Source organism: Ptychodera flava, chromosome 6 (genome assembly GCF_041260155.1).
Source record: "Ptychodera flava strain L36383 chromosome 6, AS_Pfla_20210202, whole genome shotgun sequence".
NCBI lineage: Eukaryota > Metazoa > Hemichordata > Enteropneusta > Ptychoderidae > Ptychodera > Ptychodera flava.
Genome location: NC_091933.1, coordinates 30,991,675 through 31,063,763, shown reverse-complemented (window position 1 = coordinate 31,063,763; position 72,089 = coordinate 30,991,675). Strand labels below are relative to the sequence as shown.

The window sequence follows — 72,089 nt, the reverse complement described above, 5'->3', positions numbered from 1 at the left end:
ACATCAAGCTGAACTGAACGTTGGCAAAGAACGCTAAAAGAAACCTAGCCCATGGATTTCTTAGCTTGTCGTTCAGTTCAGCGCAGGGCACCCAAATACACAGAATGGCCAGGAAGGGCTGGAGAAGACCACAAATTACCACCAAGCACATCACATAGGAGAAGTAAAGGGCTTCGTTGTTGCTGCGTGCCCATTTTGGAAGCACGGACGAAAGGCCTGTCGTCAGCAAAACTTTCTGACACTTTGGATCCACTGTAAACTGTAAGAAAAATAAGAAAAAAACGACCAGCGTATTGTGTTTCCCCGTATACATGAGCATGTGGGCGCGTATGTGAGCTTGAGTATAAGGCTTATGTAAATTATTTGTAAGTGTCATAGGTAAGGAAGGAAAGCGAAAATGTTGCTGTTATTTACGTTTCTCCAAAGCTATGAAGTACCTTCCATAATCAACCACGAAGATAACTTATTGAGGTTTGCAATTTGTGAGAGGGTTTCGGGATCTGGACATTGCAGCTCATATCAGCAGCTGGGATTAGGAATATTGGTTGGGATTATAATCGGTGGATAAACGTCAAGGGGGCAGGCTGTCCTAGAACCACACGAGCAGCACTTAATTGACTGACATATACTTCTTACAGATGGTGGAAATCACATAACTGATTTCAGTGTCTTCTCTATTGGTAGAGATTCTGTCAACTTGACTACTAATTCTGCAAATGACGTCTTAACTTTCTAACGAATGTAACTAAGGGACCGTCGATCGTAAAAGTTGACACACTATAAACGCAAAACATAAGGATAGATACCACTTGCACTTATGGGAGTTCATTGTAAAGCTCTTGGCGTAAGCAAACTTTTCACCACCTTAGTCTTTCGAAAAGCAAAAATTTTATTTCTCTCAATAGAGTTAACACAGGGATAGTGGTCATTTTGAATTTCAAACATCGGTAAATCTTGGGTGCTTTGTTTCTCTAGATTTTTATTCCTGATTTTGAAAGAGAATGGTAGAAAGATTCCTTGAGGAAGTTTTGGCAAAAGTTTAAGTCTTTCAATTTCGAGGCGCATACTTCCTTAAGGGGAACGTAGCACGTCAAAATCTCGATAAGATTCAGCTGCCGTAATAAAAAATAATATGAAATAAATTCATTAGACCATGAAACCATAACATAGGACAAAGGATGTCAGTAGAGACACGGGAAACTATATTCGTGCGCGACTTTCTTGTTTACAAACAATGTATTTCATGCATGATATCTAGATGCATCACGTCAACATTGCTGCGGCATTTAAATTTTACGATATTCATTGTTAACAAACATGTTTTAGCTTTCATCAATCGCAAACGTACCCTAGATACAGTATTTACCGGTCGTTGGGGTCCCTGGCAACCTCTGAGCAGAGTTCCGACGAACCCCTTTAAAGGGCGGTGGTCGTCGGAAGGGCGCTCAAAGATCGCTAGGGACCCCTATGACCAATATTAACACTGTATCCAAGCTACGTTGGCGATTGATGAAAGTTAAAACATGTTGGTCTTAATGTGTATCGTAAAATATAAATGTTGCAGTAGACTTAGTTCAAGTCTGTGATTTGTGAGTGTTTGAGTGGGGTAAATGCGATGATTTGTGTTCTGTTTTAATTTGAAACGCGTGAGTGGGGTGAACGCTATACAGGGGAGTTTCTCCCGGAATCGTGAATCCGGCGGAAACTAACTCACGACTGCGCAGACTCAAATGGAACGCGTTAAATCGCTAGGAAAACCTGGCCCGGGCTGCCAAATTCCAAATAGGTTTGTATGAAAAAAAGGGGGAGACACATGAGAAACTACTGCAAATGATTTTATTTTTAGAAATTCACCGACTTGAACCAAGTCTTATGTTGCAGCTATTTTGACATGATGCAGCTATATATAGTGCGTGAAATACATTGTCTGTAAACAAGAAAGTTGCACATGCGCAGTTCCGACGACCACTTAATGTTACTAACGGCTCCGACGCAGTTCTAATCCACGTTCATGGGGAAAAAATCGGACACACATTACGACAACCGAAAAAAACAAAAACAAAACAAGATTCGCAGTCTGAGAGAAGAGAGCAGACTACTCTGAACGTTGAAAAACTTTATACGTACAGTTTATTTATATTAGTTGATTTTGCACAGCGTGCGTGAAAAACAAGTTCGCATTCTCCAAAGATTATAAACAACATAGCTTTCTAGATTTGTTTTCAAGGGGGATTGAAGGGGGTTGCCTCTGAAACTAAGGAACTGCGTTTCCAGTGCGTCAGCTATACGTCCCCTACCTTCTCAAATGATACAAAATTTATGAAAAAAGATGTACAGAGCCTCCTAAACGGTTGAATATCATGATGAATTTATGAATTTATTTCATGCCGTACAAGTTACCTTTTCTCGTTAAAAAAAAGTATAATTTTTCGACTAGCATTTAATGGTTTTGCGCATCCATAGTTCCCCCGTGCTACACCTGATGAATGAGGGTACAAATGCTCTTGACATTGTTATCTGCATGTCTGAGGGCGCTTTTCAATCAATCAAAGGGAACTCAGACACAGTTGCTTGAGATGTAATTGTTGATCTGCTATACTTATGCCTCTTTCATGGCTATCTTATGCCTTTTTCATGGCTATCTTCCTATTTCAATAAAAAGTCTGGAGTTTCCAGTGTCGAATAAAATCAAGTCTGAACAGTTATAAACACCTTACCGATTTTGCATTATTTTCTATTGCTTTATCCAGCGTCGGGAAGTGATAGTCCGATGAGATGTAGTCATTGTTGGTATTCTTTCCTCGGAGAAGCGTCAACACTTCGTTTGTAGAAGTACACTTACCCATCAGCGCTGTCGAAAAGTCTTCCAGCTTGTCTCGTAGCTTTTCATACTCGTTCTGGGAAAGCAATGTTATGGAAACGTGTCCAAATGTGTGTAAGTACACGTAAATGCATTCAATAACCTCTGTCCTTCACAATTCCAAAATGTCTCCTGGAATATTCCAGATGTTTCAAAATGCATATCTACAGTCCGGGAAAGTATAATCAATGATGATGGCGGCAACTCTACACATTGTCTTATGAATATTTTTACCATTATCCGATCCAAACTTGGAAGTCTTTTCAGGCATAATAAAGTCTCCTGTTTCTAGAGAGGATCTCTTACCTGCACGAAGATCACTGTTTGTTTAACGAAGATGCGGTTTTCTTTAATTGGACCTGGAAACAATAATTTTCTAGTTTGGCTCACCTTAAATGGATCTTCATCAGACTTGTCAATCAGTGCGTTCAGTTCTCCAACAAGCTCGAACGCAGTGCATAGAGGATCATCACTGGTCAGGGCGATGTACGAGGGACTTGTGATGGCGTTGTACGACTCAATGAACGCAAGGTGCTCCGACAAATCTTTTGAGTGACAGGGGTGACTGAGATGTTCTGAAAGAATTTACAGTGGAATTTGATCGAGTGTCCGTTTTGCCTTGCATAGCTCGACAAGTCTACATGTTGCTAATCATTAGAAAAGTAAACATTTGCAACAAATTGAGTCTTTGATGTTAGATTATATAGCGCGCGCGGCGAACGTTTCCATACACTGTCTAGTCTACACTCGTTACAGTCGTTTCAGCATGCCACTCATGCACAACAAGCTTGACACCGCACTATAGCTATAGTACATCATCAAAGTTTTCTTTCAGCTGTTTGTGTACTTTGATTCGGTACAACTCAGACAAAACTCACTGGCATATTTTTCGAGTGTCGGATCTATATCTCGAGGAAAGTCCTCAACATCAACCGGACTGACCCTGGGCGTTTTATTATAGTAGAACATTGTATTTCTTCACTGGGTAAAGAATATTTTGAAGGCTGCGGAGAGATATCACCGTCCCCTCAATGCTAACCCGTTGCCGTGTATGATGTTGCCCGGGAAATTAAGTGCCAAAATATTGTAAATTATTCAGAAACACTGGGTGTGTTATTCAATGGCACAAAATGTACCGTGTTGATTTGAATTGCACTTGCATGTGCAAAATCTTCAAGTCTATTTTGTAGCTCAGAGAAGTGTCAATTGAGAAAGTTTCATTTAGCGGAGATAAAAGGTAAAGCGGGATTAAAGTTTCATGCAGGAGAGTTTAGCATTTTCTGGTTGACAATATTCAGTGTTGTATGGTGTCAAACTTGTTGATAGAGTAGACTGCACTGGCAATGCTACAGACTGCATGCTGAAGGAACTGTTGCCGTGATTGCTGACATCGAGAGAAGAAGAAAAGTTTTTAAAAAGAATTTACTTGTTTCTTCATAAAGTTCCCAATTTAAAAGTAAACACCTAAAGAAAACTGGTGATGTGCATGTACTGCAGTGTTATGTTTGTTGTGAGTGACATGCTGAAACGACTGCAGTGATCGTGACGAGACAGTGTATGGGAAACGTTTGCTGCGCGCTTTAATCTAACACCAACCAAAGACGAAGACTGAATTTGTTGCAAATGTTTACTTTTCTAATGATAAGCAACATGTAGACTGGTCGAGCTCTGCAAGGCAAACCGGACACTCAATCAAATTCCACTGTAGCGAGATTCCTCTGAATTGTGTTAATGATGCCAACTGTGATTACACAAATTCTGCAGTATAATGTCTCATGACACGATTTCGTAATTTGGCGCAGGAAAGGGGGGCAAATATCCCTTGACAATGAGGTTCTATCCATTGATAGCCTATGAACGTGCACTATTTATCAGGAATGTTATTCGTCGATCATGATATCTCTGACATTAAAGCACGAGTGTTTCTATCAACACAGTTGGAAAGGTCACGATTTTCTAAACAATGACATGTCATGTTAAAAGTATCAGTAATCATTCATCTTTTGAAAATAAAAAATCGATTGAAATGTTCGCTAGCTCTTTCCACGCGTTAGCATCCTTTGCGCGCTCATCAAGTCATCTTTATTTCACTTACCCAATTCACAGTCCGGTTTATTCAACACCGTTGCACCGCCATCGAGTAGCGTTTTAATCATACAGAAATTATCTTGCCTCGCAGCTAGTTGGAGTGCCGAACACGAAAAAGGCTGCCTCATTACAATGGCGTCCAAATACACACCTTGATTTCTCTGTTTGGAGAGATGAAAAAATATACGAACTACACAACGACGGAACAGATAACACACTCAAGTGTTTATTGTCACATGCAGAGATTTTCAGCATTTCAGCAATTACAATCAATGTGATTTTAATATACCACGGTATGGAAACGTGTCTCTGTAGCTTGATAATCGGATGTATGAAATTATTATACAGTCCGCACAGTATTGTTATCTGTCTACGATTATCCAAAAATAACTAGTTAAGTCGTCAGTTCATTTTCACTCTTCTCTGTGACTAGGATGAAGTTATATTTGTTTGTTTACTCATTAAAATAGATTGATTTTGTTAGACCGTTTTTGAAATCATGACTTGACGGTCGAGCCGCAATGCCAGAATTGCAGAACGCTATGAAAAGCATTACAAAGATATCGGTGTACCTACTTCAAGAAACCGTTTCACGTCAAATACAGATCCGTTCTCAACCAGAGCGAACAGGGTTTCTTCAGCCGAGCTGTTTGTGGAGGCTTTGACAGATTTGTCTTCTTGTCCGAACGCTGCCTTTACCATTGCTTCATCAACATCCATGGTAGTTCCGATGTGGACCAAGCATGTGAACCGGACACTCTGGAACGGGACTGTGCGTTATTTTAGCCCTGTCAGAGGGGTAATTCCCGAAGTATGGCAACGAAGTGGTAGCTGTTTTGTCAGCCTTACTGGGTGATAATTTCAACCGTGTACAAACTAGAAACTATAACTGCTTCTTCTTTGTTACCGGGTGATACAGTGGCAGTAAGGGACTGGACAGAAATTACGAGGGGCGGGGCGGTGTTTTTTTAAAGACACTATATGCGAAAAATAGTGAAGAGTGTTTGCGAGAAAACAAGACTTAGTGACCCTCCCCAATTTTCATATACAAAAATCAGTGACCTTAATCTGCGTCATATCAGTTATATCTTAACTGACATATAATTTCTCATTTGACCTTTGAACGTTAAGTGAATAGTTTTTTACCTTTACAAATAATCACTTTCATGCAAGATTTCATCAAATTCGGTGAAAAAGATCACATTTCGCGATAAATAATTCTATCAACTACTTGAAGTACAATTGACTATTCAAAATTAAAAGTGACAACAGCTGTACTGTTGACCTTTATTTATATTTTGGCTTGCAATTGTACAGAGGGCACTATTATTGTTTGTCAATAAACTTATTACAGCCTAAAAGTCAACATTTTACAAAATTTACATATAAATGCATAGATATAGCAAGTTTTGTCAGGGATAGTGTTTAAAAGTTTAAAGATGACACCATAGACTACCATGAGAAGCGAATCAAATTTCTGGTATACACATGCACTTATAACCACCCTATTCAAATCAAGTACATTTATGTCAGTGATCAAACGTCTACCAATGTACAGATATTGCTAGTTTTATATTGGAAAAAATGTTCATTGTTTAGTCATAGACTGCCATGTACAGTGGATCCATATTTTCAGTGAAATTCCAACATCAAATTTCTCGTACACATATGCACTTGTAACCACCATATTCTACTCAAGTACATTTGGACAAAATACATGTATTCATAGTTTTCTCCTAGACTTCCATGTATAATTGTAATCAACATTTTCGATGAAATAAAAAAAAACCAAAACAATTTCTTGTACATAGGTGCATTTTTCACCTCCCACTTCAAGGAAAGTACATTTACATAAAATATCAAACCTATATAAATGTGCAGATATAGCTTGTTTTGTAAGGGATTGTAATCAGTTTGCCCAATAATCTCCCACGTATAATGATTTGATATTTTGGACGAAGACTGTATCGGCCTCATCTTGCCTTCTAATAGCTGTGCAAAAATTGGTGACTCTCTCCAAAGGCATGCGTGAAATTTCACGACCTTTTGAAAAAGCTTGTGCGAAAAATTGCTACCCCCCCCCGCCAAAAAAACCCCCAAAAAAACAACACTGGCATTCCCCTGTAATTTCTGGAATTGACCAAAAGGATCTACCGCAGTTTCATTACCAGATATAAACCGAGAATGCTAATGTTTCAGTATATGTTGCAGTTGTCTGTAAACTGGAACGTTTACCACAAGTTTGAAACTTCATTGATATCTTTATGATCAATATCAATATCAATATCAAGAACAATGTTCACCGTAGATTAATTTCGAAAATCATTAGGTACACAAATATGTAAGTAGCTGAAATGAAAATACTAAACCTATTTGACTTTTGTCATTGTATCACCACTTTACATAGCAAGTGTAATTGCCTTTGGTCAAGTCCTGCCAACTTTTTAAACCAAACTTGGAAAGCTCGCTAAATACGCAAATAATAATAAATTACCTGACGCAAATGCCTTTATTACTATTGTATAACTTTATCATAACTATGCGTAGCACTTTTATCAACTTTGTTCAAGCCCTAGCAGTCTTGAATGTTCATTGAAAACGCAAATTATCAATCAAGCGATATGGAAATGCAAAATGTCTTTCACAATACAATATCATTGTCTCATTGTATGATATATTAAAGTCACGCGCCCGAATCATTCGCCAAAAATGCAACTGAATGTTGAATTTCGTAGCTAGTGCGATGCATTTTAGGCTTTGCCAAGTATGAGCCCGTGTTGTGAACTGAACTTCCCTCCCAACATTATTTAGCATTTCAAAAACAGAGTGACCCCATGAATCCATTCCAGGCCGAAGAAACTGACCAGTCCCTTATAGCTTAGACATAGTATCTTGCATGTACATGTCAAGTTTTGTCAAATTTGGTCGTCTATCAAGATTTATTACGTGCATCGATGTGAGTGCAAATCAGTGCATTGATTTGGAATAGGAACATCCGGGGAGTTAGCGGGCTGGTGAGCGATGTACTGACCGGTTTCCATGGTTACCCAGTCCAGTGAAACCCTTCGACGTTTTCGGCGTCAAAGTAGACGCTTAACGCTAGATGCAAAATATTCATGCACGCACTGCTATTTTGACTTTCGTTAAAATATGTTTGAATATGCCCCGCATGTCATGACTCAATGTCATATAGCATTAACTGTTTTATGTGCCCTCGCAGCAGGAGACAATTTGCCCTCCTGGCGTCGGGCAAATCGTCACCTGCTCTGAGGCACATAAATCCATGTATGCAGGCAATAATAAAAGTTCATCAAATATGCATATAGCAATTAACTTTCATTTCACACCTTTGTATTACTCATGGCATATAACTCCTAGTGTTATCAACATATGTAGCGCAAATCTCATCAAATGTTGTGCCGCCATTCTCAATATATATCAATTATATTTTTCTAAAATCATGAACTCATGCAAGACACAACCACTAAAAAGATATCTGTTCTTGCTATTCCTAACAGTATCTATGTACCAGATTTGAGTCTGATCAAATAAGCCGTTCTTGAGATATCTGGCCGACAGACAGACTGCAGGCAGACATCGCTGCGACATTAGCTCATGTGTGTGAATGAGTGAGCTAAAAACGTCGCAATACATTCATTAACTTTAGACGTGGCACGTCAAAATTAGAAAAGAACTTTTAATATATACAGTACTGTACCCGTAATGAAAATGCTGCGCTTGTTTAATTGCGGTTGAGTATTGAGGCGTTTTATGATTGAACAGTTTGACAGGAAACTCTATTTCCATGACATTTATTAGGTGGAAGATGACTCTGACTGTGTTTTCTCGATTCGCCACGGTCATGGTTCTCATCAATAGCTGAATTTGCGTGGCATTATCGAGTTACGCTCGTGTATAATGGAAATGCCGTCTCTTCGAACAGGGATAAACATGGACGTTGAAACTGACAAAGTAAAGCTGTATTGCGATCATTGTCATATTTAAGCTTTGTTGAAGGGCAGCTTTCTTTATAATAGTGACTAATGGGAAACCAGACTCTTAGGATAATATTGAATTGTAACGTGCAATGGCTAATTTTCAGAACTCAAATTCCCTTCAGTAGTAACATGTTTATTTAATATTAATGCACTGTAACATGTGCCATATCTCTCACCAACAATAAAGGAAAGAGAAAATAATGGTTCCTCTAGCAGCAGAAACTGAAAGGAGGGATATAGAGGACGGTGCACGTGAAGGACAAGAAGGCCGATAGAAAACTTAATATTATGTACGTAATTAGGCGAAGGACATTTTCGTCAGCGCAGGATAAGATGTAGAGCAGTTATTACCACCCTATTCTGTGACGAAAATGGATGAAGAGAGTGTACGTTGGCGGGGACTGATAGTGTCCTTTTCAGTTGTAGCGTTTCTTATGACATCTACATTACGTTTGAACCAACAGCAACACAACAGTTATGTTCGTTGAATTTTATTGGTCAACAACAACAACAACAGCACGACTAATAAACATAAACAACAATACAAACAGCAACAACCAAATGTCTGGGTACTCTGTGGCTCTACGGTTCTTTAGTTTACGTTTATTTTGAGGCCAGTAAGCTTATGCGTGTTTTAATTTGCTTTGTATGATGTAATAATCACCTTTACTAAATTTGATTAATTTGAATGAGACTTTATTTTACGTAGTGCCATATATTTCATTGATTACGTCGATGGATAGTTTCAGAGAAAATCATCGCACTATTATACTTGTTTTTATTTTGTCTACTCCCCCTTCACTATACTTATTCATGTGACGGGCTAATTTACACAAAGTCTGGTGCATATTGAGTATTTGTTTTCTTTCGGCTGATAACGTCCCATGAGTTTCATTATAAGGCAATAAGAATTCTTCTGTTTGTTTGCATTTTTTTCAGGTGACAGTTTATTCTAATCTGCTAATGACCAGGAACTTACAGCTGACCATCCACTACACTCCACCCGGCCTTCCTTCCAGAATACTTTATCTGTGAAATATTCAGTATCACAGGATTTTTGTCGTGGATTATCATAGGTGCAAAATACTTGATACATATCGGGACAATTTTTAGGAACATTTTCAAAGTTTGAGAAAATGACTTTTTTTAATATTAAAAGATATGACTGTGAGTCAACATTTCTAAAATTTTTGCTCAAACTTTCCTCAAGGAATTTTTCAACGATTCTCTTTCAAAATCAAGGTTCAGAATTGGGGATCACCGTGCAAATTTTGGTACTGGAGAACCAAATTACTCAAGATTTACCGATATTTGAAATTCAAAATGGTCACCACCCTTGTGTTAACTCTAGGGAGAGTTCGAAAAACTCAGACAGTAGCAAAAAAAAAAATACTACACCAAGGGCTTTAAAATGAACCCTCACAAGGGGTAGATCAGAAAAGAATTGAAATTGACAAAGTTTGAGAGTTCAAATATCCATTAATTCCCATAGTCGCATTCTACCTTAATAAGTACAGGGATGGCATCGGAACCCTACACCAAGGGCAAACATTTCAGGCTATCACACTGCCAAGGCTAAGATATGAAATAGTGGCATGGAGAGGGGGTATGTTTCATTAGGACAGATAGCTAGTCAACTGGTCTATCGTCTATTCTATGGTACATGCCTCCCTTCCTCCCTATGACTTTGTCTTCTGTCTGTCTCTTATCTTTCTTTGTCTGTCTCTTGTCTTTCTTTGTCTGTCTCTTGTCTTTCTTTGTCTCTGTCTCTTTGTCTGCCTCCCCCTCTCTCTCTTATCATTACATAAAATGTTACAATAGCATAATGGATGCTTAAATCAAGAATTTTATAAACACGGTTGACAAGTGTTACCCAAGGAAATGGAAAACACACACTTTTTATCTAAATTTCTATAACAACAAGAAAAGACTGTTACGAGCATGTGTTCTTTCCATCTCAGTATGAATATGCAAAATCATTTTTTTTGTTTTATGCCTCCCCCTTACACTATGTAGACATTCCCTCCCATGAAAGGCAAAGGCCAACTGGAAATGAATAGTTTAAAATATCATATTATTTTCATAATTATTAAAATAATAACTCGTAATTATGAAATATTGATATCACATAACCCAATTTGTATATCATCAGGATTGAACTTCCTTTCTACGGGGCAGCACTCAATAACATCGCTGTATGTGTGTGTGTATATATATATATATATATATATATATATATATATATATATATATATATATATATATACGCTGACATGTATGACAACAGTCATGCATACAGCAAATAGACAAATAGTGTCCGATGTCGCGCGAACGCAGTTACATCGAGAAAAACCTGCCATCAACTGTAATGTCTTCAAAGCAGCTGATGAAAGATGTTGCATTCAAAGTAAAAAATGATTGGCACTGCATTGTTTCATGTAAAACGCAAAAAATATGCCTCATCTTTACCCAACGACAGTCACTAGTCTAGATCTGCGTATGAGGCTCTAGGCGTAAATAAGATTTGCATCATCGTCTTATTTTCATGAAATCGAAATAATTCTTTCCATTGAGTTAAAACCCCCATCCCCGGTACTTATCACCAGCGTTTAGATATCCTGAATCAATTCTCCAATGCGTTACATCCCCAACCTAACTCGTATACACAAACATCAAACTTTATTGAACATATTAACGACTCTACACAGGAAAATACTACAGTTTCAGCTTGTTTAATATGAGAGAACAAGCTGTAAAGCAATAAAAAACGTCCAGTAGTCTCATAACCTACACTATCCCCTTCGCATAGATATGAAACTCCCCTACTAAGGGACGGACCATTAGATCTTGGGAGGGGGTGGTCAAAAACAGAAAAAAAAATTTCAGAGCAGAAAGTTAGGAAAAAAAATCTTCAAACTAGTTTGCAAAATAAAAAAAAATAAGAAGAAGACAAAGGCGTAAAAAAAAATCTGCAAAAGTCTTTAAAATTTTGAATTTTTTTTTAGATTTTACCGACAGAAAGCAACTTTCTGTATTTTTAGTACATCCTCCCGGCACATTTTTAATTTTAATTTATACATTTAGAGTGACTGTATCCCTTATACTGGAAGTTGTGATTATCTTATCTTTTCAGGACTTTTGTATTCTGATCACTTGAAAATTATGAAATTATAGAGCCTGTTTTCTACTTGTTTCCTGTATACAAACCAAGCAGGTACACTAGGTAAAACATTGAAACTATGGTATGGCTGTCAAGACAGAAAGTTATATTTGCCTTTTAAGATCAAGGTAAACAGATGCAGGTCACATCAGTTTCATTTTTTTCACAGCATTTATTGTAATGATGAAAGCAAGAATGGGTGAACAAGTAGAAACACGTCAATAATGATAAAACAACATATCAAGTCATTATGTATTATTTTGCTTTTAAAAAGGCATTTTCAATTCTTTTTCTCAAAAAACAGCCTCAAAAAACAACAGCAACACATGTTTTAACATTCATCAATACACTACGTAGAATGCCATCTATCCAACAAATCCCAACACAAAAACACACAAAAGGGTTAAACTTTGAAAGTTTCTCGATAGCAAATACTGAATAAATCTGCATGAATAATCGTTTTTGTGTAGCAAATGTCAAAGAAATTGGACAAGCCCTTTCAGAGAACACAGATTTTTTTGACCATGAATAGCATAAATTGCCCTAAAAAGACAATATTGAAATTTCAACACATCTATACACATCCAATCAATTTGGACATGCTGCTACAGAGAAATAGATGTCTTGATCAAAAAAGGGCAACAATTGCTCTAAAAACACAAATATGCAAATTTAACTATATTAATTAGCTTATTTTAACTTCTCAGCTTGTCAAACTCAATTGTAAATCATGAGATATGCATGATGTTTGGTGGGGTGAATGTTGGCATTTCACCAAGCAGTAGAAAGGGAAGCCAGGAAACCAAAATAGTCAATTTTCAAACTATAGGAAGCTACTGAGGAGCAAGAAGACCATGTTTCAGAGGAAGATGTGTAATCCGAAAAAATGCTCCCAAAGTGCCACCAAATAACACCATTTTTATCTCTATTTTTCAAAAGCTCCAACGGCAGGAGTGGCACACCCCCTCCTGACCACCCCCACAAAAATACTCCCCAAGTGCCACCAAATAACACCATTTTAATCTCTATTTTTCAAAGGCTCCAACAGCAGCAGGGGACACCCCTCTCCTGACCCTCCCCCCCTGACCGCTTGCGTGGCCGCTTGTGGTGCTTGGCACCACATCTTTGCCCTCATTAATTTCAGACAGCGACAACTAAAAAAAAAATTATAAATCTGAAATTTACTCTGAAAAAAAAATTTGCACAGCTAATCTCAATTGGAAAAAAAAAAAAATTCAGAAATTTACAATAGTAAAAAAAAAATTTCACAATTGCATTGTGACCACCCCCCTCCCAAGGTCTAATGGTCCATCCCTAAGCTTATAACTCATTCACATATTACTGTCATGTTTGTGTACATCAATACACATTTATTTACTTTTCCTCAAGGCTATATTTTTATTTTGTCGGTAGTGTCTGTTTACAGAAATTGCAGTTTATGATGCCTTCTTTATTTAACGTACTTAAAATCAAAATCCCGCAAGGCATGCGATTTCAATAAAGGATTCGAAGCTTGATCTGATCTTTTCGCTACTGCACTGTCTTCGATCGATGGAACCATGGGTAATCATTCCCATGACCTCTGACACTTTGATTTCACTTCAGCTCGGGTCAATGCGATATGCTTGAATGATGTCCTTGTGCGCTCAGCCTTGATATTCGAATTTGAACCGTGGATGACGGGTTTTTCGCAAAGGTACTTATCTTTATGTTTTTGTGAATTGTTAGTCTCTGGAAGGACGATGATGTCTTCGTTTCCTTGACTGCTTCAAATCAGAGTGTGCTTTCGTTCAGTGAGGGTTCAGTGGAGGACAGTTACAGTCGATACATGTACATCGAACTGTTCATACGCACTCTTGTTTCGCCCCAATAATATCGCCAAATTGCTGTCGGTATCTCACCACCTTTCGCAGTGCGTTAGAGGTGGAAATATTCCAGCCCGTAGAATACGGTAGCAAACACATTGAACATTACGAAACGGTGGCAGTTTAGTGTACAGGCGTGTAGAGTGTACAGTGTAGTAGGATACCTTCAGCGTATGACATTGGCAACTCCAAGCACTTGTATGGCGATGATGGCCGTGTGTTGTGTCGTAAAGCCTAGAGGCGTGTACATTACTTCACTTCTGAACTACTCTTTTTTGGGTCTGGAGAAATAATTCAAGATGTATAAATCATTGATTTTCTGGGGCATGTATATGGTAAACGTAAGCATATCCCGATACCCTGTGTTATACATGTAAAGTATGTAAATCTATAGCGAACTTGAACACTTTCACTTCCGGGTTACGCCACAATTCACGGCAAACCTCTTCGCTTAAGTTTATGCGTGGCACACTTTCGGGCCATTATACCCAGGTGTGAAAAGCAGGAAAATACTTGCATTCTCGATGTCGTTCCTTACCCATTTTAAATCTCGCTATTACCTCAATGCCGAGACTACTGAACCTCTGCTCACGATCCAATTTGTGCGTGCCCTTCATATTGCGCCCAGGCAGAAAATGTTCGCCGAGTACTGCCCACGCGACCAGAAATTTTCTGAGAAAATATTTGTCGTGATCCGCCATGACTGGGCTTTTGAAGACAAATCGTATTGGCCAAGCACTTGACTGAACATCAACAAGCAACACGATGTGACCATTTACAGTACGTGTTCTCCCCAGACTCACTAATGTGCGTAGCAAAAGATAAGCAGATAGTTGTATACAGTGAACATTACAAGTCACCTTTGAACAAATACCTCATTGTATCAGTTCTTTCGTGGTCACTCCACCCACCACAGTCCCTCCAGTCACTAGGTAGTGCTCTACCCCTTCGGTTAGGAAACTCACTAGATTCCTTATTTTAATCCGTGTCTCATTAAACATTGTAGACTGTTATATAGCTTTCAAGCAGCTGAATTGAGCACAATGAACAGCTGTCACTTCACAAGACTTTATTCTCTCTCAGTTATTATGATTTCAGAAGTGGACTGATATGAAAAATATAATGAAGGATTACATTGTCCGTTTGGAAATTTGACTCATTTTGTAATTTTCTACCTTCTTTAAAGAGTGAATTCAGTGAGAGTATGCTCATGTTTCTCCATGACTCTGCTGTGATGAATGAAAATCCCATCAAGTCTTAAAATCAATTTTAAGGATAGTGAAATCTTTACTGTACTGGCAAATATCGGTGCAGCTGTAGTGGGTGTGTGTGTAGCGGTAGAAATACCACATAAAATGACATGTTCATTAGGTGTGCATTGTACTGTATATCATTAATGAATGCTAACTAATGTCTAAATCTTTTATTACATCGACAGAAATTAAGCTTTTAGTTTTTTCGCTCCCTGGAATGGCCAATTAAATTTAATAATAGCTGCGAATTTTATGCATCATTTTCATGATTTTATTTTCAAAATTAAGTTGGTTAGTTTAGATTCTATATTGAAGTACAATTCACTGCTCACTGATTAGGACCATGCCTACGCATTTCAACGGGTTAAACAATAAACACGTATTGCACTCATAAAATGGACGTGCCCCAAAGGAAAAGTACTAAAATGCGGTGTTTCGTGATCATAAAAGAGACAAGCATGATGCACTTTACTTGATTGCACAACACACAAGAAGCCAACATTTTGTTGTTGTAGTCTTGTTGACTTTGTCAAAGTTAATCCGGCGATAATGTTTTCACTGTCTAATTGTAAATCATACAGTTTTTTCCATTGCATAAAAATTGAGCCACTCTGTCTTATAGCCCATTAGTGTTCATACATGTATGATGCATGACCAGCACAGTGGATTCTAATTCCAAAGATAGCCAATCGTCTCAATGAGTTTTTACTTCTACCTCTGTAATATCACTCTTAAATTCCGCATTGCAATTGAAGGGAAACTTTGATCCTATCAAAGCGCCAGGTCAGTATAGAATGCAGCGTTGTTCACTGCATGATATGTATCTCCTTCATCGTTTTTCTGTTTGTGTATACATTCATCTCTGTAGATGCAGCATTCAGCCCCTTCCCTGTAAGTTCAGGAATGATGTTGTAAGCAAGAAACTGCAGAGAACATAAAGTTTGAAGGTATGCAAGTCTATCAGGAACAATATCCTATGATCTGATCAATGAATAGGTTGTTCCAGAGAGAGAGAGAGAGAGAGAGAGAGAGAGAGAGAGAGAGAGAGAGAAAGATGGATGATAGACCTATCATCTCCCCCCCTCTCTCTCTCTCTCTCTCTCTCTCATTCACTCACTCACTCTCACAGACATACCATTTGTGGTCTTCTTACAACAAGATGCCAGATGTTCTCATTCTGGCCAGAAAAGCAGTTTACAATAATATGATGACACACTTCCTTTATGCCCCTTGAGCACCATGAGTGCTTGAAGGTTAGGTCACAGTAAACTTAGTAATATAATGCTTGTTGTTCCTGTTGTTGTTTACATAATTCTTTGCAAGTAAATTAACATTTGAGTTCAGTGTCAAAAATATGCAAATATTAGGTAAAACAAGGAAAAAAATCATGCAAATAGCTTAAGCTTTGTAACAAGAGACCTGATTTGGTTTAAACTTAGCATGCAGGTTTCTTTAGGTAATCTTAGTTCCATTTAGGTGTTTTCAAATTCTGGTTTAATTTGCTTGCTTGTATTTTTGGGGTAATTTTTTTCCATTTTAGCTAAAACACCTTTTCTAATTGCTTTGAAACTTTGTGTGCATGTTCCTAGGGGTGACCTTGGTCAGGTTTGTTCAAATTGTGGTGAAATTTCCATGTTGTTTTTTCTCTTAGGTTGCTCTGCTCAGTGAATTTCAACAATGAAGACATTCTTTCTGTTAATGGTTGTCATGGCAACCATGGAACAAGTGAAGAGTTACGGTAAGTTGAATGACCATCTCTGACTATAAATGCTGCTGTGAAAAATTGTTTCTTATACAAACCATGAAATGTGTGCCTTTCTCCCTGGGTTCCAAAATCTTCTAGCAAATTTGGCTAGAAGCAGATATTCAATAAGCTAAACCGATACTGTAACTGAGTAGATCAGGACTTGTGGGTGATTTAAATGCAGAAACCTTGTTCAGTGTATTTTTCCAAATGAATCTCGTAGACGTTCAAAATCAAAATACTCTAAGACATGGGAAATCTTGGCATTTTAGATTTTCAATTTTTGCAGTTGAATAGAGTTGATTTTTTACTTCATATGCATATATTTGGTTTACTCTAGAATCTAGCCATGAATGTACATGAGCAGTGATGAGATGGTGTATCGATCGCGCTGAGGTCAGAGGTCATTACCACTGCCCCTGTGCGTATTCACAGCCGGCTTGAATCATGCCACAGGAATCATGGATCATAAATCTAAATGTTCATGTCTCTTGTGTAAACAGAACCAAAACAAATCAAATATACACCCTTTTGATATGGAGAAACAACTTTTTGTCATTGATGATCCAGTTACATGCTCATAGTCCAAAATATCGCAAATAGGGTTGTGAATTAGCACAATATGAATGCAGAAGTATACCTATTCAATCAGACGAGTGCCTTCTCTGTTGATTCTGTTGACGACGTCTTGTCACAATACACTGAAAATTCTCGTTAATTTTAAGGAGGCCAATTCACACAAGTTTCTAACCCTTACTGTCAGGAAAGATATTTTTCTTGTTGGCAGCAATTATTAATGCATCACAAAGATTTTAGTCATCTAGGAACACACTCTGACTATGTTCTAAAATAGCCATGTATATGCCGCCACTTTCCTTTCTTGGTCGAGTTTCCTACACTGATCATAATTTTTTCCCATTTCTTAGCTTTACTGGTGCTTGGAACCTGCGTTTGGGGAGGTTTCTCCCCAATTTGGTGGAGTAGCCAAAGTCAAAAAGGGAAGTTTGCCATTTTGACTTACATGTAGTTTCACCGTCACTACAGTCCTTCACTGTTGACGACATCATGGCTGCTACTGCACCACAGACAAGGAGACTATAGCTGCACTAAGTTACTTGACTATAAAAGTAATCTGTCGAAACATTGCACGTTGTCCAGTGCAAAAACTTTGCACCATTTATTCAACTAGTCGTATGGTACATTTATGCATGAGGCACATGTTGTGTATGTGAGCTATTTCGTTACAAATTTATTCATTCCTGTAGGTGATACAAATAAAAGCTCCCTCGTATAGGATCACAGATGCACAGAGCTAATAAAACACATCCACATTGCGTGTCAAATTGATGCAGTATAGCATGCGGACAGACTAAGTTATATACATATGACATCATGGTGCAGTTTTTGATTTGCAAGTTTGGCTGTTTGATGCAACAATCTTCTCACCAAATGCTACTTTTTCTCGCATTTGGGATTTTGGTAAGCTGTCAGCGGAAGCACTGTTTTCACCACTGCAACAGCGTTTCAGACAATTTGTCTGTTTAAAGCATCAGTGTTCAAGCATGCAGCCCACAGTCAGAGCACAACTCAGACATACTTGGTAAATGTTATGGTTTCAAATATGTCTGATGATATATATAGCACAGTACCATTAATATTCCTCAGCTCATGAATGCTGATCAGATGTGAAAAACTAGCTGGTGTAACTTTTTCACTGCCAGACCGGAGGATAACCCGTCAGATCCCCCAGTATCCAATAAGATTTGTGGGCAGATATACCAGACAATATATGGGAAAGAGGGTTGATATCCTGAAGAGCAGGGACACATGTAAAATGGGCCAATCGTTAATATCTATCTGTTCAGAAATTTTGTACTTTTCAATGTATGTCATAAGGTACTTGGACACATGTAAAAGTTCAAGGTCATGTAAGACCTTCTAACCGTGATAACGTCTCCCCATGATTTGTTTATAAGTACATGCAGTTACACAAGATGTTAAGCCAAGAGAATGCTCACAGTGATTTTATGAGTTTCTGGACAGTCTGATGATGTTGAGACTTTGATCGGTAATTACCAAAGATGCTTGTGTAATTCACGTCAAACTTGATATTTGATCTTGCTGCAGTAACTCCATGGGTGGCAAAGAGTAGAATTATGATCCAAGGTCACTAGGTGCCCCTGCAGGGCCCCAGTATGGAATGTAGCAAAATGGTGGCGTATAACAGTGTACATGTAGATGGCGGGATGGCCCCAGCCTGGGTGGCATCCGGCATAAGTGCACAGCTAGCCCGGCTGGAGTTGGTGGTCTGGAGTGACAGGCTGGTGCACCTGTACAGCCCCAGCGTGAAATGTGGCGAAATGGAGGGATGACAGGGGCCTGTACGGCCCTAGCATGGAAAATTCAAAATGGTGGCGTACGAGGTTAGGTGCATGGTGCCTCTAAAAATGAAAAGTTCCAGAAGGCAGCAAACTGAAATGCAGAATGTCAAATGTTCCTATGAAGAAGTCAACGCGTTGGATGCATGATGAAGTAGGCTTTCTGTGTCCAAATATAAGTCCTGTATTACAATCGCTGGACCTAGCACCTACCCAGAGTTTGAATAAGTGGTCAGGAAGGTGGGCGTGCACTGCTGTGGTGGCTGCCCCAATGCGGAATGAATAACCAGCATACAAATAGGTTTGGAACCCAACTCCTGAAAGCAACGAGCGAAGCAGAAGGATGAAAGTGACGCAGTGTAGGGGAACTCTTTCTGGAAGCATTAACCAAGGTTCTTCGGGTGAAGCACACATTTTACGTCAGACTACCAGGAAATGATGGATTGTTGAGACTGGGAGGAGCGTTGAATTGGTAGCAAACAGACAAAGCTGGAAACCACTCCCAATTTCATCTTTTTTTTGATGTTCACAGAGAGAGCATATCTGGACTGCCTTAAAAGTCGGCCAAAACCCTGAGGTCATGAACACACAACTTTATGCTGGGTTAAAGGAGTGTGTGGAGCAGGTGAATTCGCTGCATCGAAGGAAACCAAAGAAAGCTGAGAGGAACGTAGATTCCAGCATTAAGTCTGAGTATGGTCCATACACACTAGAGCGGAAGCCACGACACATTACTTAACATCTATTTTTGAATGGATCCAATAGCATGGCTGAGAATGAGTGAACTAGACAAAGGAGCCTGAAACAAAAGCGTAGTGACGTTATTAGTGCCGTGTGCAACAGAAAGATGGCTAAAGATACTAATAATGCTTAGCAAGATGTATATGTCAGCATTACATAAGTAGCTAAGGGCAGCTGTTACCTCGAAGGTGGGAGGGGGGCTAGCTCTGTGGACTTGCAAACTACATATAGATCTGTGTAACCACAAAGCTTTATATTGTTTTAATATAATGAGGGAAAGTTGTAAAAAGACAAGCTGAAACAGGAAAGCTCTTTTCCTGTAATGATAACAGTGATAACATGATATTAGACTTTGCTATGCTTCATAATCAAAGCATCATACCATACATGTATTACCTCTGCTACTCCCAATATGATTGGAAAAATCACATTTTGTGGAAGTTTTTGCTCAGGTATCAAAATAAAGCTGAATATCCTACTGTCTGCACTACTTAAATTACATAATTTTTTTTTTATGTCAAAGTTTGTCAAACTAGAACACTTCATGCGAAGAATGAGATGAAAGACTTCACATCGCCCTACTTTCCCAGGCCATTTCCCGATGGACCATACAACTGCACGTACATCATAGACAATCTCAACGGTGGCACTGTCACCCTGCGGTTCACCGACTTTGTCACTCATGAAATGTTCAGCTATGGATATGACTGCAGAGAGAAAATATCCGTAAGTTGCTTTCTTAGACCTTGTGTGCAAAAACTCGTGAGATTAAGTGACTTGCAGATGTTTGCAAGATTATCCCCGCCCAACTGATGATCAAAAAACCTTCCTGGGCATTCTTTTTTCCATACCAGATAGGAGCTTAAAGGCACTGTTCGCGATCCCTGGGATCGCCTTTGTTCTAGTCTGTAAGAGGATTATGGAGGTATGATAGCCTTTTGTTTTCCATTGAAATTGTAATCTGGAGAGTAAATTTTCTGAGACAAACTGGTGCCAACACAGGCCTTTAAGATTACTGTTCTACCCGATGAACAAAAACTGTTCCAGAATCTTATGTAAATTGTTTACAGACTGCTGTGTTGCTTTGCCCTGTTCAGCTTACATCTAAAATGATTTCTTTTAGATTACAAATGTGTGTCTCTATTTGAGTTTCCATCTGGTCATTTTCTTACTTTGATTACAGATTTATAAACGAAATAGCAGTGGCGTAGATATGTTGCAGACTGAAGAATGTGGTAACTTTTTCAATATCTTTCACGATTCTGGAACAACGTCAACATTAATTGTGAGATACGAAGTCACAGGCAAAAATTTACTGAAAATACCGGGGTTCAGAGCTACGTATTGGGCAACTGAGTACTTACCATACACCGACCCTTTCCGCCTCTATGGTGAGTATTAGATGTGGTTCAAGTCTGTGATTTGTGAATGTGCGGGTGGGATGATGGATGATTTGTGTTCTGTTTTTTAGCTCCGCTGTCAGCGACGCGGAGCTTATCAAATAGGTTGATTTTCCGTCGTCGTCCGTCGTCGTCCGTCGTCCGTCAACAATTGCCTTCTGCTCTGAAACCGCAAGTCCAATTGCTTTGAAATTTTATATGCAGTTCACTTGGGGTGACCTCACTTAAGTTTGTTCAAATTGTGGTGATATTTGCATATTTGTATTTTTGGGGCATTTTTTGGTGTTTTTGGTAAAAAAATCTTCTCTGAAACCGCTTGTCCGATTGCTTTGAAATTTGATATGCAGTTTACTTAGGGTGACTTCAGTCAGATTTGTTCAAATCGTGGTGAAATTTGCATATTTGTATTTTTAAGGCAATTTTTGTCATTTTTGGTAAAAAGATCTTTAAAAATCTTCTTTCAAAACTACAAGTCAGATAGCTTTGATATTTGGTACATATGTCCCTAGGGATGATCTATTTCAGATTTGTTCAAATTGTGCAGAAATATGCAAATTTGCATTTTTAAGACAATTTTGCCATTTTTGGTCAAAAAATGTTTTTTTCAAAAAGTACTGGTCTGATAGTTTTGAAATTTGGTATACAGGTTTCTATAGATGAACTTAGTAATATATATTGAATTTCTGATGAAATCTGCAATTTGTATTTTTGGGGCAATTTTTGCCATTTTTGGTCAAAAAATGTGTATTTCCAAAACTGCTCATCTGATAGCTTTGAAATTTGGTATACAGGTTCCTACAGATGAACTTAATGATATTTATTGAAATTATGATGAAATCTGCAATTTTGTATTTTTGGGGCAATTTTTGCCATTTTTGGTCAAAAAATATGTATTTCCAAAACTGCTCATCTGATAGCTTTGAAATTTGGTATACAGGTTCCTACAGATGAACTTAATGATATTTATTGAAATTATGATGAAATCTGCAATTTTGTTATTTTGGGGCAATTTTTGCCATTTTTGGTCAAAAAGTGTGTTTCTCAAAAAGTACTGTTCTGATAGCTTTGAAATTTGGTATACAGGTTTCTACAGATGAGCTAAGTAATATATATTGAATTTCTGATGAAATCTGTAATTTTGTATTTTTGGGGCAATGTTGCCATTTTTGGTCAGAAAATTTCATTCTCAAAAAACTACTCATCGGATAGCTTTGGTTGACATGTTCTTAGGGGTGATCCGATGTGATATATTCAAAGTATGATGAAATTGTGTATTTTTGCAGCTTATTTTAGCCACTTTTTTCTGGCCATTGCATTGAGCTATCAAAGATTTCCACCTTCTTCATCAACATGTGTCAAAAATAGTTACTCTCTACATAAACACAGTGGAGCTATATCAGCTACTAGGTCGCTTGTTATTTGAAATGTTTGAGTGGGGAGACGCAATGAGTTGGGTGAACGCTTAATACAGGGGAGTTTCACCCAGAATCATGATGTTTGTATTTACTGATATGGCAGTATTATTCATAAGATGACATCAGCATGGCCAGTGTTTTTAGCTCCCATAGCCATATGTATATATGGCAATGGAAGCTATTCTTATAGGCTAGGGAACTGGCTGTATGTCTGTATGTCTGTGTGTCTGTATGTCTGTATATCAACATCAAAAACTCCAAAACCGCTGCACATTTCATCTTAATATTTGGTGCGTACATGGATGATGGGCTGTAGATGAGATTTTATTCAAATGAAGTTGTCATTGCAAAAATATGCAAATTAAGTGAAAAATGTAAAAACAGTCAAAATTGAAAAAACTCAATAACCACTTAGCAGATAACATGGAAAATTAGCACGTAAGTACTTTAATTGGGCTGACCTGAAATGATTGTGCACATCTTGGTCAGTATCTTGGACTTGCTATTTTTCATGAATTTTTTTGTAATTTTCTCCCATTTTTGGTCAAAAAATCTTCTTCTCTGAAACCACAAGTCCGATTGATTTGAAACTTGGTATGGAAGTGCATAGGAGTGACCTTTCCCAAATTTGGGTGAAATTTGCATATTTTTAGTTTACACGTCCATAGACTCCCATGTATAAGGCAGATCTCCATAGACTCCCATGTATAAGGCCACAGAAAAATAAAATTTAGTTTCTCATCGTAGTCATATTGCAAAAAGGATGCAGTGACACAATTTTTAGTCCCCACGGATGAAGTTCAGTGGGCTTATAGATTGGGTCATGTCCGTCTGTTCGTCCATCCGTGAGTCCATCCGTTCACGCAGATATCTCTGATATTTTGACAAAATGTCATGTGACCTCAATGACCTTTGACCTCAAATATACAGATTTGTCCATAACTCAGTAACCACAAGTGCTACTACCCTTCATATATTGTACCTCATTAATTATGTACATATCTAATTTTGAGCGAGCCAATAGAGCTAGAGGTCTGATTTTTGGTATATAGGGATAACTTAGCAATACAATTTTTTTGACAAAATGTCACATGACCTTGGTGACCTTTGACCTCAAATATACATATTTGTCCATAACTCAGTAACCACAAGTGCTACACCCTTCATGTATGGTATGATGGGACACCTTATGACGCCACATATTGAACCTCATTAATTATGTGCATATCTAATTTTGAGCGAGCCAATAGAGCTAGAGGTCTGATTTTTAGTATAAAGGGATAACTTAGCAATACAAATTTTGCTAAATGAGATGACCATTAATTCATTTTCACCATGGTTTCATTTGTCTAAAACTGGGGCCGAATATATGCATGGTCACTCATTCATTCAGTATCTTTCAACATGCCAAACAATATGAGTAGTATCTTGTACCAAACAAATTCATGAAAAATGGCTGACTTTGTCCCTTTCAAAAGAGGGAGAACTGTACCACAGTCAACTTGTAATTATTTTAGTGATATTATCATTGTAGTACTTTCTCTTTAGGTTATTTCTACTTCACACACCAGACCATATTACCACGGATTTTACTATGGACATCACATAAGAGAAAACAAGACAACCATCAACGTTGATGTTGTGAAAGCTGCACCTGGACACCAGTTGTCACTTGCCCCTCCTCGTGTTCCTGATCACAACAGTAAGTGATTGGTTGTTTTCATGATCCCCACAAATGCGATCTTACAATTAGCCCCAGGGAAACTTGGATAACCAAACAAACCAAACCAAAATCAAATAAAAGAAATGACGAAAATAAATCAAACAAAACCAACAAGAAATAAATAACAAACAAATAAACAAATAAACCAACAACAAAAACCAAACACATGCACAAAGAAATAAATCAATAAATGAATAAATGTAAGAGAAAACAGTGAATTGAATAAGAATCATAATTATTGACTGAACAACAGATACAACATATCCATAATGCAAGGTCAGTACCTGTATCACTACATACTCCACTTGTAAGGGATGTGGCCTCATGATCACCCATGCCTTACCATGGTAGATGATATCATTTTTTCCTCTCTCAAATTATTGACTGTCTCACCGCCGATAAGTACAAACCCTTGCCAGCTGGGAAGAACATGCATGGTGTTCATTATGTACTAATACTCCCGTGTAAATGAATTTGCGATCACTAAGAAAGTCAATTCTGTCATTTCAAAAGTCATATTGATACATGTACCTGGTTTCTTCCATTTTCGCTTTTCTGCAAAGAGTGTTTAAAATAAAACAACAGGATTGCTTTTTGCTGTTTTGATTTGATGTTTACAATAATTCTGTTTCAGTAACCCATCCCATCTCTCTTGAAATACGCGACGGTATAACATCTCAAGCACCACTTCTGAGACAGGTAACAAACTTGACAGATTTAACAACTGTATTCAGCACTTCAGGTTATCTTCACATTACATTGACGATGGACAGTTTGTATCATGACTACAGTGACAGCTGGGTTTCCATTCTTCGATCACGTAAGTTTAAGGGATTAATATTATATGTTCCACGTCCAACTTAAACTAGATTGAGACACACATGAGGTATATTACAATTCCATAGTATCCTAGGAGCCATTTTCTATTTTAATATTGATTATTAATTAAAGGCTTCCTCAGACTGGCCGATTTAATGGCCTATACATGTAGGAGGACTTGGCCAACGTATCTGTTGGTTAACATGTATTGAAATTTTAATATGTGTTAGACTACCGGTATGGTAGAATGTGTATTAGGACAGATATTCAGACCAAAAAACTTTTACTATGTATTCTTGGTTAACCTCTTTTTTGGCTCTTTTGAAGCTTATAGGGTACTTAAAGTTTTCACCAGTTTACTTTTGTGTAAATAGAAACTTTTAATTTTCCCCATAGAGTTAATGGCAGCCATTTTGAATTTAAAGTGTAATTAACTTTTGTGCAATTTGTTTCTCTGGTAACTAAATTTGCATGCCGACCCGTAATTTTAATTTTCAATTTCAAAAGGCCAATGATTGAACATTTCCTTATGGAAAGTTTGAGCAAAAGTTTAGTCTTTCAATTTTGACGTGCGTATTACCTTTTGGTGTCAAAAGTTATTTTGTAGCACTGCATTTTGTCCATCAATTTATAATGAGTCATCAAACCACTTTAGAGATGAGGCATATACGATGTAATGAGAAACTTCCAACAATTATAAGCATACAAATGTACATCATTGTTTGAGTGCCCCAAAATTTACATTTTGTGAGGAATATGTGGCATGTTGCAAGGCTTACCATTAATTTTACTGCATCTGAAGGAAAATTTTATGCCAGTAGTCAGTTGGTTGTATTTTTATATTCATTTAAAAGACCGTAGAATGATATTTGCAGCATATAAGATGAGTGTAGCATATTAAGATATTTTTTGTCTTTCAAAGTCCTCTTTAAGGTAGTACATGCAGCAAAACTGAAAGACAAACTTTTGCTCAAACTGTCTTTAAGGAATCTTTCAAATATTCTTCAAAATCAAGAATAAAAATCGGGGATCACCATGCAAATTGTGGTACTGGAGAGGCAAATTATCCAATATTTATCAATATTTGAAATTCAAATGACTGACATCCCTGTGTGAACTCTATGGAGAAATATGAAATTTTAGATTTTTCGGAAACTAAGTCAGTAAAATTTTTTCCTGCACCAAGAACTTTAAAACAAGGCCCCACAAGTGGTAGATCAGTAAAGAACTGCAAGTATTTGAGTATCTAAATTCTGTCCTGGAGGGGCCTTCTACCTCAAACGGAAAATGCAAAGCATAGTTGGTTAAGAGCTTACAACAAGGAATGTAGTCGGGTGACCTACTTTTATCGTTCATTTTCGTTTGCACTAATTTATCTTTCAATTATGAAAATATTTTAAAAATTGTTGAAAAAAATGAAGATCCTTGATATTTCACTTAATCCCAGAAATGCAATACTCTGAGTGAAAAACGAAAGCTCTTTAATTTCCTGCTTTAATTTTTTCCAGTTTTGTCTCCACATGTTTATTCATTCTGTAACAGCATGTGTGGTTGACTGTCAAAATAGCTCTCTCATTGGCAACAAAAGAGCCAGTGGGTATCATGTAAATTATATGCAAATTATTATGCAAATAATATGCAAATTAGCCATCGGCTTGTTTTTTCCCCCATCCATAAAAACACTGATAGTATAACACTCGAGCATGTTTCTTGTTTACTGAGATGAAGACATTTCTCTATTTGCATTTTGCCAATGCATTTTATTCTGTGGAAACTTTAAACATGATGATGTACTTTCACTCCATCCAGGCCAGCGATGTCCTACAGGCTACTACAAATGTGCCAGTTCAGATGTCTGTGTTGGCATATCAGCTGTTTGTGATGGATATGATCACTGTGGTGACAACTCAGATGAAATACACTCGTCCCTGAATTGTTCTAAAAATGGTAAGTACATGTATCGCCAACATTTTTTTTGAGGTGCCAGGTACATCACGGGCATTCTGTTGTTCTTAAATGAAGGTGTAAAGGTTTAAAATAATTACCATGCAGCTGACATAAACACGATGTGTGTTTTTGTTTTGGTTGCCGCTGGAGAGCTTACATCGTGATTTACAAAAATAATAGCCTCAGCGGAAATAAGGCATAATTTAATACAAAAGAAAAAAAAACAGTCAATTCCGCTGGTTCACCCCATTGATTATTCTTTCTCTCACCCCTGGTCACTCTCCACTGTACGTGGCATGGCAGAGTTCTTATCAGTGCGTATTTGCCATGATTCTGTTGTGTGTATGCCAAATGCGGTGGAGAAGGGCGATGGAAAGTTGCTATGACTGCTGTGTACATGAGCGTGGTGGCTGAATGGAACATGCACGTGAGCACCTCTTAACTGTCGTCTGCTGCCCGGCCTAAGAAATGTTAAATATGGAAGGGTATGCTCATATGAACATGGAACCTGACGATGTGTGTTACAAAAAAGGGTACGGGTGGGGGGGGGGGGGTTGGGGGGTGGGACACATACTTTTGCCCTCTAAAATGAATTTGTCTTTTTACAGTTGAACCTTCATTTTTGATGCAGTCTATTTCTGAGCGGCGGTGTTTCGTTTGAACTTCTTTGCAGTGACGTCATGTGCATGACAAATAGCAAACATTTTGATTTACTAGTATGTACATTGTATCAAAACAAGACAGTTTAGACTGGTTGGAGACGTGACCGTTGCACATTGTTTTATTGACCCACTTCTTGTGGTTTTTGCCCTGTTTTTCATGTTCCCATCAGCTTTAAATTGAGAAAATTCAGGAAAATATAAAAAAGTTGTTGAATGAATTGATGGTTTCACTATCTACCATTGCATGCTGATGCATACCAAACTGTCCGGTATGTGGCGAATGTCATAAAAATGCGGTGATTCCACTTATGCTAGGGGGAGTTCAGTGTGTTTTATTGCACTTAAAGAAAGTGGGTCTGCACGTGAATAAAATGTATCCATTGTGTGCAATACAGGAACAAACTACAAAGCCTAGTGCCAACCTTAGATAGATAGATAGATAGAGAGAGAGAGAGAGAGAGAGAGAGAGAGAGAGAGAGAGAGAGAGAGAGATTATCTGAGAGAGAGAGAGAGAGGAGAGAGAGAGAGAGAGAGAGATTTTAACATTTTAAATTGATTATCTACACAGGTCAGTGTTCATCTGGACCACCATATGGATGTTTATCTGAAAGATGATTGTTATGATAGTTACCGGTATAAGGTGTTCTGCTACTGTGAATATGGTTACAGTGGAGACAAATGTGAATATGAAATACAAGGTACATGTAATTTATAACATGGTTTTTGATCATGGAGAGAAATATGGCAATTCAAGGGAGGTTGCATGTCTGGGATATATTACAGATGCTGAAAGGCCTTAACATTTTTCATGAAACTTTCTTAGTTTTCCACTATCGTGTTTTTTGTTTTAATAAAAAATGCAATATTTTATCAGACAGTTTGCAAGGAGAATATAACAGCAATTTTGAATTTTGATGTTGGTAATTTCAGGAAATTTTAATTCAAGAATTCGTATAAAAATATTTCAGTGTGGTTTTAACAAAGTATCCATCAAATTGTGACCTCATACCAGGGTCACATACATAATGCATCAATTTCAAAAATATTTTGGCTTGTATTTTGTTGATTTCACTGCTGTCAAACCATCAATTAATTTATAAACGTATAACTGCATATTTGTGGTCACCAATTCCCAGATACGGAAGCAATTTATGCCAATGACTTGAAAAAATGATAGAATTGTCTCATAGCTTCAAAAACCAAGATGTTGGAAGCAAACAATGCGGCTTCAGACTAAGTGCAATTATTTTTTCTTTCCCAGGATGTGATTGGCAGTGTCAGCATGATGGAACATGTATTGACTATAGATGTGAATGTGGATTTTTATCTGGAGCATATGGGGACTTCTGTGAACATGTACACGGTAAAAATTCCCCGTTAAATTTTGGGCCATAGGCTCACATGGTGTGTCGTGTTTCACCACAATATCTGCCACTTTGTGTATCAGTTGCTACCCTCTCAAAAATCTGTAGAGAAAATGTTTGCTATGATTACTAAATAGCTGCAGGACCAAATGTCAGGATCGATTTTTGATAATTTTGCTATTCTTGGGAAACTTTAGAGGGACCATATCTGCAACTTTTGACAATAATATTTTCATAATGTTTTCATAGAAATCTGTTCATTTTAGCTCCATTAGTGCATGGTGACATGGAGCTATCTAGATATGATTGATCTCCATTGGCGTCTGGCATCTGTCGTTCTGCTGTCAACTTTGCATTTATTCTCTGAAACAGCTGCTCAGAAATCATTCATAGTTGATCTTCAGGTCACCCATGATTGCTGTATTTTTGGTTAGTTGATATGATGAGGACATGAGCCCCAGGTATTACTCGAAGCATGATCACATTCAGATTTTTCTGACACTGTGCAAATAGAAACAAGGTCTGTACTCTCCTGTAAAGCCCTTGAAATCCTTGAGTTTAACCCTCTCACCATCATGGTTTGTCCCAAAGCCATTGTTTTCTATGGTAAAGTTGGACCTGTACACAGGGAACTGGGGGTGAAAGGGTTATAACCTCCGTGATATTGAGTCTTGGAAATTCCTGGAAAGTTGATAAGGTCTCCCACTATTTTCAAAAATCACCAAATCATCTTTTCTGATCTCTGATATAAGGAAAATGACAAATGAAAATGATATACATTAATGAAATGATGCATGTAAAATAGTATTTTTGACCTCAAAACGTCCTTGAAACTTGCTCCTTAAAGTCCCTGAATTAAAAAGTGACTTTTAGCATACATGTATGGATATTGTACGAATAGACTAACATCCATTTCACTGCTTTTCTCATCAGTGCCTTTGTACTATTTGGATTGAACAGGTTGTAGCAACTATTGAAATGGTTTTCATTTTTCTAAATAGCCAAAACTGGTCTGTTTTGTTGCAGAATGTGATCCAGACTGCCAACATGGAGCAACTTGCAGCAGATACAGCAATACGTGTTACTGCACATCGGAATATTATGGTGACAGATGTGAATGTAAGTTTGCATGCCATGAAATCTTGATATGTTCGTTACTATTGTAGATCAAAGCTTTGGACTGTGTGAACGAAACTGTGTGAAACCAAATGCACACATTTTGCTGATTTCTGAAACTACTAGGACAATTTTCTTTAATGTGTTAGCACATCATCTGCTTTCATGGTCAAATAAATGGTGTACAAATCTGTCAGTTATATATGTCCTTAAAGATAAACATTCATCTTTGAAAAATTTGCGTCAGATTTGCTCAGGGATTTGAAGTTCAAGCTAGTAACATTTTATAACAGTCACAGACTCTCATGAAATTAGCAATTATAACAGTTTAGTTTTTCATCTCTCTGCATAAAATTTTTCGTATTTTCTTCTGTACAGATAAATATGAGTATGGTGATGACTCATCACCAGACTCTGGACTTATTACCATACTGATTCCGCTGGTCGTTATCTTTGTCGTATTCACTGGTTGTATCGTATGTTTGAAAAGATCTCGCTGTGGCCAGCAAGCAGCTGCCAATAATACATCCACCATCATTGTCACTGCGGCGCAAGTTACATATTTGAACAACGAAACCAACCTGCCACCGTTCACCGACAGCCCTCCATCGTATGCTGATGCTGTGCCTGCAGCCAGTGATAGCCCCGATGGTGCATTCCTAGAAGGTCATGACCCTTGCGATGACCAGTTGACCCCACCACCAACATATGAAACTGTAGTGAGTCCGCTGGCAAATGCCGTTTACAGGGGCAACTCAAACACAGATCTCCAAAGAGATCAAACCGAACAAAGTGCTCCCTCTGGAGACGGAAATCAAACTGTGTGATGTCCTTGACAGCCCGGCAAACAGAAATGAAACTGCAGCATCATCAGTGCTTTCTCTGCCTGCAGTAATCTTATTTTATTTCGCTTTTAACATTTTTCCCCAAAACTTTAAAACAGTCAGTGTGTGGTGAGACTGAAGAATGCTTGACGGATAACTTGCTGCAATACAGTTCATCACATCCCAGGTGTTGTTTTTACATCATAAAAGGAAGCTGTAACGTCCAAGCATTAATTTGTACCGTGATGAGTATGGACCTAGTGGGAATCCAGTTGGACCTGATCAGTCAAGATGGCTTTCTTTATCCATCAGCGGAACTCAAAGATTAGTACCATATGCAATTCACAACAGTAACTATTGGAATTACTGCCCTGTCTTGTCAGAGACAAAGCTAATCGTAGTATTGTCACCGAACAGTAGTTTCTTACCTGACTAGACTATCTACTTTTTGCTTCTACAGTGTCTTGAATTTTAAAGTGATACCTAACACATGTGATGTTTTTTGGCCACCAGCCTATGGGCTAGGGGATATCAGAATGATCTGTTTTGCCAATTTTTTGCAGAGAAACTTACAAAGATGTTTCTCTAAGTGAAGAAAAGTAGTTGATGCAAAAGAGTATTTGTATTAAGAATGAAACAGAAGTAAAAAAATATAATATCTTTACTCAACTTCCATGCATTTCTGCATAAGCTGCTTGATATTGGTTTTATGCAAAGAAGAGAGGAAAGGTTTAGTAACAGGGACTTTGTTCTGCAATTTAGCACAAGAGATTTTCACTTAGCCGCTAGCTGCTGGTGGTCAGATGTTCATAAGGATGTAAATATATTCTTTTATGTATATATTGATGCACGGTTATCTGGTATTTGCTGGTCACTGGCATCTGATCTCAATTATGTAAGTGCTTGTATTTAGCATGTAAAGGAACAGAAGTTGTAAATTTTAGTGATCTTTTCACAATGTTTGTTTTGTAGGTCAACAGCAAGTTCTTGTTCTACTCCCTGAAACACGATTGAATACCAAATATTCAGCTTGTCAACACAGCGTGCACACCGGTACGTGTAAAATGCACTGTTATTGTTGACATTTGAATTCTAGTCCGGACCAGAATTCACTTGTCAACAATAGCAATGCAGTCTACACATGCACAGGCTGAGTTTATGAGCTAACGCCATGTGCATGTGTCTCAACATGCGTTTGGGAGTAGAACAAGAACTTGACATACACAATAAAAATAGTGAAAAAATGAAAAATTGATCAAAAGTTACAGCTACTGGTTTTTAACTCCGCTGTCAGCGACGTGGAGCTTATCAAATAGGTTGATTTTCCGTCGTCGTCCGTCGTCTGTCAACAATTGCCTTCTCCTCTGAACCGCAAGTATTTTTGGGGCATTTGTTGGTGTTTTTGGTAAAAAAATCTTCTTCTCTGAAACCACTTGTCCGATTGCTTTGAAATTTGATATGCAGTTTACTTTAGGGTGACTTCAGTCAGATTTGTTCAAATTGTGGTGAAATTTGCGTATTTGTATTTTTAAGGCAATTTTTGTTATTTTTGATAAAAAATCTTTAAAAATCTTCTTCTTCAAAATTACTCATCTGATAGCTTTGATATTTGGTACATATGTCCCTAGGGATGATCTATTCCAGATTTGTTCAAATTGTGCAGAATATGCAAATTTGCATTTTTAAGGAAATTTTTGCCATTTTAAGGTAAAAAAATGTATTTCTCAAAAAGTACTGGTTTGATAGTTTTGAAATTGGTATACAGGTTTCTATAGATTAACTAGGTAATATATATTGAATTTCTGATGAAATCTGCAATTTTGTATTTTTGGGGCAATTTTTGCCATTTTTGGTCAAAAAATGTGTATTTCCAAAACTACTCATCTGATAGCTTTGCAATTTGGTATACAGGTTTTTACAGATCACCTTAATGATATTTATTGAAATTATGATGAAATCTGCAATTTTGTAATTTTGTGGCAATTGTTTCTGTTTTTGGTCAAAAAATGTGTTACTCTCACAGTACTGGTCTGATAGCTTTGAAATTTGTATACAGGTTTCTACAGATGAGCTAAGTAATATATATTGAATTTCCGATGAAATCTGTAATTTTGTATTTTGGGGGCAATTGTTGCCATTTTTGGTCAAAAAATGTGTTCTTCCAAAATTACTCATCTGATAGCTTTGAAATTTGGTATACAGGTTTCTATAGATGAACTAAATGATATTTATTGAAATTATGATGAAATCTGCAATTTTGAATTTTTGGGGCAATTTTTTCCATTTTAGTCAAAAAATGTGTTTCTCAAAAAGTACTGATTTAACAGCTTTGAAATTTGGTAGACAGGTTTCTATAGATGAACTGAATTTGATCTTTTGAGATTACGATGAAATCTGCAATTTTTATTTTTGGGGGCAATTGTTGCCATTTTGGTAAGAAAATCTTATTCTCAAAAACTACGCATCAGATAGCTTTGGTTGACATGTTCTTAGGGATGATCCGATATGATATATTCAAAGTATGATGAAATCTTCAATTGTGTATTTTTGCAGCTATTTTAGCCACTTTTTTTTGGCCACTGCATTGAGCTAGCAAAGATTGCCACCTTCTTCATCAACATGTGTCAAAAATAGTTATTCTCTACATAAACACAGCGGAGCTTTATCGGCCGCTAGGTCGCCTTGTTTAACATTACTAATCCCTAACATATCATGAATTACTCAGGGCACAACATGTGTGTTCACATAATTTGTATGTTTTAGCTTGAATAAGTTTATGCACTTTCTGCTAACTGCTCATAAGAAATGGTGAGTTAGGTTCTGTATTTAGTCTGTGGCAAATACTTTGTGAGTCACACCGTACAAAAATCTGTACTTCCAGCACCCTCATAATCAGGAAACTCTTGTTTAAGGGATCGATTTGTTACTAGTAATAAGCCAATGGTTGAATAGATATTTAGCTGCCAACTATGGACAGTGCAGTAATAAGGACATGTGCCTTTCCCAAGACTTACCGTACATACTATACAGGTTTCTCTTTGCACGTTTTCACAGTCAATAACGGCTCACCCTCAACTGTTTAATTGTGTATCAACCAGTTCACCCCTGACTCCTTGTGAACTGATCCACAAGCACAATAGGTTTGGGCCAAACCATGGTGGTGAAAGGGTGAAGTTACCATGCACTGGATCTATCATTCATGGCTACACTTTGCAGCACATTCCTTTCTTCTCAGGTACCAATACTTGAATTTAATTGCAATTAGATTTGCCTAGAAATTGTAATAGGAGAGAAGAAGAAAAATATCAGAAAACTGGTCGGTGAACACTTTATCTAAAGCATTTGATATTTTCAGGAAAATGGGAAAACTCTTTAATATGTAATGTCAATTTACTGTCTCTACATGTCAGTGAGTGTGTAACGTATGTATATGCATGCGTTTTTGTATATATGTGTGTGTGTGTGTGTGTGTGTGTGTGTATTGATATTGTTGGATCATTGTGTCTGGTGAAGAAGGTTGTACCGGCAAATTTCCAAGGTTCACTCTAAAATCTTCTTTTAAAAACAATCGTTATTAACACTAAATGAATGCATGACTACATAGCAATGCATATAATAAATAACATCTCACAGTCCTGTGAGGATTTTCTTTTATCAGATTTTGGCTTGCCCAAAATTTTTGGGACAAGCTTCCTCTACTGACGTAGTGATTTGACAGTGGTCGTGAAAGTGATGTGTAGTTTGCTGGAATTGAGAATGACGATTGTAAATCTGACACTATTAAGTCTTTCATAAGATACTTTCTGTGATTATTTTTAAAATGTGCATAATTTTCCATTAGTCCTAGAAGGGATAGACTATTTGGCATAGGTAAGGGATGATCAAAATTTTTTTTTTGCCTTTCAAGATTTACAGAGTTGTTTTGTTCTGTTTTGTTCTGTTTTGTTAAGTTTTGTTTTGGAAGTGGCAAACAATGATTCTATCCCAGAATTACACCATTTCTTTCATTGTTGTTTGAACTTGTTTGCAATTTCAACAAGGTTTTCAAAACCTTTTATCAACTATGATGTGAATTTTGTGTTTACATTTTTGACAACCCCTTGAGTCACATAGTCAATCCCTAATCAGCTGGTATTACTCAGGTTATAGAACGTATATAGAGCTTGTAAGTAGCATTAATAACGACATAACTATCCTAGAAGCATGCTGCCAACATTTTAATACAGGTTTTCCCATTTTTATATGTGGTAGAGTTTTTTTCCACATGCGTTACCCCAGACATATATTACAGAGGCTGTTGTTATTAGTCTGCAAAATCTAATATATCAGTATCAAAAGAAAATCATGCTAAGATTTCGTAAGTTTGTTCAGCTGGTCGTGTAATTTTGGTACTGTGGTGAATTTTCTTATCATTTATGTGATGTATCATGCAAAACCATGTGAATCCAACTAAACTCAACAATTTTTATCAAGCGCATGAAAATAACACATGAAACTTTTGCCAAAACTGAAGAAGTGGTCTTTTTGAGATTTCTTCTCAACTACCTAATATACTGTCACAGGGTCTACAATGAGAACAACTTTGATTTTTTGACAGCTGGGGTTTTTTAATGATTACAGATCACTAGTTTTTAGTATTTTTTTTGTATAAAATTACCATCCTTCCATGGAGGAACTGTGATAAAAATGAAATCAAATCATCTTAGCGTAGTATTTAATTAAATGTTTTAATATCTCAATGTATAATAAAATGACATTTTTTACAAAATTTCAAGGAAGTTAATGCTTCATTTAGAACAATGCCAATGGTGCTGTATGACTGGAATTGATGTTAAAGCCTTGTACTGTATCAGGGGCAGTCAAGCAGGCAATACGTGTATGGAGTTGATTTCACTCAAAAATTAGAAATTAAGATAGTAATTTGTTCCCCAGTCTTCTCAGTTTCCCCACTCCTGACAATGGAAACCCCCCCTTGCTCGTCCTTTTCTCACCACAAAAGCCGACTGCCTTCTGCCTGCCATATAGTTCGCCCTCACCGTTGCAACGTTGGCAAATCCGGTCAACAATGAACTCGCTGCCTACCCCATCGCGCTTTTTACAGCTTTCCCGTCATGGAAAAAAGTAGAATTTTCCCCTTCCACCGATGACTTAAAGAAGCGTCTCCAGCCTTCCTTTGTGTGAACAGCATTGTTCGAGGTTTGCTATCCCTGACTCTCAGTCAACACATTGATTTAGCGACAACAGGATCTCTTCCATTTATCACATGCTGAACATTCAAAAGGTCAAATTTTAGATAAGCGCCCTCACTTGCCATCTTTTTCTTTCCCATTACACGTTGGCAGGTGCAATCAACCTGAAATTCGGTCAATTTTCAAAATCATCACAAACATGTTTCTTAACTGATGTTACTAATTTACACGTTATCTTGACCTTATAATTTGGAGTAAAGCTGTTCGAAACTTTCGTTATACTATCATAAGCGAAAAATATGCCCACCCGCAGAATTAGCCTATATTTGCCCATGGTCCTGCAGTATCCATGGTCTGCCCGCCCCCACTCCCCAACCCACTACCCTGAGTCCCCACCACTGACACCTTAAAGTTCTATCAATCACAACGTTCGCCTCCCTTGAACTATTTCCGTTACGCACAGCCAGATTTTACTCCCCTCCCACTGCCACTGCAAAAACTGAAGTTTCTATCCTCCCCCACGGTGAAAATTGACTTTTTCTCCCGCCCGCTGAAAAAAAATGTGCACGAACAGTTTCGTTGGCTGCACCCTGTGTTGAACGGGGCTGCAACTTTGTCTCCTATTTCGTTGAAATATGAGACACTGATTTGGAGACGCAATTAGTAACATTACCGCTCCAATAACATTGCAAATGTAAGGTTATATCATAGGGGGATTCAATCTCCGATGATGACGATGACGATGATTAAATATTTAAAATGAAGATAAATAAACATATATTTGGACTCAGTAAATTTGTTGTTATTGTTGTTGTTATAGTTGTTGTCGTTGTTGATACTATTTGCAGAAAAGAACAAAGTATGCGCTGCAAATTTCAACACAGCCTAACTATACATGTGCGTCGCAATTCAATACAGCCTAACTATACATGTGCGTTGCAAATTCAATACAGCCTAACTATACATGTGCGTTTGCTGCCTAACTATACATGTGCGTTGCAAATTCGATACAGCCTAATGTTAGGGGCAACGTCAAAAGTTCAATGAAGGATAAAAAACTTAATTCTTTTAGTTTGGGGTGGGGGGGGGGGGTTTTGACCTAAAAAAAGTTTCTATCCTACAAATCGATTTAGGGTAAAAATTGCCAGGGGAATGAATATTTTTGAAAAAATAGAGCAGAAATGCACACTTTCGTGTTGAAGCCAGCGGAGGGAGTTGTTTTAACACGGTGCAGAGCTGCACCTGGCCTAGTTCGTGTAAACATGCAGGCTGTTGGCTTCTGTTGCACCATAGACGGTAGTTTCTCTACTGTCTATGGTTGCACTCTGAATTTCTGGTGCACGTGTAGTCCGCCTGAATGGAGCAGTGTGAACCGAGTTGTTACAACCACCAGGACAGTTGAGATAGTTTTTATGCCTCTGGAAGGAGAAACCTGGACTTTATTGTTGTTGTTGTTGTTCATTCATTGATAAACTTCAAGTTTGTTGCTAGTATGTTACTTACATGTACATTGGATGAAACTCAAAGTGTGTTCCCAATCTTAAGCCCCACTAACTGTATCTTGTAGCATTATTTTTATGATTTTACTTTCAAACTAAAATAAGTTGGTGACAATGTAGTCATTTAGGTCTGTGTACACACTTATTATTAACTACCTGCCGGGGCTATATATGCAATTTTGAACCAGATAAAGATTACACTGCGATTAAATGTTTGCCCAAACATTAAATCACAGCCCCATGCAGAAAAGCTAAAACCCTTGATACTATGCATACCTGCACTGAAATCTTCATTTAAACTGCACAGAGTAGTCCAATGTAATGCATAAGGTTGAATGTTTTCAGCCGTGACACGGTGTGTTCTGATTCCTTTGTAATATTACCAATTTTTTAAAATGTCAGGAAATCAAAATGACTGTTAAAATTTTAATTAACATGTCAAATGTTTCTGAAAGGAATGGTTTCCTAATGCAGTAAAAGCTCACATCTCTTCACAGGATAGATTTCAGAGAGGAGAGAATAGGTAGATAATTTGAGGTCAACAAATTCAAGAGTACAGCTAGTGGGGCTTTAGCGATGCATTACTTTATTTCACCTCTAAATTGACTGATCCTTAGCTTTGCTTTATATAGAAAGAGCCTGGCAACAGTTCAATATAAGTCAATTAGGTTTCTAGGGGGGTGGGGGGGTTTGGGGGAAACTAAGGGAATTAAGTTTTTTATCCTACATTGAACTTTTGACGTTGCCCCTTAGGCTGTATTGAATTGCAACGCACATGTATAGTTAGGCAACAACGCACATGTATAGTTAGGCTGTATTGAATTTGCGACGCACATGTATAGTTAGGCTGTGTTGAAATTTGCAGCGCATAGGCCTACTTTGTTCTTTTCTGCAAATAGTATCAACAACGACAACAACAATAACAACAACAATAACAACAAATTACTGAGTCCAATATATGTTTATTTATCTTCATTTTTAAATATTTAATCATCGTCATCGTCATCATCGGAGATTGAATCCCCTATGGTTATATATCACGGTATGGTACAATGCAACTGACAAAGTGCGACGACAAGACTGTGGATACCACTTACTCGTTGCGTTTGCCATCAAATCCCCTGTTTGTAAAAAGGGAGACAAGTCAATCTAGACTAGCTGCGTCAGCCATTTTGCCACTTGGGTATGACATTTTTTTAAAACTTGTGTACGATGATTCGTTAAACATAAAGGTCAAAATAATGTACAATGTTCAGGCTTCATGGATTAAACGGAAGTACATATCTGTGATCATTATTTTTCATTAAAGTCAAACTCACATTTTTATCTAAAAGGGCTATGGTCGGACTGTTTACAGGTTTGTAACTAATTTAATTCGTATGCGAACATAAGCTATTCATGTAAAATATTATCATAATGGTATGGCGAGAATTCGTAAGTCAAGTTCAACCCATTTCCACGTTTGTCTTCACACCTTCAGTAACGCGTTTTCCTTATAGAGAGGAAGACATGTTGAACTTTTGCCATATCTAAACTCCTACTGTTTCGAATTTAATTTTTTAAACTCTGTACACCGCGATGACAGCACAGTGTGCTTGCGGAAAACGTACGTTTTCTACGTAATTGCGTAAAAAGGAGCGTTTTACTTTTTTGCGTTCGATATCAAATACTTTCTTTGAAACAAAAGCACAATGTGTAAAAATAATAGAGTGAGATCGAAAATAACCCTTCGCAGAGAGAACACCCGCAAATCTATTTTTGGTTTCGCCCATCTATGTTTCGCCGAGTCGTCACGGTAAAACTATGATAAAAGAAGAGGGTGAAATTCAAAATATTGCTCCAACGCTTTACATTTGTCGATGACTGCACTATATGGAACCTTACAATATTATGTTAGATTGCCTTTCATGTTTAATCCAGTAAACTGTAAAAACCCCAAAGTAGATAGGCCCTTAGGGCTATAACTGGCATAAGGGCGGAATACTTTTTCGAATTGTGTCAGTAACTGTTTGCAGATTATCAATCCATCTATATAGCGAATCGCCTCTTTTGTTAATACCAGATTACTCTCACGATCCTATAAAATCCTAAATTTGACACCAGGCAAATGACGATTCACGCAATTTTTATTTTCTTGAGCAGGTGTGTTTCTCCGCGATAGAAGGCTTATTAGAAGTAACTGGAACATTGCATTCTATACCCCAGAAAAAAGAGCTGTATGACATATTCAAGAACGACTCGGAACTTTAAAGACGGGGCACCATTCATTCTTTCTGGGCAGTTCGTATGCAAGGTGCGTGAGACGTTTGAACTGAAATCCACCTATAATGTGTCTACTGCCATTTTACAAGTGGCCTGGAGTAATAAGCCGGACTCAACTTTTTACGAAATTCGCAAGTTCTGTCTTGGTATCTTTAACTCTTACCCCGTGATGCATAGAATTTCAATTTGTTTGTTTTTACAAACAGTGTTTAGTGTAGCTGCTATAAATATTGTGATCCCAATTATGTGTAATCTTTATTATTACATATGTACTGCCGTATTCCATTCTGCAAGTGGAAAACATATTGAAATTCCTAGTTTTACAAGCTGGTGTGCAAATTAGCAAAACCCATGGATATCAGAGTGCCATTATTTACAGACAAGTTATGTCTGACGTTTGTTTTCCCCATTATACACAAATAGCGTTTACCCCGCGTTTACGTTAAAGGGATACTTCTGTTACCGAATTCATTGACATATTTGGTCACCAAGTGATGAAAATCGTACTGTATAATATATTGGATTAAAGCCGCCCTTGATATATCGGTATTTTTATCAGGCTATATGAAAATAAGATTCATTCTCTCTCTCTCTCTCTCTCTCTCTCTCTCTCTCTCTCTCTCTCTCTCTCCTCTCTCTCTCTCTCTCTCTCTCTCTCTCTCTCTCTCTCTCTCTCTCTCTCTCTCTCTCTCTCTTCGAAGAATATGTTTGACCTTCATGGCTATACAGGTCGCATTGCTAGACTGATGACATGAACTTCCATTACTAAATTAGATTAAATCAATCGTGAGGTATACTTGATACCTACACATTTTTTTCTCAAACTGCTGACGGAGCAACTATTTATTACAGTTTTATTCTGGATAAGAGACACAGATGGCTTCTTCTGTTTGTTGTAATGTAAACTATCAATACAGCAATAAAAGTATTGATCAAGAATTAAGAAACATATTCTCCGTCTCTGCCACTGTCTGTCTATCTGGCTCACTGTCTGTCCCACTCTCTCTCTCTCTGTCTGTCTGTCTGTCTGTCTGTCGCCACTCTCTGTCTATCTGGCTCACTGTTTGTCCCACTCTCTGTCTGTCTGTCTGTCTGTCTGTCTGTCTGTCTGTCTGTCTGTCTGTCTGTCTCTGTCTCCCCCTCTCCCTCTCTTTTCTCTCTCTCCCTCCCTCTCTCCCTACAGAAAACAAATTAATAACACTACCTCCTCCTTTGGGATATGTTATTTTCAACCACGATATTTACAAGAGCGCCATCCTATAGTATGTGCTCGCTTCAAGTATTTAATGTAACAGCCATGATGTCAGAATGGATTTTTTTTTAAAATCTAATATTTCCTGTCAAGAAAAATGCACATAAATTGTGGTAATGGGAATTGTCCATCGCAACGCGCCTGATAAAATAAGAGTCTTTAACACTTGATAAGATACGAATCAAGTAAAAGGTCAGGAAATTCACACGTGCATTATAATTTTCATATCAGTGACTGTGCAGACGTGCACTGGGGTGAGAACGCGATATGCTGACACAGACGGTAAAATTATGAAACATTCACATCATGGGAGCTGCTTTGAAAGAAGTCTTATGTAAAATGTCAAACTTACTGGGGGAGAGCGCGCAGACCCTTAGCCTCCGGAAATTTGTTGGTAACAGGTGTACAGCATTCGCGAACAGGCAGAATGAAAATATGCTATATTTGTCACACACTCGACCACCAATACATTATACGTTTTCGTTCTAGGAAAATTGGAATATTGTTCCAGGAATACTCCATTTCTATGTCCCCCTATTTATTCCATGAAAGGATTAGCATGGTAATGCACTTTAATTCCACAATAGCACAATCAAACGGCGCGACTTGTCCCTTTTACATAGTGTTTTCCCAAGTCGGCGCATCATGAAGTCAGAAAGTCGATAAGAACCGGCAGTATTGTATTTAAAATCTGGATATGAAGTTTTAGGATATGACATTTAGGATAATTATGATATGTTATGTTTTCAACCGGAAAGAACCAATATTTTTCGTTTTGACCCTTGCTTTGAGGACGCGTCGGTGTGCTGTGATAAAAAATGCACCAGTAAAAATTGTAAAAGAAAAATATCGGGTTGCTGTTTTGTTGTTTTTGTTGTTGATAATCATTCACCTGACTCCAAGAGAGAGAGAGAGAGAGAGAGAGAGAGAGAGAGAGAGAGAGAGAGAGAGAGAGAGAGAGAGGATTCGTGCGAGCACAGGCTTTACATGTATGGTTTCCAATTTATCGATTTGTGCATTTATCACAATATCCATGACAACGTACAATGTCTTGCTACAAATTCCTGTTCTTTCTCAGCGAAAAGCGAGATGACTTGTTGCTGTTGTTGAAACGCATTGCCTCCAAGGTAGGTGAATACACGAATTCTTGTCAGTGTCTTTCTAAACCTCCGACCCCGACCTCGCATACGGTTTCTACATTTCACAATAAGCTCATTCTTACTGGAGACCAGATGTTTGGAATTTTTGCCACCACGGAATTAGTTGCCTCTTAACGTTTTCTACTAAATTAATTTTGTGGCGGGTTCGTCTGGGATACATACAGCAAATTTTGCTCTTCTATTCATCAATGCAAATTTTCAAAATGAGAGGGTATGCGATATGTAACATATGTGGTCGACACATGGCTTATTATGGTTTCGTAGTTAATTGTCTGTTTCTGTGTATAATGCACTATGGATGACTCACTTCTCGGTATTGACAGCTCATTACCATATTTGCAAACATACAAAAAGGTGAATTCGGTGGCAACGCACACGGCCAATACAGGATAGAGAGACGGCAGTCAAGCTGTGAATCATGGTGTCGCAACTGAGTTGTTCGTTGAATGTAGCATTTTTCATCACAATCATCCATTGTGGTAAGTTTCCCCATCGGTTTGATATCATTTTATGGCACTAGAACAACAAACTCGCCGGAGGGCAACTGAAAGTACTGTTTGTGTATTTCTGAACGGTACCGTGTTAGTTGGGGCATGGCGAATCGTAACCTCTGTAATCCCATCTGTTACATTGATATATCACAAGTGTATCGTATTACCTTGTTTGAGCTCTGTACATATTTACGAACTTTTACGAGTAGAACGACCGTATGCATGGAGAAAGTATTGCAACTCCCTTTTCCATTAGAGGTATGGATAGTGTTCTCACAAATTAATTTCACTTTATAACTCTGCTACCGCAAGTCAGGGGAAGTTCCCTCTTCTCTCTCTCTCTCTCTCTCTCTCTCTCTCTTCTCTCTCTCTCTCTCTCTCTCTCTCTCTCTCTCTCTCTCTCTCTCTCGTCCTCATGCGGTGAACACATGGGAAAGAGAGCTCCGACTTTTGGACTGGTTTTGGTCGTGTGGTTAACCTTTTTCGTTCAAGATCTGTCCATCTAGGTTGGTTCTTGTATGTTCTTTACCTCGGTTACTTTTTGAGTGTATTTTGTTCTGGTGTTTACGTGATTGAAGGAGATTTGGTTTGTTGAAGGCGCGGTTGGCAGGCCAAGCCAATATGGCTGCCAGCAAGCCCAATGCTTTAGCCTTGGACTGCGAGGATGAGATTGAATATAGATTTTCTAATCTGTCTATGAAGCATGCTTTGAAGTTTACAAGTATCGAAGGTACGTCAGTTAATGAATATGTTGAAAGTGTTGCTCAAATTGTTGATTCTGACGCTGTTTTAGCTGCGTCCAGAATGAACAAAAATGTCATTGTGTTTGTGAAAGAAGTTTCTCAGGTCACACAAGTTTGTTCAGCAGGTGTTCATATAAATGACATGTTTTTGCAACCGACACCGATGGTTCAACCCGCTACTAGAGTTGTTATTTCAAATGTCCCTCCGTTTATCTCAAATTCACGTCTCTATGAGGACTTATTGCCTTACGGCAGAGTTCTAAGTCACACATTTCGTCATATTTCACTTGGTTGTCGTCGGGAAGATTTGAAACATGTCAAGTCTTTCCGTAGACAGGTGTTCATTGTTTTGAAGCCACAGTTCAAAAATTTCAATGGTGTCATCAGAGTACTTCACGATGGCAAATACTATCCTGTATACATATCAACTGATGAAATAAAATGCTTCCTTTGTCATCGGGCAGGTCATGTTCGAAAGGACTGCCCAAACAATGTAAATGAACAACCTAGTATTTCTAAAGTACCATCCCAATCTGAAATTGTTGATGAAAGTAGTGCAGTGGTTGAACCTAGTGAACAGGGTGACAATTTGGAAACAAAAACTGCGGATGATGATGAATTATCTCATGATAATATTACCAAATTGAATTCTTCTCCTGATTCTGATGATATTAGGAGTGAAAAAGATGATCAACAATCAGATAATGACTCAGCAGCTATTGAACAAATGCAAATGAGACATGTACAGCTGCCCTAGCGCTAGAAACAGATGTGACTATGGTTTCCCAACAGTATGCTCAGTCCACAGAGTCAGTAAAACGATCAAGAGACAATGTCGAGGATGATAGTGATGATGATGACATTTCTCACAGTCAAAATAAATTTCAGGCCATTGAATCTGAGGATGAATCCATAGAATTACCACCCAGTTCTGGTGATGATTTTACTAAAGTTCAATCTCCTGCACGAAAGACAGCTAACAGTCATGGGAATTTGAAGGCTGGTGAAATTCTGTCAGCAAATGCTAATATCATCCCTAGTTCAGGTCGTTTCGATGTTCTCATACACTAAGTGGATCTGATAGTGATTCCGATGTTGAAACTTTAAAATCTTCTCAGGAACAAGAGAGCCATATTGACCCACAGCCTATGTCACAATGCTTGAATGTACCAACACAAGAAAAACTCAAGCTTTTTCTTGAGAATATAAAAAATCTAAAAAATCATGTTGAACGTGGACGCGAATTTTGTCCAAACCAGAATCATTTACTTGAAGCCCTGTCAATTGCTATGAAGGCACCATCGACAGATAAACAACTTAAACAGAGAATCAGTAAACTTATGAAAAAAGTGAGAAGTGACATGAGGAAAAATAGTTTGGTCCCACTGTTCTAGTCTTCTTCAACTTTTCGCCTTCACAAAATTAGGAAGCTCATTTTTGGACCGTTTCTCCTTGTAATTCTGTCCTATTTGTCAATTCTCTCTTCTAATACCCGTGGTTGTAGAGATGCTTTGAAACGTTACACCATACTGGAGTCTCTGAAATCTCAGTATGGTAGTGATTGTATGTTCCTTCAAGAGACACACACGTCCGTTAATGATGAATCTTTGTGGAGAGTTGTTTGGAGAGGACACATTGAATTTTCACATCTCAATAACATTTCTGGGGGAGTTGCAATTTTGTTCAATCCGAAAGCAAAAGTTGACGTGTTACAAAAGGAAGATATTATTCCAGGTCGTCTTATACACGTTCATGCCAAGCTTAACAATTATCAGTATCATTTTATCAATGTGTATGCACCCAATGATGGCCAAGCTCGTCTAGCTGCCTTCCAGCAGTTAAAATGCCTTCTCAATCGCCTTCAGAATTCTTTGGACCCCATCATCTTGGGTGGGGATTTTAATTGTACACTGGACGCCAAAGTTGATAGACAAAGTGGCCGGGAACCACACCCAGAGTCCTCTTCATTTCTGCAACGTTTATTAACAGATTTAAATTGGTTGATACTTGGCGACAGCTTCACCCTACCAATTGTAATTACTCATGGCATGGACACAACGCGCATGCGCGCCTTGACCGCTTTTATGTCAGTAAACACATAACTAACAGGGTGCAATCTGCAATGATCATCCCTGTTACATTTTCTGACCATTGTATGATTCAAATGCGTATCACTCAAAAACAAATGAAACATAAAAGTGCTTGTTGGGCACTTAACACCTCCCTCTTGGATGATGAGTCTTATAAGTCTCTTATTGCTGAGTTTTGGCAGGATTGGACAACAAAAAAATCCGATTATGGTTCCTTGCAACAATGGTGGGATGCAGCCAAACTACAAATAAAATTACTTTCACAGCATACAGTTTTGGTCGTCGCAAATGAGAGCAGGGCCTAAAAGAAAAGCTCTTCCAAGATCTTTCGAATCTTGAAAATAAGATCTCGTCCAACAATATTAACAACACTGAGTATGAACAGAAAAAGGCTAATCTGAATGAACTTCTCAAAAAGAAGCCAGGGGAGCTTGGGTTCGCTCCAGATTCCAATTCATTAACGAAAGCGATAAGTCTACACGCTATTTCTTTGACTTAGAAAGAAGAAAGAGTGCTCGTAAATTGATCACGCACCTTAAAATTGGTGACAATGCTATTACCGAAGATCAATCGGTTATTCGTACAACTGCAAGGGATTTTTACAAAACACTTTACACCCCGGATGAGATCGACTCCGACAGTGTGCATAAAATTTTGTCGGATATTCAAAACTTTCTGATGAGACCAAGCAAGCCCTTGATCAGCCTTTCACATTTGATGATTTTGCCAAATCAGTTGGAATGTTGCGCAATAATAAATCACCTGGAATTGACGGCATTCCTTCAGAGTTTTATAAATGCTTTTGGGGTGTTATTGGAAGAGATCTTTACGATGTTTTCAGTGATTCGATTCAGACCGGTTGTCTTCCCTTGTCGTGTCGTCGAGCTTTGATTACTCTTTTGCCAAAGAAGGGAGATAACGGTCTTCTTAAAAATTGGCGACCTGTCTCACTTTTGTGTTCAGACTACAAAATTTTTACGAAGGCTCTCTCATTAAGACTCAAGTTTGCTCTCAAGGAAATTATTCACGAGGACCAGACGTACTGTCTCCCTGGCAGGTCAATTTTTAATAACATTCAGTGTATTCGTGACACTCTTTTTTATGCTAATGATCAACATAAGCCACTTGCTATCGTTGCACTCGATCAAGAAAGGCTTTTGATCGAGTGCATCATAGCTATATGTTTAAGACTTTGCAAGCCTTTGGCTTTGGTGAAGGTTTCATAAATTACATCAGACTTATTTATAATGGCACTCAGAGTATTTTGAAGGTGAATCACGATCTTGCTGCTCCATTTACGTTTGGTCGCGGTATTCGTCAAGGGTGTGCTCTTTCAGGGCAACTATATGCTATTTGCATCGAACCATTGTTACATAAATTGCGGACGAGTGGTGCTTTGCAAGGGTTTTCAGCACCGGGTCCGGAGCTGAAGAACAGTTCCTTTCTGGTTATGCTGACGATATTAATGTCTTTGTCACCTGTGATCGGATTTTGAAGGTCTGTCACACTGGTTGAGTGTGTATCAAGGTGCTTCAAACGCAAAAATCAACTTCCAGAAATCCAAAGGTCTCTGGGCCGGTAGTTGGCGACAAAGAAATGATACTCCTCTTAATTTAGTTTGGAACAGTGAAGGGCTGAAATTCTTAGGTGTCTATTTAGGCAATGACAGTAACTACACTGCCAAAAACTGGGAAGGTTTACTGGATTCAGTTGAACAGACCTTGAAAAAATGGAAGCCATATGCAAGTGCTATCTCGTATCGAGGAAGGGCGCTGATAATTAACCAATTAGCTGCATCAAAGCTGTGGCATAAGTTTTTATGTTTGCCACCTCCCGGTGGCCTTGTCAGTAATATTCAAATTCTCTTTGTCAACATTTTCTGGCAAGGAAGACATTGGCTCCCTCATGAGTTATTGTATTTACCAGTTAATGAAGGAGGACATGCTCTCGTTCACGTCCAAAGTAAAATCGATAGCTTCCGTTTGATGCATATACGCAAACTGCTGTACGATGATCATGTATTTTACTTCATCATTATGCAAAGTACTTTTTGAGCAAAGTTGGCAATCTAAATTATGGTACTAAAATTTTTGCTCTTGAATTATCGTCTACTTTGGATATGAATATTAGCAGTCCCTCTTTCTATAAGCAATTAATTAGTACATGGTTTTCACTTAATACGAAACGATGTGAGATTTCATCCAATGTCGTTGACATTCTTTCAGAACCTCTTTTTTATAATCCCTTGATTCTGCACCCTATGCAAAGACGTCCACTAAATTTAAAACATTTTATTGAGGCTGGCATTGTAACTATTAGCGATCTTGTTGTTTTAGATGAGAAACGAAAGAAGACTTTACATGAATTACAGAGAAATGTTCAGATTTATTCCAGTAGAATTATGGAAAAAGCAATTCAGCTCATTTGGAATTCTATTCCACAAAATTGGAAAACTAAACTTGATCTCTTTTTCACAGATCAAAATACTGATTTAGGGGTAAAAACGTCATTTCATTTCAATATTTCAATTCCTGGTATTGATCTTGAACCGATTTCTTTTAGTAAGTTATGTAGAAAACAGACTTATTGCTTATTTGTAAATAATGTGTACAGCAAGAAGCATTTAGAAAGGCTGCCAACTCCATGGCATGATCTGTTGTCTTTATCTAATGATACTAAAGTCAATTTTGACACAGTTTATTCAGAACCTCTTAGCAGACGTGACAGTGATGTTCAATGGAGAACTATTCATGGTTGCTTGGCAACGGGACGCTACCTGTATCTTAGCAACCAACGACAGAATGCCGAGTGTCAACACTGTGGTGAAATAGAAACATTGCTTCATCTGATTGTTGATTGTCCTGAGATACAGCCATTGCATGGATATCTACATCAATTGCTGCAGTCAATTTTAGACACTGACACAATTCCGTTGAGTTGGTATGTCATTGGGATGCCAAAAGGACCAAAAATACTCCGGCTCAACTATCAACTTTGCAATTTCCTTATGGTGACAGCAAAGATTGCAACTATTTATTGCCGCCTGGATGAAGCCTTGCCTCAACCACTACACATGTTTAAACGACGAGTCCGCCGTAGAATTACCATAGACTATAACTACTACAAAATGAATGGGAATTTAGAACTGTTCAAGGACATATGGTGCATTAACAATACTATCTGTGAAATAAACTCAGACAACAATTTGTGTTTCCAGATATGAAAAGTCGTTGATTTGCTTAATTCTCTTGTCTCTTTTGATACTTGTCACCGATGTACACACGAACTTTTAACTAGTTGCTGTGATGGTTTGTTTTATCTTTATTGTGTTTTTTCTTGACATTTTTCTGATGTCCTACTTGTGATTGTATGTAAATTCAGTTGATTTGCTGTAAATAATTTGATTTTATATTAAAGTCATTGTGAAAAACTCTCTCTCTCTCTCTCTCTCTCTCTCTCTCTCTCTCTCTCTCTCCTCTCTCTCTCTCTCTCTCTCATATGCATAAATTGGTTGGGAGAGAAAGCAGCAGCATCATTGCGATTATGCTTTTTTTGTTGTATACTTTAGGAACGTTCGTTTGTACATCCATTTTCAGAATTTAATTGGCGTTTGTCCTATCATTTTGATTATGTCTGTCGTATATTGTACTGACATGCGGATCAGAAAATAAAGAATAGAATAGCAAGAGCTGCACCACATCGATATCTTGTCCCTCTCTCTCAAGTACACAAACTTGCATAAGGGAAACCGAAAGTCAACTGATCAAAATGCACGTAACTCGTTACTTCAGTTCATGATCACGAGACGTAGGGCCGAACAGCAATCATCTGTGTTGACCTCTAGATATTTAGGGAGCCTTCAGTAATTACAGGGGGGGGGTGGGCCGGGGGAATTTCGCGAACACCTGTACCGTAAAATGTGACCCTCCCCCAATCCTCCTGTCTAAAATGTGACCCTCCCCCTTGTCCGACATTCTAAAACTTGACCCTCCCCTCCCCCAACCACTGCGGTATTCTCCCCGGGAATAACTAAAACAGTATCAGCTAATTTACATAACAATTGGTTCAATTGCTATGTTAGGGACAAATTACAGAGGGGAGGGCTGGTGTTTTTGGAGGGACAGTCGCAATTTATCACGCAAGAATTTTTGAAGAGATATGGTATTTCATACATTTTAGGGAGGGTCACCATATTTTGTGCAACTATAAGAAGGCAAGATGTAGCTGATTTAGTGCTTCATCCAAAAATATCAAATCATAATACATGGAGTCTATTAGGCAAATTATTGACAATTTACCCCCACAAAACATGCTATATCTGTATTTTATATATGTTTGATAATGTATTTAAATGTACTTTGCTTGAATAGGGAAGTAAAATGAACATTTGTGTACAAGAAATTGATTTCTGAATTTCATCTAAAAAGTTGGTTCACTATCCATGGTGTTTATGATGAAATTATGAATAGTTTTTTCCAATACAAAATAGGTAAATCTTTGCATTTGTGTACTCTTGATTATTGATATTAATTTTCTTGATTAGACTAGAGTGGTTACAAGTCTATGGTTGTGTAAGAAATTTGATTTTGGAATTTCACCAAATGTCATTCAATACACTATGCATTGGGGTCTATGATGAAACTATGAATAATTTTTTTTCAGTACAAAATTAGATAAATCTGTGCATTTATGCATGCTTGATTATTTAGATTATTGTTCTTGATTAGACTACAGTGGTTACAAGTCTATGGTTGTGCAAGAAATATGATTTCGGAATTTCACCAAAATGTCCATACACTATGCATTGTGGTCTATGATGAAACTATGAATAATTTTTTTTCAGTACAAAATTAGATAAATCTGTGCATTTATGCATGCTTGATTATTCACATTATTGTTCTTGATAAGACTAGAGTGGTTACAAGTCCATGGTTGTGCAAGAAATTCGATTTTGGAATTTCACCAAAATGTCGATTCACTATGCATTGGGGTCTATGATGAAACTATGAATAATTTTTTGTCATGACAAAATTAGATAAATCTGTGCATTTATGCATGCTTGATTATAAGATTATTGTTCTTGATTAGACTAGAATTGTTACAAGTCTATGGTTGTGTAAGAAATTTGATTTTGGAATCTCACCAAAATGTCGATTCACTATGCATAGGGGTCTATAAGTGTGTGCGTATTTTGTTGGTGATTTCCTATTCAGGAAATATCACACGGACAATCAAAGTTTTGGCCATAATATCAGCTTCTGTCAAAAGTGACCCTCCCCCAAGATAGGTTTATAAAAAGTGACCCTCCCCCTTGAACTGTTTTCTAAAAAGTGACCCTCCCCCCATTCCCCCGGCCCACCCCCCTGTAATTACTGAAGGCTCCCTTAGGACAAATAGAGCCCAGAATGGATAGTAACACCATAAATTCAGTACAAATTGATATGGCGATCTCGTGTCTAATGAACCGCTATGTACTCTATTTGGCATCTGCAGGAATATGCGCCTCTGATGTGAGCCCGTTCAGCCGTTTGTCGCGTGACTTGTTACAAGACTACGACACGGACGTTTTGCCGGTGAAGAATGCTACAGATGCATTAGCTCTGGGATTCGTCGTGTGTTTACACCGAATTGACGACATGGTGGGTTTTGTTTGTTTATGTGCATGTGCACTTTACTTTCCTACAATTGAGTAATAATATTATTTGTATCAGACATGAAAGGATGATTGAAAAGTGCAGTACATGTTCACTTTTGTGAAAGGTTCACGTAAAATGTCAAACTTATCAAGCACAATATATGTGTCTTAGATTAGCCAGAGACCGTCGAGGGTCTACAGATCAACAATGACCACTTTCTGGCAAGGCTTTGATAGATGTTTTGTTTACTTATCTTATCTTCCAGGACGAGAAACAGCAAATGATCACCCTGACGGCGTATATAAATCAGGTAAATACTTGAGTTCCCACCCTTCTCACAGTTTTTCATAGAGATATAATATGCAAAGCAAACGAAATTATTTACCTGAGACTTCTAATCCCTCCACTTTTCTCTAAAATATCAGCAAAGGTTAGATGTGCAAAAATTTGAAAATACTGAATTTTGATCTGAACTTCCCCAAACACTGTGACGATAGATCGGTGAAACAAATCGTTCGAAATTAAACTTCGAAAGTCCCTGAACAAAAATCATTTCAAATCCTGATGTTCTCGAGTATCTCACAAAATTGAAATGGGGAGATTTTAAAATATCAATAGTGAGTAACGATGCGGTTGAGGATGAAATGCATTTTCTTTACTATTATGTGCTATACTCAGATAGTCGTTTTCGAGACTTGTTTTTAGCAAAAGCCAGCGAGATTTTACCTCATTTCGGCACAATGGTTGTACAGCAAAGTTGATTTTTTTAAATGAAAAATACCAATGCCCTTACATGTAGCAAGCTTTGTAGGCTTGAAAATGTTTAAACGTTTCAAGAAGCAGCCCCCTTCATAGATGATGTTCTTACTTTTCAGCGTTGGTAAGATAAATTTCTCAGTTGGAACCCTGAAGATTACGATGGTATTACAGAAATACGATTTCCAGCTGACAAAATTTGGCTACCCGATACGGCCGTTCTCAATAGGTATGATGTCAAACTCTTTACATATTTAAGGCCAAATGGACGAAGTGAAGTCGATAAAAAGATCAGTATACTATATACCCAAATGTTCACGTATTTATTTATAATTATTTTAAAGTTCAGTCGGGCATTTTGACATCAAAGTAAATCAACAGTCAGTCTGACAGAGCTAATATTTGGCAAGACTGTGTTTTCGTTGTGGTAACGAAAACCTACCCAGCCAGCCTCGCTCATAAATGATGACTTTTTGCTTATTTAGCCCTCTCAAAATACTAAATTTATAGGTATTGTAAAGTAATTAAGTTAATTAATGAGATAATGACAGCAAACGTACTATCACAATTTTCCACAAAAAATCACCATATCATCTGATCGAAAAAGATGATCAGCAAGATTTCGTATCATTTATTTATTCCTTATTCATTTTGCTATGTTTTTATCCCGCTAAACTGAAGTTCGGTCCAATCAAATATTACGGGAAGAAATGTTCTTGTCGTAAGGATGACTATCGATCCTTCAGCATAAATTTCAAAATTACATCTTGGAAAACGACAAATGTTCGGCGATTATCATCATCCTAGTTGGATAATACATGGTTACGTATTTTCTCACTGCAGTGCACAAAACAGTGATGGACTTATTAAGTCCGATACCAATGTCGTCGTGGCACATACCGGTCACGTGTTGTGGACAGTTCCAGTATTCCTCCAGAACAGCTGCAACTTCAATGTCAGGTACGTGCCGTTCGATACCCAGGTGTGTAACCTACACTTCTCGTCGTGGTCGTACGAGAGAAAACAGCTGGAATTCGTCACTACCATAGAGAAAGATAGATAGAGTGGCAACGGGTATTGTTTAAGGCGTGAAGCGGTTACGTAACCCATCCATGTTCGCCTCGCCTCAGGTTGCTCTCGTCTCTCTTTTCCGAAGAATGCCGACCATGAATCCTTCGGTAATTTTCGGATTTTCGCCAATTGTTAAGCGAAAGTATGTTCGGCAAAGTTTGTGTTGTTGTTGTCGTGTGGTGCTGAGCAGAATTGACATGCTCGCGAAAACGGGAGTGTTTTGAGCTTCAGGAAAATAAGTTTTACCGTTTTAAAAATTCCTCTCATATTTTTATGAATATATAATGAGTGTGTTTGAACCAAATTTGAAAGTCTTTTATCGATACTGTCTGGTTTTACTCAATGGTTTACGGTCAGTCATACCGTCTTTTACACGTGCGTCAAGGAAGGACATATTTATGAAACTGCTGGCGTGTTATGTTTTGATTGGCGTGAAGCAGTGTTTCTGGCCTGAGAGCTCACAAAGTAACTATGGTTGCTACGCGACTGGCAGTACGATGCCATCTCGTCGTATTTTTCGCATAATCTCGTGTAATTATCAACCACAAACAAAGCCTCCAAAAAGTTTAACACCTTAGAAGCTCATTTTAATATGAAAAGCCAATAGTCTACCGAGACGACCATGGAACAAAAGGCATGCAAGTGTTGCCACTCTGTTTCTATGTTTCTCTGTGTCACTACCAAGAACACGGAGAATGGGAGTTGCTGAGCGCAGAGATCGACGCTTTCGAGAGCATGATTTCCCACAACCCGTTCGAGATGAGTGGTGCTATGATGACTCTCGCATTGAAACGCCGCCCCTGTTTCGGCTTGCTGTTCACTATTGTACCATTCCTACTAATCTCCTGCTTGAGCCTGTTCGTCTTCTTAATACCTGTGGATTCTGGAGAAAAGATGTCACTTGGAATCACCAACTTGCTGACGTTAATAATGTTTTACACAGGGGTATCAAGTAGAGTTTCTTCAACTGCCGATGGAAGATTTCCATTGATTAGTGAGTTGTAGTTTGATATCAATTGTTCCATTAAAGGCAGTATGCGCCTCGAAAGTGAAAGACTTAAACTTTTGCTCAGACTCTTCTATAATGAAACTTTGAACCACTCTCTTCCTAAATTATCAATAAAAATCGGCCGGGGGGGTGGGGGGGGTGGGGGGGGGCACCGTGCAAAGTTTTGAACTAGCGAAATATTGCCCAACATTATGTAATATTTAAAATTCAAAAATGGCCGAGCTCCATGTGTTAACTCTATGGGGGAAAATTCAATTTCAGATTTAGGAAAAACTAAGACACTGAAAATATTTCTTTCTCCAAAGAGCTTTAAAATGAGATCCCACAAGTGGTAGATATGAAAAGAAATTGTATAAATTTTAGAGTCTGAATATCTGTCCCGAGGCGCCTTCTACCTTAAGACTGAGATGTGGCTACGTGATGGTTACAACGCGACGATACTATGCACGTTACCCAAAGTAATTTACGTGAACGTTATCCGAGACCAGAGGGCTTGCACACGTTTGTAAATGTTGATAAATGGTATATATTCGCACCGATGGTATGTGACGCATTTGGGAAACATTCAAAATTTCAAAAATGAGAGTTGTATTGTGCGAATATATACGATTCTACTGTTTCATCTTTGTCATTGATCAGGTTTTCCCATTTTGGCTCTGTAACAACATTTGAGATATGCGATGGAGTGAAGCGAAAACGAATTTCCTTGAAATCGAACTATAATGTCACCACTTGCCCATTCGATACCTATGTTTCCAATGGGAATGTGATATAGAGCAACTAAAATTATGAGAATTCTTAATGCATAAAAGTATCGTGTGTTTCTGTTAATATGCCGTCCGTTAGGAAATATTGTTGGTAGGTTATCTCTGGATGTGACCCACAAAAAAAAAACCCCGCAAAATTCGGTAAATTATCATACATGATCGATTGTTGAAAGTGCGAATTATATAAGGTAGGTCGGTTTACTGGAAACACACATATTTTTTATTTGGCGTAAGCTATGATGATGCAAGAGTATGAAAACAATCCTACCATGAGCGAAGAAGTATCTTTGACAAAATGTTAAAATCCTAGTTAAACGCCCGTCAAGTTCTTGACGTTAAATGTTGAGGAATAAGGAATTGCGCCTTTTGAGATAGTACAATATACAAGTACTTGAAGATGCGAACTTCATGCAGCGAATAAAACAATCATTCAATATTCGTCCAATTTTCTTATACTTGCGTTTTTTTACTTTCATTACAGGTACTTTCTATTTCAGTGCAATATGTCTTGTGCTGACTTCTTGTCTGTTGACTGTCTTGGTATTGAACATATACCATCGCAAAAGTCCGGTGCCCAAGTTGGTTCATCGTCTGTTTTTCGGTCGCTTTGGGTTGCATCGCTTCGTGTGGTATGTTCCGAATAAGGGGCCCAGAAAATGCTTGAGCAGAGGGGAGTCATGTGGCTCCAACCTGGCCAAGCACAGCATACTTCTGAGTTACCCGTCCCTGCCGTCTTCCTTAAACAGCACACCGACAATGCAGCGCAAGTTCGGGGTTAGCGACAATTCCATGCAGGCACCGTTCGACCTGCAGAGCAGCATGAGGCAGACTTTGCTCGGCATCGAACGCGTCGAGAGACACTTGAAGAGCAAAGAAGATGACGATGACGAAGAAGCTACACGTGCAACAGTTGGCAGAAAATAGCTATCATAACTGATCAGCTGTGTTTCATTACCCTGGCCACTGTCGGTGTGTCCATCACCGTCGGATTTTTCACAGCCATGAGCTGCAATAAAGCACATAGTGAATTTCTGTAGAAGGTGAACAGGCTTGGACAATAATATGTAATTGGACAATTGGAATACATACCAATTTAAATAATCACAGAATGCTTCAAGAAAACCAAACGTGTATGGTTTTTATTGAGTCGTTGGCTAAACTTAAACAGGTACGAGACTGAGTTTACTTTAAAGTTAATGGTAACACAGAGGATCTGTAATCGTCTCAGGTCGAGATAAGAAGTTGTTCTTGCGAGAGTTCAGTTATCCAAGTTGGCACAATAGACCTTAGTTTAGCAATTAAAATAAGACAAAATTGTTACGGAAAACAGACTGTCCTTTGTGTAACACTGACTTCATAAACTTTCACATGCTTTCACTTGTCAGCTGAGAGTATGGATATTGAACTCTCCACAATATCCCTGGAACTGAATTGCACTCTTCTTCCTTACGGACTCTTCATTCGTCGGATAAGTACCTTCTGCACAAACCTATACGGAATTTGAATTTCTACTTTCGCCGCTCATTCTCATCAGCAGCTCCTGTCCTCTAGAACTCTGTACTCCTCGACATAAAGACATCTCCACATGTCAACACTTTAAAAAAAGGCGCTTTAACGCACATATTTCAGGGAGCATTATATTAATTATCACTAAAAGTGCCACTGAGCACCATTGGATATTAGGCGCTGTATATTTATCAGACAGATAGATAGACGGACGGACGGACAGACGGATAGATAGATAGATAGATAGATAGATAGATAGATAGATAGATATGTGGGTAGATAGATATATATTAAAACGATAGTTTACACAGGGTCGGAATTTTGATAAACGTGCGTAAATGAGTCTGCAGAAACCTGAAAACGAGAAGAAACCCAATCCCTCAAAGGACGCATTTTGTTTGCATTTCATGTGGTTTGTTATAGACATGCATCGATTGGAAATGAGAGATTTCAAAGCCCGATTACTACATTAGGTCAATCATTAAGTGTAGTTGCGTCGGATGGTATAGGCATATATGGATGCTCTAGCAAGAAAACTACATCCAAAATTTACGAAGGTATTAGATGGAGGGGTATATAAAGATACAGATACTACAATATACAACAGAAGAGTCTTTTACAGTATGTAAAAAATACATCGGAAAACGGTCTCTTAGTTGATGGGACTGCCATCATATCGTGATGTTATAGCACAGTAACGTCATAATTATTGCGATAGGTACCTCATCAAAGGAAAGATTTGTCTTAGAGAGACTACAGCTGACATTTTGATAGTATTTTGTATCATGATTATTGTTTTCGAGACAAATACAGTTTTTTTTTTCTGTGTTCAAATACAAGGTATTTCCGTTACAAGACAACTTGGAAAAGAATTCAAGTCCATACGAGAATTCAGTTATATACGATGATACTTTAATGTGACTGACATTACATGGCTTTGTGAACAAGGTGAAAACCATGTATTTTGACATGAATATGGAAGGACCGAAAACACCGTGTTCTTAAGACAGAACAAAACACTGCAAAATACATCAAAATTCATAACTATGTACATTTAACATTACGGTAATAGATGTTAAGTTGGTTAAACACGATTGGAACTAATTTGGGATAATTGGATTTTCATATTTTGCAAATTTCTCAAAAGTATTAGGTGCCATATAATGAATGTTGCAATATCGCAAATTACTTATAAAAACAAGTGTGTAATATGAAAAGGAAAGCAGATGAGATAACATTGTAGATTAAATCGACATTACTTCACCAGCCAATTATCCAAAATTAGTCCCAATCGTGTTGTTATGTAAATACGACACCGACTTTAATTTTTTTTATTGTATTACGTCAGATTTTATGAATAAACACAGATACTCTTTCATTTTTGCAAACTTTCATGTATATCGATAGAGTCCTGGTACTTTAATCCGTACAACAGGGTTAAACTCGGTCGTTGCAGTGAAAGGGTTACTTGTTTAAAGTTAACATTAGATAAGAATATCAATAACTTCAGTTTACTCATCGATAATTTCACTGAATATTTATTGTATTAGATACTGTGACATAGGTCATTTCATTTTCTTTGATGTAATATTTACTATTATTTTGTACTATATACATACGCTTGTTAGCTTTCGTCTACTATACTAGTTCTTTTTCGCCTACGCCATCGGATGATTGCTGATTTACATAACGAGTTCATGTCTAAAATCGGTGTGATTACACATTGCTTGTAGTGCTTATAAATGTGATGGGGATATGATGTGGAACTAGAATCAAAACACCACGGTTTCCTACGTTTGTGAGCCATACAGTCTGTCAATTGTAATTCCAATTAACCCCTTGGTTATGTTTTTGAATAGTTCTATGATTATATGGCTTGTTCATTAAACAAATAAAGGGCGAGATACAAACCTGTTGGTATAATTTCGTGTCATGTATTCTTTACATCAGAAACAAGTTACGCCGTTTATGTCTCCTTGAAGAGTTTCCATGGTTTATTTTATTTTTATTTTTAATTTATCGTATTACTCAATCCAAAAGGAGAACCCATTACAGGATGAGGTACCCATAACTCACTACCTAATGGAACAATGAATCAACTAGGAGAAAAAAGTGCTGTGCTCAAGGGCATGACACCGTACTGGAGTCTCGAACTCACCACCCTCTGACAGTGAGTCCACTTCTCTGGACCAACCGTGTCTCGAACTGACCATCCTCCGATAGTAACTCCGATACCCTAACCACTGTCCCATGGTGCCTCTACCGTTTGATACTAGTTCTAAATCATATCCTCATCACATTTACAAGCATAAAGTTGATGAATGCGATGAATAGTCTTGTGCATAGGCATGCAGCGGCTAACTGAATTTCCTACAAAACTTATGTCTTTTCCGATTACCAGAACTCATCATTTCTTTATAGATCATGTTCTCGAATCATATCGTATGACTGTGAGTAATTGCATCGTGTAACTACCCGTTAATAAAGATCAGACGCTCTCGCACGTGTAATAGTACATCAAATAATCAGTGGTTGCAGGCAGGCCAAGATAATCTTAATAAAACATGATAAATATTTCTAGCCTTGCTTTGTCTTGTGGGGAGAGAGAGAAGGAGAGGAGGAAGAAAAGTAAGGCAAAGGAAAATAATTGGAAGTATGTTTTTGTGTAATAATCCTTGCAAAAGTGTGACGTCCACATTACATGTACGTACTACTACGGGAGATCAAATGTCAAGTACGGCTTGTGTATTTTCTGTATTGTGACGTATTTATAGGGACATGACGGTTCATAATCTCTGTGATACCACTTATAGTATGCTTTGTTTTGGCTCTGTACTTATTTACGAACTTTAGAACGCGTCTCGGGGATAGCTATCCAGACTTTCAAAGTTTTATAATACTTTTTGGACACCATTGGCCGGGGCCAATACGGTATTTGATTTGGTCACAATGTCTGCGTCTCTTTGTGTGTTAAGTTCATTTGTTTTTTAATAAGTTTAAATCATACTTCTCGGGTATATTGATCAGATCAGATTTCTAGGGTACATTGATCGCACTACGTTTAATTATTCGTACAGTGTGGCCAGTATGACACTGTAATTATTAGCTTATTCTCACATTCTATGACTTTCTGTCATTTGAATTTAGTTAATTGCTGAACCTATACGAGAATTAAGATTAGGAGAAGAGATAAGATTTTGCCGGTAGCGAAAGAAAATTTATTCACAAAGCTGTTTACGATACAAACCTTCTTGTAATATATAGTGCAATTAAGCTGTTGTCAAATCGTGTGATAACAGCAACCCGACACAGTCACAGCATATAGTTGTACAACTTTTAGATCTGTGAAAGTACACAAGTGTTGTCTGTACATTAGCTGTTCTTCGATTATTTAAATTTTAGATTTACTTCCAGTCGACGTTGATGCAAAACTCATCGAAAAAGATGTGCATACAATATTGATAAAATGCTGGAATGCCAACTATTTAAATGCCCTAATAACATTTCGGGGGAACTTTACATTTCATTCTGTTTGCAGCAAAATGTAAGCAAGACAAAACATTAAAATATTTCTACAATTTCTTAAAGTTAAAAGGTCGCATGGATAACATGGCCTACTGCCACAATCCCTGATAGGGTACCAGCAACTAATGCTGTAGTAAGGAATCAACAGGTGTTTCATTTACGGGACACTATTTCTAGTAAAAATCGCAGGTAAGGTTTCGAGGGACGTTCCCCTTCTGGCTAAGCCCAGACTACGAATCATCAATGCAAATTTACAAAATTACACGGTATGCGATATGTGTCACATGTGCGCCAAAACATGGGTCATTATGGTTACACCTATTTGTGTATTTTGCGCATTATAAATCACTCGCTTCTCGGTAATATCAATTGATTAATTTCGTTGAAGCATAAAAATAGGTGTCATTCAGAAAGAATGCATGATAAAGAGACCACAGTCTAGTTACCTATGTCTTCGCATCTTAGTTGTTCGTTGAATGTGTCACTTGCCATCACCATCATTCACTGCGACGAGTTTCCCGTCGATTATCTCGTCGGATTGGGCCTGAAATTATTGATTGTGCGTATTGTGAACGGTATCGTTTTCGTTTGGACATGACTAGTCCTGACCTTATCGTATCTGTTCCACTGATGTATCACAAGCGTACGGTATCGCGCTATTTGACCTCTGTAGATACACTTTTATGGGTAGAACATGAGTAAAACATCAAACAATTAAGTAATGTCAGTCCTTTTGACAAACACACATATTTATATTATATATTACACAAACAAATACTTTGCTTTTAACACTTGTAAATGTGATGGGGATATGATGTGGCATTAGTATCAAACCACCATGAATTCCTGTGTTAGTGATCCAAACAGTATATTGTTTAACTCCTGGTTAATGCCTATTGAACAGTTCTAAGATTGTATGGTTGATTCATATTGACATAGAGCGACATACAAACCGGTTGCTATCATTTCATGTGTTCTTAAGTTTACAGTATATTCATTACAACAGTAACAAGTTACGTCGTTTATGTCTCCTAGAAGAGTTTCGATATGTTAAAGTTGATGCATGCGATAAATGGTCTTATGCATAGGCATCCGTTGGCTAACGGAATTTCCTAAAAACTTATCACTTTCCCGATTACCGGAACTCATCATTTCCCGATATTTCCTTTTTGATTCATATTTTGCAATCATAGCGTTTTCCATAAGGCTGTGAGTCATTGCAATGGTGTTTAAGTAATTACACAGTCTGATAAAATGCTGGAATGCCAACTATTTTAATCCCCTTATAACATTTCGGGGGACCTATAGTTTTCGTTTCTCTGCACAGCAAACTATAAGCAAGATAATACTGAAATATTACTGGATATAAACTACTGAGAATTGATAAAGAACTCTTTGTTTATGTAAATTTGGATAGCGGACATTAAAGAACAACTGTTGATGAATCCAACAGATGAGTTAATTCCCTGCTTCTATCGGCAATCTTACTATCCTCTCATTCCAAGCATTCGTGCGTCTGTTTAGTCGTAATAGCGAACTTGCTAAATGCATGGACGAAACGAAACGAAAGGAACGATACACGCCCCATGATTGGCTTGACGCTGCAATGTTCGTTCTTTTCGTATGCAATCCTTTGTTCTGATTGGCTGAACGAAAACGACGAAAGAATTTTCGTTCCTTTCGTTCACATTCTTTTTCTTGATTGGGTTAACGAAAGTGACGAAATATTTGCATAACCCATTTTACTGATTGTCTGGAAAGAACGAGCTATTGTCGTTCCTCAAAATGTTGGCGCCTCGCTCTTATTATATATTCACCATGTAATAACTCCCGTCTTTGAAATACAAGGAATAACAGTGAACGCAGATTGAACAGAGTTCATTCACCGTGACCTCCATTCAACTCGTGTCATGAAAGTCCAGTGGACCCTCGCTAAGTCGCGCCTCAATAGACGTATACCATTTAGGACATAAATTTTTGTCCTAAACCCCAGCGTCGCTCACGTTGATTGGTAGGTCTTATGTCCCTATGTCCCATTTGCGTTCATTCATTGGCTGCCTATATGTCCTCAAGTCTCATTAATATTTACTGTTCCGAATGCAACTCATTCATTGGCCGCCATATGTTCTTGTCCCTGCCTCACTATCGAGTGTTCCTTGTCTCGTTCTGCCATGTGCTCATTACTGTAATATACAAATGTATCTGCGCGCTTAGCAAAGCAGTCCCAGACTCCAGGTGTTTCATTCATGACTTTCGAACAATGACTGACAGTAACCTTTGTGAAGCCGCTAATTATGATGCTTCAAACACAACGTATCGCCATGACAATCTTATGACAAATATAGTACCTCTTTACGATTGCTAAATGGTCATATAATCCACCCCCCTCTTTGTTTGTCTCTGTGGTTACCGCAGCTCCTCTACCAAAAGCATAGTCAAAATTCGCCAGAAATAAAAAAAACACGAATTCCTCTGTTGAAGGTATCGTGTTCTTTTTCAAAGTCTCAAGTTTATTCGGGAAATGCGCGGCATCTGGCAGGGTTGTTTCTGATTGCCCGGAGTTTTGTCAAAGTACTTCAAACAGGTGCACAACAGGCACATTAATCGCTCTCCACAGCTAATGTCTTGTCATATTCGCATTGAACGGATCACAAGTAGATTTACCTTGCTCATTTCGATGATATATGTACACCAACATTGGATCTGTAGACGATTACGAAAATAATCATCAACAAACGTGAATGTCCGAACAAACTAAAGAGCTAGCCTAATTAAAGATGCTGACTACGTTATACATGTACATGGATCATCTGGAATCAATGATGCAGTCCTTTATTATCAATTCGGGACATGAGCTGTAACTTTTGACTATTTTTTCAGTATTTTAGTTCTGTAAATCTACTATAGTTTCTCATCCTAATACCTGTGCTATGCTAATTTAAAGTGTCCATTACTCTACGACTGCTTGTCAACACAGCCAGTACATGTGTAATGACTATTGTTATTGTTGATAAATGAATTATAGTCCGGACTTGAATACAGTATTCAACAATAACGCCTGATTATATCCATTTAGACTGCATCGACAAGGTATGCATTTGGTATTTATTTCATCATAGCCCAGGGATTAACACCAGAAACTGGAGTCAAAACGGAGAACAATACTGAGAAAAGCTAAATGGGACAGCTAATGGAGCTTTAATAAACAATCCGATGGCAAGCATTTTGTTGTACAAATGAATTTTTGGCTGAAGAGTGTAACTCCAAAGTTGTTCATTTGGTAAGAAGCAGCATATTTTTACTGACAGAAATATTTACATCTAATAAGACCAATATTGCTACGTGTCACATGTCCACGTGTCAGGGGAATGCAGACAACTTTGATGCCGGAGCTTCCTGACAGTGAGATTAAGTGCAGCGCAGGTGCAAAAACAATTTGTCTTCACAAACGTTGCGCCTACGCTCTAGCAGTCTGGTAATGATTGGCTGGGCTCGCAGATGCGTTACAGTAATGAGCACATGGCAGAACGAGACAAGGAACACTCGATAGTGAGGCAGGGACAAGAACATATGGCGGCCAATGAATGAGTTGCATTCGGAACAGTAAATATTAATGAGACTTGAGGACATAAAGGCAGCCAATGAATGAACGCAGATGGGACATAGGGACATAAGACCTACCAATCAACGTGAGCGACGCTGGGGTTTAGGACACAAATTTATGTCCTAAATGGTATACGTCTAATCAGACGTAACTCTGATTTACCATGAACACTTGTAGTCCTGTAGGGTTTTGAATGAGACCTTGTGTTTTATCTTCAGGACGAGAAACAGCAGATGATCACCCTAACGGCGTATTTGAATCAGGTAAATATTTAATTCTCTTTCTATCCACAATTTCACAAAGATATTACGGTAGGGCTAGGGTGACATAGATGGTAAAAAAATATGCAGGGCAAACAAATCCTTTACGTTAGGCTTTAAATCCCTCCCATTTCCTATAGAAATATGAAAATACCAATGGTGTTTGCGTCTTGGCAAATGTATATACTGCATTTACAGGAATGTTAAATTACCTCCATACGTCGAGTGATTTGTTTGGTAACTTGTTTAAACGTTTCAGGAGGCAAACCCTTCCTTACAGATGATGTTATTACTTTTCAGCGTTGGCAAGATAAATTTCTTACTTGGAACCCTGACGATTACGATGGTATAACAGAAATAAGATTTCCAGCTGACAAAACTTGGCGACCGGATACAGCCGTTCTCAATAGGTATGTGTCAAAATCTCTACATATCTACAGTGGTTTCCATGTAAAGATCGGACGTTATGCTATCAATCTAAACGTTCGTGCAGTTAACATATTTTAAAGTCCAATCGCTCATATTGATTTCATAGCCTCCTGTGTCTCTCAGACAGATGACCACTGATGACAGTCTGTAAATTTTGACAAGATTCTATTTCCTATTTTGGACTGTCTAACAGACTGCTATATGGCTGATGCCAAATGTGGAGCAGGATGTCCCCACCCTTTCGAAACACCTGACATCACTTCATGGTTGTTTAACCAGAGGTCCACATATCTTTTTACACGACTGAATGCGTTTTGTGTTTGTCCTATCCTATATGTGTAATACTTTTGACTCATAATTTTGGATAACGGATAGGTATGGTTGCTATTAATTCAGAGCAAGTCAGCAGTCGGGATGACTAAGCTCATATTTGGCAAACAATTGTTTTCATTGGGTTAATTAGTGGATTTAATTAATAGGACAATGGTATCAAACGTCTCCTCCGTTACAATGGTACGATCATAAATTTTCACAGAAATTACCACATTATCTCATCGAAGAAGATGGCTAGCACTGGATTTTCTATGATTTACCTATTCCTTATTCACTGTTGGTATATTTTTCGGTTACAAAGAATTTCGTTTGTTCCATTAAGTATTACTCGGCGAAATGTTCTTGTTTTAGGAATCATAATAGCTATTCTTCAGCATAAGGGAATTTAAGATGTGAGCAATGCAATCATCATCATCATCATCATCATCATCATTGTTTGATAATACATGGCCACGCATTTTCTCACTGCAGTGCACAAAACTGTGATGGACTTATTAAGTCCGACACCAATGTCGTCATAGCACATACCGGTCACGTGTTGTGGACAGTTCCAGTATTCCTCCAGAGCACCTGCAAGTTCAATATCAGGTACGTGCCGTTCGATACCCAGGTGTGTAAAATACACTTCTCGTCGTGGTCGTATGGGAGCAAACAGCTGGAATTCGTCAACACGTCCGTACACCTCGACCACCACCAGAGACACGGCGAGTGGGTGTTGTTGAGCGCAGAGATCGACGCCTCAAGCTTCGAGTGCATGATATCCCACAACCCGTTCGAGATGAGTGGTGTGTGAAGACCTCTAAGTGGTCCCTGACTTCAAAGTGGTCCCCATAGTTGTAATTGAACTGAAATTTTACGCGTCCAGGGATTTTTCCATTCCTATATTTGCATAAAGTTGTTAAACTTTGTAACATTGCCAATACTAATCTGTTATTTTGGTCCTTTTTGATATATGCGCTCACTTTTATTACTTTTTCAAAATTCCGATGCATTTTACAATGCGAAACTAGCGCGTCCAATTTTTTCACCTGGTTAGGGTGTCTCATATTAGCATCATGGGAGATTGCGCTGCACACGGCACGGTCGAGACCAGCGACCGCGACCCACCGATCACCAGTCCGGGTCAGCTCCAAAATTGGAGACGCTATACCATAATATTTTCCCCCTCTCATTAGCCAATCAGCGGCCAGCGCGCCATCAGTAAAAATTGTATTTCCTGGCAACCTCCACATGCGTCCTTCGTTACGTACGCCATACTGTGTCGAACTCCCGCGCCGTATTCTGTCATAATGTCGAACAGTTGTGTGGCCACTCTGTCAAAACACAATTTCAAAATCGCGTACCAGTTTTATTCTGGCTAAGACAACCAAACCCCGTATATCGCTGTGATTCCTAGACTCTGGCTTGAAGTCCTGCGAAATATAAATCGTGTACCTACACAGATCGTTCAGAATACCCCATTTGTATCGGAGATGGCAGCGATACAAATTCTACCGTATGGGGAACAGTTGTGTGGCCACTCTGTCAACACATTTTCAAAATCGCGTACCATTTTTAGTCTGCGTTTGACAACTACAAAACAGGTATCGTTTTAAAGCTCTGACATTGCTCTTCTTTCTTGCAAAATTTTATACGCGTACCTACGCAAATAACCTTTATAACAGTATTTCTAATAGAGATGACGAACATCCACAAATGATTCTCGGTACGTGAGCGAAATCGATAAACTGGGGGTAGAAATGAATCGTCAATATTTCGAATATTTGTTCACTAATCGGACTCCTTGTTGGACATGACCTTCTGCAGAACACGTGGATTATGTTGACTGTCGAAATTCGTCGAAATTCACAAGACAGGGGCTTAATAAGCGGCCCAAAACTGCCGATCACACTTGGTGGGTAATTTGTGACCCAGCGTGACCTGTACTTTATTAATGATGTAATCTGGTCGATGATTGGCTGAATGCCGGAATACATTATCATAATGAGTCTCCATTTTGGAGCTGACCCGGACTGATCACTGTACGGATATGCGGATGTCCATATGGCCTAGCAGTTTACTGAGTGAGTACCAGCTCAAACAGTCATTAATTTAAATCTTGTTGCTCGACGTTATATTTCATACTCGCATACAGGCGTTCTGTTTACTGGGTAGCTCTGCATGGCAGGGCTGTGTGTTACCGGCGTTATACGGCCTCCCACCACATTTGTTGGGAGGTCGTATAACACTATAGGGAAAAAGTGCGTGACTAGAACGAGAAACTGACGCTTTCTCACAATCGGTGAGAATCTGTTCTTATTCTCACCGCTGTCGGTGAGAAATTTTAATCTCCACTGGACATTGGTGAGAAATGCACTCCTTGACGAGAATCAAGTGTGAGAACAAATTCTCACCGGTGAGAATGGAAATTCTCACTAAGTACAGCGAGAATTGAAATTCACTGGCGAGAATCATCAAGACCATTCGGAGTCTTTATGATTCTTGCCAATGAACGGCGAGTCTTGATGATTCTCTCTAGTGAATTTCAATTCTCGCTGTACTTAGAGAGAATTTCCATTCTCACGGTGAGAATTTGTTCTCACACTTGATTCTCGCCAAGGAGTGCATTTCTCACCAATCTCCAGTGGAGATTAAAATTTTCTCACCGACAGCGGTGAGAATAAGAACAGATTCTCACCTATTGCGAGAAAGCGTCAGTTTCTCGCTCTAGTCGCGCACTTTTTCCCTATAGTGTAAACGCCGCGCCGCTACACACAGCCCTGCCATGGCCATGCAGAGCTATTTACTGGGTAGTTTTGTTTTATGCTACGTTCCACTATGGTTCCGACGTTCTGTTCCGTAGACTTTTACGGAACAGAACATCGGAACGTAGCATAAACTGCACTTATACAAACTATCCAGTAAACAGAACGCCTGTGTGCGAGTGCTGATTGTCTTCGTCCAAAATCAAATTACACTGTGAACTTACACAGAAACATCGCACAATGAATGATGGCCCTGCGTACGATGCTGTGTGTTTCCGGCGTTATATAACGCAGAGCTAGAACTGCTGTACCTCTCTCGGGGGGAGGGGGGAGTACTTGTTCAGAGAAGTAGTAGAGGTGTGGCGCCGCAGGTATAAATACCAGGGCCCATTTTAAACCTAAAATCTCGTTGTTTTAGGACCCCATTTGAGACCTTTATGACCTTTGACCCAGGTCAACAGTCATAGCGTCAACATTTTTAAAACGGAAAAAGCAAGTATTTGCCAGGCAAAGCCTACCACTGTAAGGGACCGTCTCAGATTGTCACAGAAGTTCAAGAAACGAAATTTCTTCGTTTAGATCAAAACCCCCTCCCCCCTCCCCCTAAACGAAACTTCAAAAGTGCGAAATGTTCATGTCTGCCCGAGAGTACAATGTTGCATTTTGCTATAGCTACTAAAGACGTATTCCCCTTGCCACATTACAATTAAAGTAATCGATCAGATTTGAGTACTAACAGGGCATTTTACCGCATAAAAGTTTCATTTTATTTTACTTTCCCTTTTTGCATCTCTTGTGCTGTTCTTTGTCTTTGTGAACACGCAATTTGTACTTGGTAGGGGCGGTAAATAAGCGAGAAACTTTGACAAGGGGGCCCAGGCATGTTCAACCATATGAAAACGACTATGACCAGGTGCATAACAAGTGAGAATAAAGACATCTAGTGGTTAGAGCAGACGCTTATAAATAGCACATTTTTAAAAAAATGATACTTTTGTCTTTGTATAATTTTATGAATGAAATGTTTAGGATACGATGTTCCTATCGGTAAATTGTGTTTGGGGCACAAACGAGATGGAAACAGTTACAAATTTGTTGGCACGAGTGTGCAGTTTTTTCTTTAATTTAAATACACACACGAAAACTTGTGATCACAAAAGAAGTGCGAAAGTGAAGTTCACTAATTGAATGGAGGTCAAACCCCCTCCCCCCTAAACGAATAAATTTCGCTTTTTGAACTTCTGCGACAATCTGAGACGGTCCCTAAGCTTATACTGCATTTAGAGCTATTTTGTTGCTGGCCAAGCCATGATTCCGAAAATCATGAGGAAATACTAACAAATTTTGTGAAAGAAAATGCCTTTCACTCTCACCAAATTTTGGTCCAGCTTCTGCAAATTATCAGTTATCTGCAGTTACAGTCTGAGTGGTTTTTTTTTAAAATTACAATCCACAACAAACCTCGCTGTTTGTCTGTAAAGCAATACTACTTCATATGGCCATGGTCGACCTGAATAATACTAGGAGCAGTAGAGCCACTTTGTTTGGGTATTTTCTATTGGGCAAAACCTGCCATATGTAGAGTTCTGACAAATCAGTGACAATGTTTTAAAACAAAGTCCATATTTACTTTAAGCAGGGGTCTCTGTAATGGTTCCCCTGCCACAGAAAAGATATCCATGCTTTATTGAGTGCAGCTCAGAACCCTGCTAGCGAGATGGGAACAGACTGTTGAAATTTGTTCTTGTGTGGCACTCAAACTTCAACCCAATTTAAACCATGGTTTACAGTGGAATTGACACCCCCCCCCCATTTTGGACCAAGTTGCTGAAATACCCACCCCATTGGGTGGCGCATATACATATTGGCAAGTAATAGAAGTGACCCCCCCCCCCTGACTGCTCTTTGCCAACTTAGATTTTTTTTTACCTGTCCGTGGTATTTTGGGGAAAGGGTTTTAAACACAGTTTGTCAGGAATTTATGATGATACTTGAAAGAATAGAAATATACTCCAACACCCGACCCTGGCCCACTAAGCCCCAAGGCTGTATCATGCACGCACAGGAAAGCAAATTTAGCACTTGGAGGCAGCCATATTGTCTAGTTTCCATGTGTTGAGTTCGTACTCTACATGCCTTGACATTGTTTTCATTGTAACTTAGGTCATTTCACATCATTGATACAACGTACATTTCAGTGACTTTGAATGACAAAGTTCTTTTACGTCAAGGACTGTGTCATCAGTCTTAACTGATGTCTAGCTGTAAATTCAAGCTGACAATCTAAACTGAATACAATATGATTGTGCTCATGGAATTTGTGTCCATACACTTTTGAATATATTGTGGTTTCAGTCGGATTTGAACTCACAACGTATAGCACCAGTCACCTAGCACAGAAGCCATAGATAAAACCGCTGAGCCAAATCCCCAATCTCAGCCTCATGTGTGTTCAGCACACAATTTGAGTCTTTACGGTTACACCTAAAGTGTACTCATTTATGTATTTTTGTTATGTCTCCATTTCAATACTTACCGTAGTCATAATTTTACATATTTTCTTATAATGAACAGACCTGCTTTGAGTCGGTTTTTAGCTCATATTTGGTGTGTATATAAATACAAAAAGAGATTATATGTTAATTTGCATACATTTTATCTTCTGATAATGATGACTGGATTGATTTGCTTACTGTAATAAATTTTTCAATTTTAATCTCTCCAGATAACAGAGTTCTTGGAAATGATGTGGAAAGATCAGAGTTATCACTGCTTGCTGATTTGGACCATGCCTACACGTTTTAACAGGCTGAATAATAAACTGGTGACGTACTCAAAAATTGGCGACCAACAGAAAAGTTAAAAAAAAACAGTATTTCCCCGCACATACACACCATGATCATACCAGAAACAAGCATGATGCCATTTACTTAATGCACAACACACGAATGCCAACTATTTGTTGTAATCTTTATTTTCCTGTCATATGATTATTAGTCCCCAAGGACACCGTCCGGGGGGACTTATAGGTTTGGTCATGTCCGTGCGTCCATCCGTCCGTGCGTGTGTCCGTCCGTCCATTCACACAGATATCTCAGAGACGCCTGGAGCGATTTTGTTCAAACTTGGTACAAGGATAGTACCCTACCTCATACAGATGCACGTCAATTTGTTTCACAATGTGATCAAATTTGGCCGTGTTAGAGGACTTTTGAGTTTACACTATAGACTCCCATGTATAAGGCAGCTCTCCATAGACTCCCATGTATAAGGCCAAGAAAAATAAAAATTTAGTTTCTCATCGTATTCATATTGCAAAAAGGATGCAGTGACACAGTTTTTAGTCCCCACAGATAAAGTCCAGGGGGCTTATAGATTGGGACATATCCGTCCGTGAGTCCATCCGTTCACGCAGATATCTCAGACACTTTGACAAAATGTCACGTGACCTTGGTGACCTTTGACGTCAAATATACATATTTGTCCATAACTCAGTAACCACAAGTGCTAAACCTTTCATATATGGGTATGATAGGACACCTTATGACGCCACATATTTTACCTCATTAATTATGTGCATATCTAATTTTGAGCGAGCCAATAGAGCTAGAGGTCTGATTTTTGGTATATAGGGATAACTTAGCAATACAATTTTTTTGACAAAATGTCACGTGACCTCGGTGACCTTTGACCTTGATTATACATATATATGCACAACTCAGTAACCACAAGTTCTTTACGCTTCAATTTTGATAGGATAATAGACCTTAAGATGTCACATCTTGTACCTCATTTATTATGCGCATATGTATTTCTTTGCTGGCCAATACAGCTAGAGGTCTGATCTTTTTTCCCGATTTAGAACCATAACTTAGACATGCCTCTTGTTTCAAATTGGGAACAATGACATAGACCTATGTGCCCATAGATCTGAACATATACACTCCAGTGATACTTCTTAATGACCACATTTCCCTGCCCCATCAAGACTAATACTCCTATTACAAGTGGGGACTATGTCATTGTCAATGACTTGTTTTTTTGAAATTCTCGGAAAATCTAAAATCATGTTAAAAGTTTGAATTTAAATGCTACTTCTTAGGCTATCGACAGTGTTGTACACTTTTTTGGTCTTTAATGTGTCTTACTTGAAGAAAACCCTTGGAAAACTGAGGATAATTTGAGATTGGTTTACAACACATTTGCTGCTGTATGGGGCTTTAAGGTTTGGCTGAAACAAAATAGAATTTTTTACACCAAAACCCCTTGTCTGACAGCACTGATATTTGTTATACAGGTTCATAGGGATGATCAAATTGTGAAATATTCAAATTTTGATAAATCCACAATTTTCTATTTTCAGGACAATTTTTAGCTCACATTTGGTGTATACATGTATGTATATT

The 72,089-nt window shown here is 38.2% G+C and overlaps 3 protein-coding genes and 2 long non-coding RNA genes across 7 annotated transcripts in view; 4 read left to right on the top strand and 1 right to left on the bottom strand.

Moving 5' to 3' along the window:
* Positions 1-5,668, bottom strand: part of LOC139134437 (short transient receptor potential channel 6-like) — a 5,940-nt gene extending 272 nt beyond the window's left edge. The window contains exons 1-5 of the mRNA XM_070701298.1: positions 5,525-5,668; positions 4,956-5,109; positions 3,251-3,405; positions 2,718-2,897; positions 1-259 (exon numbers count right to left, since the gene is read on the bottom strand). The exon at positions 1-259 is cut by the window's left edge and continues 272 nt beyond it. Of these exons, the coding sequence (XP_070557399.1) occupies positions 1-259; positions 2,718-2,897; positions 3,251-3,405; positions 4,956-5,109; positions 5,525-5,668 (892 nt within the window). The remainder of the gene's footprint in view (positions 260-2,717; positions 2,898-3,250; positions 3,406-4,955; positions 5,110-5,524) is intronic.
* An 8,023-nt stretch (positions 5,669-13,691) lies between these two features.
* Positions 13,692-36,125, top strand: LOC139135470 (delta-like protein C). Of its 3 annotated transcripts, none has more exons than XR_011553000.1 (13): positions 13,692-13,802; positions 16,093-16,171; positions 16,876-16,962; positions 20,611-20,813; positions 21,271-21,478; positions 24,451-24,604; positions 25,260-25,445; positions 27,254-27,391; positions 28,622-28,751; positions 29,315-29,416; positions 30,444-30,536; positions 30,912-32,631; positions 34,034-36,125. XR_011553000.1 is itself a non-coding variant. In XM_070702861.1 (12 exons), exons 8-12 carry the CDS (start codon positions 27,389-27,391, stop codon positions 31,358-31,360), a joined length of 777 nt encoding a protein of 258 aa, XP_070558962.1. In that variant the 5' UTR covers positions 13,692-13,802; positions 16,093-16,171; positions 16,876-16,962; positions 20,611-20,813; positions 21,271-21,478; positions 24,451-24,604; positions 25,260-25,445; positions 27,254-27,388; the 3' UTR covers positions 31,361-36,125. The 3 variants fall into 3 exon arrangements, 1 of the variants encoding a protein (XP_070558962.1); XR_011553001.1 differs by having other exon boundaries at positions 17,895-20,813; XM_070702861.1 differs by having other exon boundaries at positions 30,912-36,125.
* A 5,670-nt stretch (positions 36,126-41,795) lies between these two features.
* LOC139135466 (neuronal acetylcholine receptor subunit alpha-5-like) lies at positions 41,796-53,737 on the top strand. Its single transcript, XM_070702857.1, has 7 exons — positions 41,796-41,841; positions 42,638-42,686; positions 43,043-43,198; positions 51,537-51,682; positions 51,945-51,989; positions 52,555-52,664; positions 53,279-53,737. Exons 3-6 carry the CDS (start codon positions 43,138-43,140, stop codon positions 52,561-52,563), a joined length of 261 nt encoding a protein of 86 aa, XP_070558958.1. The 5' UTR covers positions 41,796-41,841; positions 42,638-42,686; positions 43,043-43,137; the 3' UTR covers positions 52,564-52,664; positions 53,279-53,737.
* Positions 53,738-53,751: 14 nt separating this feature from the next.
* LOC139135467 (uncharacterized) lies at positions 53,752-58,698 on the top strand. The gene is made up of 2 exons (XR_011552999.1): positions 53,752-54,500; positions 55,764-58,698. It is a non-coding gene; the product is annotated as an uncharacterized lncRNA (long non-coding RNA).
* An 8,252-nt stretch (positions 58,699-66,950) lies between these two features.
* Positions 66,951-72,089, top strand: part of LOC139135464 (uncharacterized) — a 6,608-nt gene continuing 1,469 nt past the window's right edge. Inside the window, exons 1-2 of the long non-coding RNA XR_011552998.1 lie at positions 66,951-67,002; positions 70,409-72,089. The exon at positions 70,409-72,089 is cut by the window's right edge and continues 1,469 nt beyond it. This is a non-coding gene — a long non-coding RNA (uncharacterized lncRNA). The remainder of the gene's footprint in view (positions 67,003-70,408) is intronic.

Bases quoted from the DNA above. Each gene is read 5' to 3' on its own strand.
- LOC139135470 (XM_070702861.1), top strand. The intron at 29,417-30,443 runs GTAAAAATTCCC...GTTTTGTTGCAG, and splicing joins CTTCTGTGAACATGTACACG to AATGTGATCCAGACTGCCAA. The intron at 30,537-30,911 runs GTAAGTTTGCAT...TCTTCTGTACAG, and splicing joins TTATGGTGACAGATGTGAAT to ATAAATATGAGTATGGTGAT.
- LOC139135466 (XM_070702857.1), top strand. From the start codon at position 43,138: ATGGTGTCGCAACTGAGTTGTTCGTTGAATGTAGCATTTTTCATCACA. The intron at 43,199-51,536 runs GTAAGTTTCCCC...TGGCATCTGCAG, and splicing joins CATCACAATCATCCATTGTG to GAATATGCGCCTCTGATGTG. The intron at 51,683-51,944 runs GTGGGTTTTGTT...CTTATCTTCCAG, and splicing joins TACACCGAATTGACGACATG to GACGAGAAACAGCAAATGAT.